The sequence below is a fragment of the Hydractinia symbiolongicarpus genome, chromosome 5 (genome assembly GCF_029227915.1).
Source record: "Hydractinia symbiolongicarpus strain clone_291-10 chromosome 5, HSymV2.1, whole genome shotgun sequence".
Classification (NCBI taxonomy): domain Eukaryota; kingdom Metazoa; phylum Cnidaria; class Hydrozoa; order Anthoathecata; family Hydractiniidae; genus Hydractinia; species Hydractinia symbiolongicarpus.
Genome location: NC_079879.1, coordinates 3948199 through 4020287, shown reverse-complemented (window position 1 = coordinate 4020287; position 72089 = coordinate 3948199). Strand labels below are relative to the sequence as shown.

Below are 72089 nucleotides of genomic sequence, written 5' to 3'. Positions count from 1 at the left end.
TATTTTGTGTTGCAAAATTGGTGCAAAAATTGACATAAAATAAAATTATATACAGATTGATTGCTGTTGTTTAACATGACTCATTATGACTTATATATATATTTTATGAAAATTTGTGACTAAATACTATGTGAGATTTGAAATTTTGTTTACTTTATTGATGGTAAAACAGCATGCAAATTGCTAAAAGGACTTTATTAATTTTAGATTTAAACACCGTTATTTTGTTGGCATTTTGTCTAAAGTTTGGTGAGGAAGGACCGTATGCAATATATCAAATAATGTTTTATTGCATTATAATTTATCCTTGCAAATCCCTTTTTAACACCTTAGATAAAAATTTCTACTTAGGCAAAATTTATTGTTTATTTTTCATATTTTGTGTCAACCTTTGGCAGGGTTTGCAATAAACTAACTGATTTTAACATATACAATGAGAGAGATTTGTGTTTGACATTGATCAGCTTTTTTGTATATATGTGGCGTTTTGAGTGATTTAAATTTTATGGGTGAGATGTATGTTGAAATGCTTTTAAAACTTTTTTCCGAATAATTTTCGCATTTGTCAGATGGTCAGAGCAGTAATTTTAGTAGATTTAGATTTTAAATGTCACATATACACTGCAGTTGTTGCACACCTTTAATTTTTTTGGTCATTTATATAATAATGCAGATGTAAGATGCGCACTGCTGTATTGTTTGTTTTTTGATGGACATATATCTGCTACATAAATTAAATGGAATACAGTGGATTCTTCCACGGGAAACAGCTAGTGTTTATTAGTTCTATGCAGCAAAGGTTGTATTAACACAAGCGTAGAATAAAAACAAAATCATAACTTCTGATTGTGTTGCTCTAGTTATAAAGTGATATGGTGAAGTTTACAATTAAGTAATTGGTATCCTTGTTTCTTATGTAGCTACACATTAAAAGCGTTTCAACCTCGAGGGTGGAAACCATTTTATTGATGGCTCATTAAATGCTTGACTACATAAAAACCTAATTTTGTGTCGACACACGATTTTGAGGCCAAAATCAGTGTTCATGAAAATAATAATTTCTCTGTGGCACACAATTCAGATTGCGTTTCCGGAGAGCGGTCACACGCGCATGCTGATTGTCCTGACAATAATTACACAATTTTCCATCATAAGCTATTTATTTTTTTAAAGCAAAGTAAGTTCACAGCGAAGTAATTGTGGGATACATATCCTTTAATAGACTATAGGAAAATATTTAATGCCATTACAGTTATTGATAGAATGTTTTTTTGTATTCGAGAGGCCAGATTTGTCACAATTATTAAGAAAAAGTTTAAGTCAATTTCAAACGTGTTGCTTTGTCGATCATTTTACCCTTTAACGCGGCGGAGTTCAGTCATATTGGAAGATTATCACTAAATTCACGTTGATACGATCTAATGGCGCAAGCGTTGAAACATAAATGAACTGGTACCGTTAGTAAATCAGCTACGATTTTAACTAACAGACATACCGGTACTAAAATATGAATTGTTCTTAATTTGTTTTGGTGAAGATGGTATGGCTATCTACAAGCTGCCTAAAGTCATTTTTATCGTAGCTATAGTTACCAATTTCCTTAATTAAAGCTACAACTAAAAGTTATTTCCGTGAAATGATGAAGACTACGAAGTAATTGCTTGGATTGTAAATCCAACTAAGTTACTCAATCGCTCGATTAACTTAATTAACTGCAAAGGCGTTTAATTATGCCAAATGCATTAAATGACAATAATTTTCACAATTAGATTTTCTTTATTACTTCTCTTAAAACCACATAATAAAGAATTTGTTTATACGACAGGCTTATGTGACATGTTTGTGTGACAGTTTGTGCAATATTCACTTCTCTTTTTCTTACAAGTAATACTCTCGAGTTTAATCAAACTCCATCTTAATAATCGGCGTATTCTTTCTGTCATAAAGAAAAACTTCTAAATTCAGATGGGCGAAGAGAAAGAACGACGTGGTAAATAATTACAACAAAAAAGCAACGCTTAATGTTTCAATAAAAAACAATTAGCCAAATAAAATTAAAAGTGAATCGTTCGGAAAGCTTATTTTTTCTTTTTGTAATACTGTCTTAGAGTGAAATTAGCAGGGCACAACCTTATAATATTCTGACAAAAACATAGTTATACATCACACTTATTGGATATACTAAACGAAATCTAAATGCATATCTAAAATATTTCCATTTTATTGCTACGCACCCGCCATTTTTTATAGACAGCTACACCAGAACAGAAATGACCAGCTTCATTGACTTTCCTACCGTTAGTATCTTTGCGAAGAAAGAGCAATCGTTGCAAGAGATTGATTAAAAAGGGGAGACAGAATTGTTATTTTTTATATTTTGCCTATTTTTAAAATCTACATTGACCTCAGATTTTAATCATCCACTAAAAATGGCAAGAGAAACTTGGCCTTTTGATACAACATTTTTTGCATTGTAAATTAAGCAATATGTTATCACATTTAACTCCTTGTTGTGACGCAGGGGTATTTTTTGACTTAGCGGAGACAAATAAATTATGCTTGCATAGGACTGAATTATGATAAACTGCTTTATATAATTCCTAAGAAGGAGTTAAAATGACCAAAGTTTTTACACAATATATCTTGAGTCGAAGTATTGACAAACTTCATTTAATGATAATAAGACTAGTAAATTTTAAAACAAGATTTTAAAACAAGTTATTTCCGCAAGATGATACAAACAAAACTTTTTTCTCTTAATTCAATTCAAACTAATTTAGCGACCAAATAGATTACCTTAATTGATTGCGAAGGAGTTTAATTACCCTAGTGGCGTTAATTAGGCTGCGTTTTCTCAAGTGTTAAAAATTTTAACGCAAAATAAACGGTCTGTTGCATATTTTGAAGCTGATTCATGCTAAACACAATTTTATATCTGTAATTTCCGTCTGCTGAAAAATTATTTCAAACATAATTTAAGTAAGATATTATAGTTGGCGTTGGTAGAGGGGTGATATGATACACAGTCCATTTTTTTTTGCTGGTTAAAACATAAGACTCGTATTACTACTTTCATCTTGGAGGAAAGAATACGGAAGGAGAAACAACTCTTTTAATTCCATTGAAACACTGCGTGAGGTTCTAGCAGGTGTCTGTATAGAAACTTAATTTGAAATTTTGGCGGTTGTGTGACTAAATTATTTGTGAATAACAATTCGCAACTATGATTGGTTATAAAAACAATTAGATAATTTGATGATGGATTTGATAATATTATCAAAACAAGAAGCCATATTGAAATCGGTAAAATTTCTTTTGTTCTTATGTTAACATAATTAGCGAAGAAGCACATGCTCGACACTTTTGTAAACAAAAAGAAAAAGTTTATATCTCGTTTTAAAACGACGTTCTGTTACAAGAAGTTATTTCTTTAGTTAGAATAAACATTAATCCAGCCCACATTTTGTCGGCACTCGTCCGGCGCATATCTATCTATGTTGTTTTTCATGATCAAAGTGGTATACTCAAGCCTGCAAAAATAGGTTAATATCATGGTTAAACGCTTATTTCCAAACATATTGTTGAAGTTTTTAACAGCAATGCTTACTGGCTTATATTAGGCACACTTTCCATACAAATGTCACGTGCCTGCAGCGTGTTACAGTCAGATTTCAATAAAAAAAAGTTAGCCCCTATTAAAGGAGAATATGGAATTTGATCATTTCTTTGCGAAAAAGACTCGGTCGAGCACCTCACGCACTGATTCTTTTGAAATTAAAAACAATAGACAATTCAATGCATTTAAAGCGTACAGAAATGAAGTTGTTTCTCCTTCCGTATTCTTTCCTCCAAGCTTTCATGCATACACTGCTACTGCTGTAAAACAAGACTTGGCTTTTACATGTCAAATTTTTGTGCATTATTGTCATCCAAAAAATTTCAGTTTTAACCCTATTCGATCCGGGGGAGGCGGATTCACCCCACCGACGGTTTTCTTTTAATATCTCCTTAACGCTACGCTCCATGGCTATGATATTTGCTGAGTTTCAATATTTATCTATTTCACCCCGGCAAACCAATTTTTTACGTTTCATGCCTTTCAGAGGCTTTAATATTGTCTATTTATCAATTAAATTATTAACTACCCCTAAAAATCTCTATGAATGGGGGTAATATAGTAACTCTTGTTAGGATTATCCTTAGAACTTAAAACTTGCAACACAACTTTGTTTCATCAAGAAGAATCATTTTCCATTTTCTGGACACGTAATTAATATCATTTCCCGATTTTCGGGCAATTTTCGGCAATTTTTTAAACGACCTATGCAAAAACTGGAAAATATGTTAAATAACTTTTTTGTAGGTTTTAGAAACTTCAAACAGAATGTAAAAATTCGCTTAGAACTAAATTAATTTCATTTCAAGCAGAAGTTGGTATTTTGAACAAACTCCAAGCTTTTATGACGTCACATAAAATGTGCTGACACAAGAAAAAAATTTTTACCGACATTTTGTTTCTTTTGTGACGTAGTGTAATTCTGCCAAGTTGTCTTCAATTTAAGCAAACTTATGAAAAGTTATTAAGAAGGGGAATCCGCCCCTCCCCCCCCCCCCCCTCCCCCCTGGTCATAATATGTTCAAAAAAAAAACCCGGACCGAATAGGGTTAAGACATTCAGCGCAATCACTAATACCAAAATTTTGTTTCAGAACAATATCAATAGAAAGCAATGGTATGGATTCTTCCACATACGAGCAGTTCACAATGGCAGTTATGAAATGTTATAAGATGAATAGCATCGCCTTTAACAAACATTTTGTTCTGCTCTCTCTCAAAAATAATATTCAAGTACAACAATCGATGGAAGTATTTGTTGAATTTTGTTGTTATTGATATATTCATGATGATATGTGGTCTTTATGTAGGTGGATGATGTGAACTACTGTATCAAGGTCAAACTGAGGAAGACAACTTTTAATTAACAATGAATGTGCACCACTGTGACGCTATTGCTAATTACAACAAATTGCATCATGTATAATTTTGACTAAGATCAGAAAATGTTATGAGTTATAAGTTTCGACACCGCGTAGGACAGTAGAAGATGTCAAATCAATTGGAAAATTTTTATAAGCAACTCTAGTTTTTTCTTCCCGCTGCATTATAATACTTACCAAATTCAAAATAAGTTAGTACTTGCTGAAGTAGTGTTATTAACACAACATCTGAAATCTCTAAAACAAAATTAAAAAAACAATAAAAAAGCTGCGTATTACAAAAATTCGTGTGCATATAACTGCAGAAGCGATTTTGTACTGGATCAAGAGAAAATTTGTTATATTTTCTGCCTTTGTATCTGCCTGTCTTATTAGTGAAAATTGCTTAGTGTAAAAATATAGTTTTGATTTGGACATAACTTCTAAGGTGGAATTATTTTTTTAATTACATGTGCATATTTCTGTAAAAGGACAGAGAGGATGGGTTCCGTGGATACATTTTCGCGAATGAGTATTTCTGAAAACGTGTAATTTTAGTTTAAATAACATAGTACGTTATGACTAGAATTTAAGATACTATGAGGAATTTAAGATGGTATTAGCTATGGTGCATATATGAGTATGAAAGATATTTCCAGCCAATTGTTTGTATACAAATCTTTAATTTGAACTGTTTTCTTTTAAAAATATTGACATTTGGTGGGTCGCTCGAGTTCAAGCTTTTCGCAGGGTTGTGATCTTTTTGTAGAACCTGTATCTTAGCTATAAACGGTACCTTCTTTATGTTATTGACACTTTTCCTGACTCAAAGACATTAACTGTGCGACAGAAATAATCGAGAATATGTGAATGTGAGTTTCCTATCAGAGCAGAGTATTACAAATTCACAGATACGTCGTTCACTAAATATACAATACACGTACACTACATTACGTCACATAGTAACAATAATTAAAATGGGAAACCAGTGCCGGCAGCGCTAACATGTGTATCGCTCTTAATTACTTCAGATGCATCCTTCGTAGTGATCATGAAGCGCAGAAAATGTAATATCTTGTATATCTTTGACTAATATCCGTATATGAAGTTGCAATTGAAGGTGTTTTTACATATGTTAGCATCTCCTCCTTCTTTTATTTGTAATTATAAATTTCCTATGAATGATGGAAGTAAAACTAAAACACATTCTAAGCAAAATTAATAATAAATTTTCTGACATTTTACGTGTGGCAAAACGGAACATTTATGAAGATTTTATAAAGAATGCTTGTTTAGTTAGCTTCTTTAAATTCCCCTTTACAGCTTAGCTATGCGGAGTAAAATAATACAGTTTAATTTATTCATAACTTGCAGGTAAAAACGAAACCTGCTGTTTGACATGCATTGGCAGACATGATTCATATAACACACATTTTATAATTCTAAGAAAAATTAACTTTTCGTTTTACAGTAGCCTACAATTTTAACCCACGTGACCAGAAAATGTGTTCGCAATATACAGTTGAAATGTTTTGAAATATCTGTGTATCGATGAAGTTTAGTTCGGCTTTATTGTCAAAAGGGGTAAAGTCAGAAATCATCTAAATCAACAGTAGCTAGAAATCTTTGTGAGATGCTATTTGCTTAAACCATTTACACATGACGCAGTTATGCTCTAACGACAGAAAATAACGTCAAAATTATTGATTTGTTCGATTAATTGGGATTTGAATTATGGAGAGGTACATATGAGACTTCTTGTGGAATTTTCACCTTAACACGAAAATTATATGAACAAAAAGCTAGTTGAATTTCGGAGAGTCTACTGCACATTTCATTCTGTGTTTGAAGCAGTCACACTATTGGTTTTAGGCCGTTTTAATATTTCCTGCTAAAGAATTATTTTTGTACTTCTTCTTTTACTTCAAGTAATTCGTTTCTGTAAAAAATGAAACTGTTTTCTTTATCAAACAGAAAATGCATGTTTATTCATAATTATTTCGCAATTAGTCGCAATTAGTTTAATAAATAACTTTCATTAAACTTGTTGAAATAGTATGCCTCGCTTAGTACGGTTGGTGAAATTAATAAAATTCAACCAAACAAGTTAAATTTCTTGCTAAGGAAATCACGAAATAGAGCTTACTCTTAATCGGCATTGCTTAACAGTCATAATAACGTTTAGTTATTGGATACGTTGTCAAATCAATGACTTCAAGTGTTATTTCAGTTCGTAAAAGAATGACTAATTGTTCGTTTCCTGTGCCTAAATATCGCAAAAGTCAACTTAATTGATGCCAAATTTCCTTATTACTGCAATTGGTGTCCTCTTTGTTCTATAAACAAAAGAATTAATGATATAAATAACGTCCCTCTCTTAGTAAATGTTAATTGATATATTAAAGGCGACTGACTTCTGACATAAAGTTCTTCATCTTCCATTTCTTTAAGTATGCAACTGGTGACATGCATCTGTGCAGTGTTCTTGCTTCTGGCTATCGCAGATGTCTCCACACATCCAACACGTCAAACAAAAGAAAATAAAAAAGATGTAGGAAATGGCGTCGATCAGTTTAAAGATAAACTTATTGTAAGTTGCAATATTTCGAATTTTGCTTGAACAAAATTGTTTTTAGATATATAATATTTGCAGCGTTGATTATAATCTTGGTTATCTTATAGACACTTTGTGAAACGTAAAATCTATGTAGGAAATAGACATAAAGGTACAATTAAACATCACCGTTGATAGCCCATCTATAGCTGTTTAATCACACTGTCATGATACAAGAGGCGTAATAGGGTTATCGTTAACAAAAACGTTTCTGGTTAGCAAACCTATTTTCATTTTAGATTATTTTGGCAAAAGAAAATACAAAATACTCATTGCGTCACTGCCCAATGTTGTTTCGACGATGTAAAGACGATTCTGATTGTAAATGTTTGCAAGTATTTGCATGTATGAAATTGTTGCATCAAAAGAGATGTGTTACCAAGTATCAGTTTGATCCTATGTAGGTTATGAGCACGGAGGAGCTTGCTTTTCAACATCTACTGCAACATTTTCTTACATGTTTAAGTTGTTAAGGAATGCATGGTAACTAAAAGACGTGAAGAAGAATTCCAAGTCCATTGAAAATCAGAATATATAACTTAGAACGGCATTATGACTCTGAATAGACAGAAATAAAGGACCGTTATCCGCGATTTTGCGAAATCAAATAACGATAAGCAAAATTAAATATTCTTCTGCTTTTAAATTGTAAATGTTTCATATATACTGTATGCATAATAAACATTATTTTCTTTAAATTTTGTGTCCTTTTCATGATTATTTAATGTTATATCATTTCTATAGAGCAAAGAACAAGTGAAGAATAAAAAAAACATAATTTCAAATTATGTTACTTTGGTTATAAAGTACTATGGTAAAGTTAACAACTAAGTCATTTTTATCCTTGCTCTACAAAAGAAAGACTCATATCGTACGTAACTACTCATTAAATGCGTTTGGTCCTCGAAGATGATGACTGATTGATGCCTCATTAAATGTTCGACATCATAAAAAGCTAATTTTGTGTTGATACACGTGTTTGAGGCCAAAATCAGAGTTGGTGAAAAGAATAATTTCTCTGTGGCACAAAAAATTCTTTTTGAAAACAAGGTAGATTTACGGCGAAATAATTGTGTGATACATTTACTTCAAGAGACAATAGGAGAATATCAAATAAATTGTAAAGAGGACGCTAAAATTAAACGTTGCTGCTTGACGTAAAATTTGTTTCAAGTATACTTAACCTTCCCACTAAATCCTTTTTTAAGAGCGAAAATACATTTGATAATGATGTAAAAACCATGCACGTTTAAAAGCACATTCCAAAACATTAAAAGTGAAAACAACAAACTTTTTTAATAAAAGATAAAGATTGCCAAGTATTTGTAGAATTATTTGTGAAATTACCTATTTGCAATGAGCAAACCACCTATTTTAACTGTCAAGTACTTGAAAAAATAGATAGGCATTTATCAACTGCAACATATGTAAATTTCCCAGAGTGGCTACATATCCTTGTTGCAATGCATCATGTTCAAAATTATGTACTTTTTTTTGTAGTGGTGTCATCTCCAAAGAAAAGGGTTAACAGAATCATTAGGCAACTACCACCGACATCATGTTGATTTTAATAATGTATGCTTACATGGTCTTTATATGGCTGAAAGGTTTAACACAATATAGACTTAAAATCTTTCAGCTAATTACGACAGACAGTTGTTGAAAGTTATCAATGGCTTTTGTTGTTGTGCCTCCGTATTTTTATAATTTATTAAAACAAATTACTTAAGGGGAGATTGTTATAATTAATTTTAATAGTGCTTACTTATTCTCTCAATTTCTTTTCAGTAGATTTAGGATACAAAAAATATCAGAAGGAGATTCATTAAACAAACAGAAAAGGATTTTCTAGACAGATACTAAAGAGGAGAGATTATTAAAAGATAAATGAAACATTGATCATCACGATGTTTCATTTTTACAGTATTCCTTTTTTCAAATTTAGCTACTAATGGGGCCAGTGGTTTTGTTAGAATTCCACCGCCTTTGTGTACAACTTTTTTCTTTTTTTTTCGCATCAACTCAAATAATAGCCGCAAATTTACAAACTGCTTGAACTTGTTCTTGTAAGATTGTGCTAAGCAGACCATAACGCTGTTCTTTTGATGTTTAATAAGTATCTGTATAAACTCGGAATTGTAGGTTGTGCAGGTTGAGAGGGAAGACGGAAGAGAGGAGGGGAGAGGAAAATGGGGAGAAAAGGTTGATCATTAATGTCACATTAACATTTCATACACGATTAACAATCGCGTATGAAACTTGATCGAAATTTTAAAACGTATAGAGGTTTGGTACGGCACTTGAAGTGTTGAAGAAGTGTTGACACAGAACATTGCACAAACACAACAGGTCACAAATCAACAACGAAAAGTTCCCGAAGACGCAACTTCAACTTAACATCATTTTGCTGATGCTCCAGAAAAGTTTTATTGGAGTAATGTTAAATGAAGCGAAGCCGTCAATGATATTGAAGAATGTTACAGCAGAATTGTTTATTGGAAATGAAACTTGTTTATGCTGCCTAATGGAGACGCAGGTAAACCTTACATACGCGACACAACACGATTGCTCAATGCGTGGATTGAAAACACACCTTTAGGAGCATTAGCATTAAAAGCTATACATATCGTGCCTGCTCTGCTGCTCTAAAAACCATCACAAGCATCGGAATCAAAGGAGCACGTAGAAGCATTAAACAGACGTCCAGCTTAATGGTTTGAAGGAGACCTTATGAGCTTAATGGATAAGGCACAGATGATTCAAAGCCGACTGCCTAAATTAATAAAAAAGCAAGATAACTCCGGAACCATATGTAAATAGGAAATTTTAAGAAAGCGATTAATGCGGTGACGAAAAATATACTGGAGGAATACTTCCTTTTAATATACTGGAGGAATACTTCCTTTAAATGACGAAACTCTTGAAATGCACGACAGTTCAGGAGTAGGTGACCTGTTGGGAATGGAATTTTACACAATAGGACTCACACCATTTTTTGATAGAATGAAAAACGCTCCTGATATTCATATGAAATTGGTAGCTTTTGCTGATGACTTCACAGCTGTTGGAAAGTTTTCCACTATTCAGAAATGGTGGGACGAGGTCATTGTGGAAGGCCCAAAATTTGGTTACCAACCACAGCCAAAGAAATCATTGCTATTTGTGAAAGATAAGAACATTAGAGGACCAAAGGAACAATTATCCAAATTACATGTACCGTAGAATGACATCCCGGAGCAGTTATTCGCAGTGAGGCTTCCGAAAAGAGCATGAGGAAGGCATTGTCGCGAAATGAGTGAGAAAAAATCACACTAATTTCCGAAATGGCTGTTATCAAACCACAAGCAGCTTACATGTTAGTGGATGTCAAAATCGCTTCACATGCTATTTACGGACCATGCCAGAAATATCATCATTACTACGAAAGTGTAATAAGACACCAACTGCTGCTGGCGATTACTGGTAGTCATATTGTAAACGATGTAGAGAGGGAGCTAATGTCCTTGCCACCATGTCTTGGTAATAAAAATTTTTGAGAATGTTTCCGACACAGAATACGAGAATTCTCAGAAAATGACGACGGAGCTTGTGAATACTCTTCTCAGACAAGATCAAAATGCAAGCGAGATTAGTAAAACGAAAAGACAAATAAAGTCTGAGAGAAATAAAAGTCATCAAAATACTCTACAAAGACAGTCACACATAGATGAAAGTACTAAGAGGCAGAACGAAGTAGATCATTAAACGGGTGCGTCAAACTGACCAATAAAAGCGAGTGGTGGTTACTGCCTCACAAAGGAGCATTTTTCGACGCATTGAAAATTCGATATAACTGAAAATCATCCAGGTTACCATTTGAATGTACATGTGGCTCAAAGATCAATCTTGCTCATGCGTTATCCTGCAAAAAGAGTGGGTTTGTCACAAAATTTTATGATGAAGTTCGTGATATAACTGCTCAGCTTTTGAAATAAGTGTGTAAAGACGTACGAATTGAACCGATGCTTGCTCAACTACAAAACAAACACTTTGAACAGAAAAGTGCGATTGCATCCAATGAAACCAGATTAGATGTAAGCGCGCTTGGTTTCTGGATTCCTGGCCAACGGGTATTCTGCGATGACCTTAACGCCCAGAGGTACAGGAACATAGACATCAAACGTTGCTATTAATGGAATAAGCAAGAAAAGAAAAGGTCATACAACAAAAGGGGTTTTTCTACACACGGTGGGTTAGGGAGAGAGTGCAAGAGGTTGTATCAACGTCTTGCTGAGTTGATAGCAGATAAACTTGGTATACCAACGTCGATCGCTATGACGTTTATCATAACGAAGATTTGCTTTTTGTTACTACGATCGACGTTGCTATGCCCGGGTGGATCTAGATCATTGCGACTGGATGTTGACATATCTGATATCGTCATGTCTTTGACCAACACACTATCAGAAGTAAGGGAATTCCGATAGCCGAAGTAGTATTATACAAATATTATATATTTTGAGCGGGGGTCTCTCTCTCTGGTATTTTTTGTAGTTCTTTTTGGGTTTAACATTCATATCTAGCTGCTGTAACCACTTCAGAACTTGTATCAAAAATTTTTTTTACGACTTCATGTGTTAAACATTTTTTACAACTCTTTCTTCAGTGCTAATTACCCGTTTTAATCTGTTGGACGGACGTTCCTTAAAAATGCATAATAAGCTGTGGTGGTGTCGATTAGAAATTTTTAAATTAGAAATGATTTTGAGGATATTTTAAAGGGATAGGTAGATTATATGAAACATTTTGCTTAACTTTCTAGCAATATCAAGCTGTTTAGAGTTTGACTCAAGTTGCTGCTTACAATTCTTCTAAATCATATTTAAAGCAACGGAAGGCAATCTTTTACGTAGACTATAGCGAGTCTTACAAAAATAAGCAGCAAGATGAGATACATATTTTGGCCAATTGTCGTTTAGTCTTTTCACTGCCTGTGTGTACCATCTGGCTGAAAGTGGAGACCTCGTCAAACGCCCTATAACTGTGGTTAGTGCAAGTAGCGACCATTCCAGAATAGCTGCATTGACATGTATCGATTTTGTTGTCAAAGAAGTTCGACAGCATATAAAGTTTAAAAAAAAATGATCCTTTGGAGTGATGGATGTGTAGCGCAGTTCTGTTCACGCTTTGTCTTCAAACTGACTGCCTCATATTGTCCAGATTTGTCAATCGATTGGCATTACAATGAGGCACATCATGGAAAGGGTCCCATGGACGGGATAGGCGGTACTGTTAAAAATGTCGTATTCCGTCACGTCAAGTCTGGTCAAGTTATTATTAATTCAGCCGAAGATTTTTACCGTGCAGCAAACAGGTTCTGCCCCTCTATCACCACATTATTCCAACTCGGATTCAGACTTAAGCGAACCCAGTGATATAGAAAGTGCACCAGTGATACCTTCGACTTTGAAAATTCATAAATTTGTTCGTGGTACAAGTATTAAAAATGATAAAACTGAAGTAAAATTTTTCTTCCTGTCAAACGAAGATGAACCATGTTACACCAAAACCTTTTCAGCAAAAATTGGATGTGGACATATCAATCGCGATTTTGATTCTCTCGCATAATTTAGAAGCACTTGTGCTTATTGCTTGGGCAGACATGTGGAAGTAGACAAGACGGAGGATTGGTTACGGTGCCCTATGTGCATGCATTGGTTCCATGAAGACTGTTTTGAACAGTGATCGGTACATTAGAATAATCTGTTGGACGGATTTAATTTTCTAATTTCTGTGATTATTTTATAAATATATGATGTGTTTTAATTTTTTTTTAGTTTTATTTTACTTTCCTACAAAGTTCATTGTGAATAGATATATCCACTGGTATACTTTTATAAATAATATTTTGTGGGTAAATAAATTTTCAATTTTTATTTTTTCAATGTTTTCCATTATAGTTCCTGCATGAAATACATGTGTTTTCCTTTAGCAAATCTCCTCTTTTCGATAATATAGAACTACAAATCTGAAATCTTCGGAATGAAATTTTTATCAAATCCGTCCGACAGATTAGGTTTTTTGCGAATTCTCCTTAACAAATATGCTAACCAAGCTTATCTTAATGTTTCTTAAGAAATTTTAATGTGCACTTATCAAAATACAAAACAGAAAAATGTAGTAAATCATCAGTCGTTTTTAGTAGGCTTTTGAACTATCGAAAACACGTCCAACAGATTAACTAATTAAAAAACAGTCCCCGCTATAGAAATAGACCAAACAAATTATATAAAATAACATGTGTATGAACTTTCAAGGTATCAAGCCGAATAAACGGATGATACTGTGTAATTTTATAATAATGAGTTGAAAATAAATATTTCAGAAGTAAAAAAAGAACTAATACGATCAAATAATACTAAAATTAGCTCGTATAACGCAACAAAATCTTAACGAAATTTCTAATGTCATGGTTTTAATTTTTTTCTTCATTTTTTAACACGACTCACTTAAAAGTAAAACATTCAAAATAAACTTTCCAAAAAACAATTTGCAAAATAAAGCTTACTCACTTGCTGAAGTTGTTTGTACTGTCACTAAAAGTAAAATAAACAATAAACGGCGAGGTTCTAATAATGGCTTATGAATCGTTTAGTCGGGCACTAAGGGAGATTAGCAGCCGAGGTTTAACGTCGTGGTCCAAACGCACTTGGGGCCATGCAAGCAACGAAGTTATTTATGTACCTGGTAGCCTGATAAAAACAAAAGAATTGAAGTGATCTATAGCCAAAGTTGATCTAAGTCACAAAAACATTGGCATTTGGATGAGAAATAAAATACATGTTTATGTATGTAGAAACCATGTCCTCGTATAAACATTCGATCAACCGAATATGATTTCTTCTTTGAACACAATGTAAACATACTTAAAGTTCTATTCTAAAAGTTCTGATATCTGCCGTTGATGGTGTGTTTTTTTGTTGTTAAATTAAACCAGAAATTTTTAAAATTAACCAGAAATAAATGAAGAATTTGTAGAGAGATCATATTAAACTTTTTGTGAAGAGCTGGTTGATGATGATTTGAAAGTGGTGTTTAGTGCATATTTTTATCCTTGCTTAAAGAACTCAAGATGTGAGATTTTGGGAAACGGTGTGTTTTGTTAGGTGTTTTGTAGGGGTGCTTCAATATTTCGCACCATACTTCGTTTTCAGAAACTGTTGGTCAAGTATAAATTGGCCTATTTCATCGACCTCTCAAAAGCTAAAATCAATTAGTTCAAAATTTGGATTTTATATGGACGTTTGACAGCGTTCAAATTTCAGGTAAATTTGTTTACTTTTTGTGTGTACATTTTAGCCGGTCGCAGCAGAAAAACAGCGCCTGCTCACGTAATCAATGTAAGCCAATAAAAATGTCAGATATAAAGAAGACATCACGCTGTCAGGTACTAATTACAGCGGAGGACTGAATGACGCTTCATGATGCTGTTATTGCGCTGGACGATATTATAACGTATTTTAGCAAAACACCTTCACGGACTTATTTACTAAGAGTTGTGATGTAACAAGAATTTCAGGGCAGCTGTAATAGATCCTTCATATCTTCAGAAAAGCTGAGAGAGAATGTTGATAGACAAATACAGAAACGTTTTCGAACAAAAAAAGCAGAGAAAGGGCTTCCGACAGAATTTTAAAACTGCAAGAAAATTCAAAGGATTCATTCTATAATGATGACTATTACGGTGTTGAAGGTGATTAGTATAATAAAATTAAACCGTTAAAGCTGATAGATTTTATAGAACACAGTAACACAGGCTGCGATTCTGCATCGCTATACCACAAAGGGTAACGTAAAAGACAATAATTGTAATTATAACCCATAAAACATAGAAAATAAGCTTCTTTCGTGATTATATACAATTAAAATTTCTCTGTTTGTTTTCTCAATAAATAAAGACAAACTGTATTTGGCTACTTTTACTTTTTAGTGTCAGAGATACTAAGAGCTGGTTAGATAGCCGCAACCCTTATTAGAAATCAGTAACAATAACTTAAAAACTTCAAGGAATATTACAATATAATTCACTAGCACTACTTTTGTTAACACTCGAGGTCAAAATTCGAAACAGTCCTGTCTAAAAACAAATATTCTATTTAGAAATTAAAAGTCCCTACAGAATATCAATATAGAAAGTTTTGCGGAGAGGTTGCCAAGGCAAAGGCATTAAGCACGGCAAGGAAAGGGCACGGAAAAGGCAGGCAAGGAAACAGGAAGAGGAATCAGCAAGGCAGGGGTAGGCAAGGCATCGGAGGCACAGGCAAGAGCATAGTAGGCAGGCACCAGAAAAGGCATAGGAAGAGTAGGCAAAGGAACGGTCAGCACTGGCAAGGCCAGGGAACGGCAATGCAGGGTCAGGTATCTTAATAGAAAATACCCACAACTCAAAGATTATGTATACTCATTATCTCTAGGATATGTATCATATTAGGCCAGGAGTATAGAACATATTGAGGTGCAAATATTTCAAATTCAATAGTTTATCAAAAAGGTCTCAAATTTATATCAGGTCAATATACAGTGAAGCATGATAGTAGAATTATGTGCCAATACAAGCATTTAAACAATCGGTCATAACGCCGAAAAAACTATCATTTTTTGATAAATCTGAGATTAAAAATTAACTTGGTTCCAATGACAACAACATTAAAAAGTCAAGAATTAGAAATAATCAGAGAAGTCCACGAGAAAGGCAAAAAAAAATTATTAAAAAACGCCTTTTTAACTTTTTATTATAAAGTGATAGATCTATTACAAAAAACAAAGCATTTTTGGTCTCTATAAATGAAAGTGATAAATGTATGCAACTCTCCCCTCTACGACTTAAAGATTACCTATTATATTCAATATAGCTAATATCATATACTTATGAAAACCTGGTTGTTGTAGGTGCAAGATAATTATGTTTTTCCTAGCCCTGTCCAGGATTTGAACCTGGATCTCTCATTTGCATGAGTGCTATAGCCATTAGACCAGCAGGGCATAAATATATATATAAAACTTTACAGGTGAATATTATATACATCATCATCATTCTCGGCTTAACGTCCGTTTTCCATGGTAGCATGGGTTGGACGGGGTATATTAATGACCCTCTTCCAATCTGATCTAGACTGTGTTAGATTTAAACTCAACTTCCTCTGTATCAAGTCTGTCCTTATAACCTCCTGCCAAGTCTTTGTTGGTCTGCCTCTGGGCTTTGCCCCAGGAACTATCAAGTCTCTACACTTTCTTACCCAATTATCCTCCTCTATTCTTTCCAAGTGCCCCAGCCAATTCAATCTTCTTATCTGGATAACATCTTTAATTCTACGGAGACTTAGCCTGATTCTTAGCTCATCTGAACTCTTTCTGTCTCTCAGACTGGCGTTACACATCCACCTAACCATTCTCATATCATTCCTTTCTAAACGGTCAAGATATACACTTCGGAATTTACAGCACACAGCCTAGTTAATTAACCTTTTGAGAAATGCTGGTTAAGCCAAAAGTAACTGTGTCACCTGGCGTAAAATGCTTGGTGAAACAGTTAATACAAATTGTAAACTGTACCACACATTCAGGTGGAGCGCCTTAGTACAGGTGTGCAGTATATCGTAAATCGAGTGAAACACATAACATTTAAGCTGTTTCAGGTGTAATTATTTTTAGATTCAGAAAATATAATTCCTTCACCTTTAGCTGGAATAAAAACACAATTTACATATTGTGCCATGTCATAGCGAAAACAGTCAGCAAACCTTTTTTTTTTCACAAAATGTTCCCGGTGAAACTTAAAATATATATGTACTTTAATCTGTGGTGCGCCATTAGTATAGGTAAACAAACCCTTTCAAAAAAAACAGGTGATAGCTTGTCGTTAACACTAGGCTGAGTGATTAGTACAGATATACTGTGGCGCATACATACGTTTCGACATAATACCCCTTTCCGAAAAACTATCCTAACTTCGGTTCAAATAAACAGACAGTAAACACCCTGTTGTTATCCTACACAGCTAAAACAATCATTCAGCAATTTTATTTTGCGGAAAAGTTTTTGTAACATTTAAAAATAAAAACACAGTTTAAAACCCGTTTTTACACTCCTAAAGTAAAAAGAATCCTGCAATATTAGGGAGCTTTTTAGGGGTGTGAATGACCTAAAAGTGAAAAATAGTGATAGCTCTACATAACCTTCCATTTTCACTATATTTTTCAAAATAAATACTATGGACAAGGTTGCAAAAAACACATTATGGAGGTTGCATTTATTCTTTTATTTATAAAAAAAGTCCAGGCTCTTCTGCTAAAAAGAATATATGTCTATACCAATGTTCTTTTGCTGATTTGGCTAAACTTTTAGTTCTTAGTTTTTTGTCTAAAATTGTTAGAACCAACATATTTTGTGGATAATTGTAGATATTTGATGGTACTTTCCTAATCAGAGCATAATTAACTCATTGTGCAGTATGTGTATGACTAGAAAATATGTCTTAAGGATCATTTAAATCTAGCTACATAGCTAATTTTATGCCGGCCAAGTAGCCAGTTTTATGTCAGATAAGTAGCTAGTGAGAAAAACAGTTTTGTGCTGGTTAACTACCTAGTTTATGCTGCTAGCTAGCCAATTTGGTAGTGTTATACCAGCTTTTTTGCCACATATGTTGGTAGTTATTTGCTAGTTAGGTGTGGGTGAGAAGAGGTTCATTACATGTAAAAAATAGTGATATACTAGCTAGCTATTCATACTTCCCTCTTTCGTTTTCTTGAAAATATCAGTTCGTCCCCATTTTCCGCTTGGCACCATCTTTAAAAAACAACAAACACTCCATCGCTTTGCTCCTTGATAAACACGTTGTCTCGCTTACTATAAACTGTACTAAAGAATGACCACGTTAAATTGCTGGATTACTGTGATTTTTTGTTTGAATTTTTATAATACGGATGTATAGGGACGAAATCGCATAGAAATGCTATATACTCTCCATCGTACTTCTTTTCCCTTATATTTGGCTTATATAATGAGGAAATAGGCTCCGCTACGCTCCGCTACTCTCCGCAAAAATTTGTAAACAAAACATTACGATGTTCGACACGTACAGAATAATGTGCCAAGTTGAATGCGCAGCTAAAATATATTGACAACGAATATTGAAGTAATTTTTTTAACTAGCTAGCCAAGAATAGCATGTGCTTCAGCGAGATTTATATTGACTCTGTAACCACAAAGCTGAAAAAACGAGTCTAAAAATGAGAGGAGACATATTTGTTATAATTTCGTCGTCCTGTATTTAATATTTTTTATAAAACTAGAAATCAGATCATCGTTTTTTATGGACAATGTAGCTAGTTAACTAGCTATGTTGAAGAAGCATCCAGACGGAATGTTGCTGAATCTGGTTATTTTAACTATTAAACTTGACATTGTTGTTGTTTCTATCCTATGAAAATGTTTTTATCGGTAAATGTATTGTAGGAGTTAGATTTATATATATCATTTTCAATGCTTCTTAAAAATTGTTTTTCGTACTTGTTTACATTTTAAGCTACCATTTTTCTTGACGACGGGTAATACCGCAAAATATCGGCCCGTCATTAAGAGCGCTAAGCCAATCAGAATGCCTAAAAATCCGTAATGCCCGCTGGCAAAATCCAGACGGTTAACAATAGGAATTAATAAACCTAGCTATAGCTTTCCTGCTTAAGCAGGATGGCACCATCGCAATCTGCGTTTTTTGCTACTCAAAATCTGAAAATTGGTATACTTAAGATTTATACATGGCTAGAAAGCGTAATGAAATATTCATTTTAACATTTGGAAACACACAGAAAATAAATAATCCTATATGTACAACGTACTCAGAAGAGAAAACGATTAAACAGAGATCTATAAAACTCACACCACCACTTCCAAACCAAAATGGCCTTCGTTAGAGCAGGTCGATCGTAGCATGTTTCCTCGATTGGCATGTTGGGGCCTTAAAGAACTTGATTTAGTTATTAGTTAAAATCGAGCCTCGTGACTGCTCTAATATGCGTGTGCGGTCGGGTTTTTCGGGATCCAAAGTAAAGCTGCAGAGCCGCGGAAATTTTGTGTGTGTCTCGCTACTTGCAATGCCATGTTGCGCGGTGACAGTCTACGGCTATTATAGAGACTAGCCGTTAACCCGTGGAAAAATCCACGAGATCGCCCGTCCTTTATATATCGCATTTCGTGTTTCCTTCGCGGACACACAGAAAAAATACGGCTATTATTAAAGAGATGGTATATCCTAGGAAATTAATTTTTATAGGAATCAATTTTACTAATTTTAGCCATTTTGGCCTATTTCCCATGTACCCCTTTTCCTTTAATGGTATGGAAATTTTTTTTGACCTGTATCGACTTTTCAGTTTCCCTTTAGATTAAAAATTTTAAAGGCTACTTTAATCAAATATATTTTTTACGAAATATCAGGACTTTCTACGTTTAAGAAAATTATGTCTCGTGGAAATAGAAAATATTTTTCGAAAAAACTTTTGCGAATGTAAAAACTATTTCCCTTAAAGAAAATGTGCGATCATATATAGCTATGAAACCTCAGCATGCTGATGTCAGCAGCACAATTCACTCGATAAAACTATAGCCTTGGTCACGTGATTGAGACAAGCGGGAGAAATTTAAAAATTTCAACATGTTGTGAACAACACGGGGCAGATAAGTGAGAATAAAATTAACTAAAGAACTTTAGCTAATTAGTAATTACTCAGTTATATGCATCGCATTATAAAAATAATATAACTTTGTATTTGGAATATATTTATGTAAACAAAGTTTACGAAATAAAGTTCCACCTGCTAAGTTCAGAAGTCCTTTGTTGGAAGTCACCTGCTGTTGATACAGAATGTTATTCCGTATATAAATATAATTTATTAATGAGTGAAGAAAATGTGCTATGAGCAGGGTTTTCATTTTCGTTATAAATAGAGCTGGCCTGGCTCATAGCCATTCACTTTTTTTTTAGGAGAATTGTCATGGGAAACGCGCATTGTTTGATAAAGAAAGCACATCCCTTTTAGGCAGTTGTTCTCATTATCTGGATGTTCCTTGCCCAGCACATGTTTTCAGACCTTCTTCAAGCGAGCTTATACTTTAAAGAAAAACCTTTTTTTTATCACACATGCTTTAACTGAAGTAAAAAATTACATAATATTAATGACGTACTAAGTTCTTACGGCCAGCCGGTATAAGGAAACCAAAAGGAAGGAGATAAAAAGAAGAATTGAGAGGAAAAAATAACAGTCCTGTGGTTACCAACTGCAAAGAATAAATTACACGTTGTCAAAATTTTGATTTAAAGGTCGTTAATGCAAGCGTAACTGTGTCTACTCACAGTAATAACTTTGATGTATAGATTGGCCTAATTGTCTACAAAGCATGGATGCATCCGATTGCTCTAATGATCTGCGGTGACATAATGAGTAACCTACACTAGTATAAACAGGAAGACCATGTGTTTATTGATTTTAAGAGTAGTGTTTATCCATATTTTGACACTTTCAATACTCGCCCTGTAATAAGCGTCATATCAAATATGTTTAGTGTTGGACTGGTAACGCAGTAATCTTTCTTTTACATCTTGGAAGGAAAATACCACTTAAAGGAAGTGGATTGTAAGATGGCGTACTTTCAATCACTATACGGCCACTATTCGTGAATTTCACAAAGTTAGTTTCTTCGTTTAAGACTTTCGCGGAAGTTAAACGTGTAAAAGAGTTTCTGCAACTTAAGAAAATACCATTTTATCAACAAAACAGTTTTGATAATGAAGGGTTTCACAACCATGTAAGTCTTTTAGCTCTTGCGGATTGTTCTACTAAACCACCCTCGTTACTGTTCTTGTTTAACAGAAGCACTTACTTGTTAGTAACAGTAATCCACATTGCATCTGGTGTCTCGGTTGTGAAAGAGTTATACGATGTCCCCTTTATTATAAATTTGAGCAACAAGGGACAACTTTTGTTTTTATGCTGGACTAAAGTTTTGGTACTAACTAAAGACAATAGCTTCTACCCACAATGCAAAGTCACACTATGGCGTTCACGGTACAGTTTTATTCATTAACCGATATACAAAAAAGTAGGCTTGGCTGGAACCTGTTTCCAATATTGTTCATCGACCTTTCTTTCAACCAAATTGGATGATGTTCTATCATGCCACTGACTATTTAAATTTTCTATTTGAGCTACAAGATTGAAAATTGGCTATTAAGGACGAATGGAAACCTGTTGTTTGTAGAAGATTGAACCGGAGCGCTTTATCCGCAGAGTTCTGTTCCTTCTATGACTACACGACTGATTTTTTGTTGTCTTGTCTTATTACTATCTCGCTTGCAAGGATAATATTGCTTTCTAACACCTAACTATCTAACTAACTACGTGCGAAATGGGTGATTTCTACGTCATCAAGGAGTCACCAATTTTATTTATTGAAAAACTGCCTTCGGTTGGATTCGTGTTCCTGTTACAACGCCTTAGGCAACTGAGCTATTACGCCTTGAGTAAAAATATTTAATTTGACGGTTTTTACATCAATCATTTGTGAAGCCAGTTCCACGGCTGGCAATTTAAGCCAAAATGATTTATTAAAGCGAAATATAAAAATCCCCTCATTCCCTTCTCCGACCGAATAGGGTTAAAGCTTTTTTAGTGGCTGATACTTATTTATTATCAGCATTTGCATGCACATCCCTTTTTCTAGACAAAGAAAACTGATAACCTATTTAAATGAAAAGAAATCAGCACGTTTCATTTACTTAGAAATTGTATGCATGGGATTTCTGTGATGACTTTATTTTAAGAAAAAAGGTTTGTTTAAATATTTTTATTCTGTTGCAATCTCATTTGTCGATATCTCCACGATATTAATCGCGCGACATATAAATGTCTTACGATAAGTAAATGTTGTGCGGGTTTTTTTTTCCATTATGTTGTAAAGAGGTTGCATGACTGTCGAAGGATTGAAAAAATTTTAATGGAAACGAAGCTGAATCAGTTTCAGATACTTTCCATTGCTCACTTCTTTTCCCAACTTTGAACTATATATGAACCGTTGTTGAGTCATTTTGTGAAGGTAATTGATTTATAAAATAACCTGCGATTATATATGAGTCATGGCAAACTAATTTAAAATAAGTTTGTTTATCATTGTCTCTGGAAAATGTTATTGCATTACTGTATTTAGTTGTGTTATCTCCTAATTTGTGACCGGTCAACTCAAATTTATTTCATATCAGTCAATACAGGTCAACAGCAAGTACGGTATTCTACTGGGTTATCCATTTTTGTTTATACTTCCAACCTAGTTTTCCCTGAATCCGTTTTTTGTGTCTTGCTGATTATTATTCTGTCAGGCGTTCATATATACACTCTTTTTGATGATATATTAGCGCATACAGTGAGTTAGATTTTTCAGAGAAGTATATCTTTATTTATACTTTTTAATTTTTTATATTTGTATATAAGAGCTTTAGCAACTTCCAAGACAGGGCGGCCAGGGTGGACAGAGCGGACAGGGCGTTCTCTTTTCTTGCTTTCCTGACCTAAACCACTGGCTATTTCTTGAACGACTCAATGAACCTATCAAATTTTAAAGAATTGTATGCCATTGCGTGATGTTAATAACACATTGCTTTGGTTCCAGTAATAAGAATAGATTTTTTATATATTATTGTGTATGGAATTTTAATAAAATTTCACTCCCAGTGATTTTTAAGGTACAAGCTGGTTTTGTTTCATTGCAAATCTAGTACTCAAAAGTACGAAGCAACGGTACGAAATATACCTTACCGGTAACCTATGGTTAGATGAGGTTATGTCCAATAAACATGTCTCAAGGATAGGCTGATTTCGTTTAGCTAAGTAAAAAAAGAAGTGATGGAAGACTGAAAAATTATAGGGAACATAAACTCATTGGACAGTTATTTTTATTTCGAGCACCATGTTGATACTTATTTGATAATTAGTTCCGTAACGAAGTAATTAAGCATATACGCCGACTTAAATTACTTTCAAATGGTGGGCGACTCATCCCTCATTGCATTCATATGTTTTTTCCTCTAAATGTTGTTTTATTTTTAGTGTATTTGGCGTGAATGGTTAAATGTGCTTAGGACTGAGTCAATAATAACGTAAATATTAATAAAATATTAATTCTTTGATGGCCGTTTTCACCTTTTTTAGAAATTATGGGACCTCTATTTCTCTGTTAATGATTGCATTAAGCAGAAATTAAGTTTCTTTCAATCTGGGAGGCTCAAAGTGGCTTAGTATAGATATCATCTATACTGAGTCACTTTTGTGGACTTTGTCAGGTCTGTAAAGATCGAGATTTCCAACTAAGAAAAAGTGCTATCAAGTTTCTTAAATGGAATTTGGAAAATTGCATCTAAGCAGCACTTTCTCAATTGCCAAATCTGATGTTTCCTGAATTTTATTTAAGTGTATCACTATATGAGGTTACAAATGAGATTAAAGCAGCATGTGTAGGTGTGTGTGAAAAAATTATAAAATAATTTTAATAACTTATTTTTAATTTTCCTTTAATAGGAGAGATCAAAGAAACTAAATTGGTTTCCTTATTTTAACAAATAACATACCTTAACGGGAGTAAAAGCTAAAAAAAGTACTGTAGCACGATTTTATCATAATACACGAGAAGAAAATATAACATTAATTCTTTTTACATTTACCGTTTCGCAAATAGTGGAACTCATTGTAATATTTTTGTGGGGCTTTAGCTTCGCAAATCACGAGGAAAAAATATAACATTAATTCTTTTTACATTTACCGTTTCGCAAATAGTGGAACTCATTGTAATATTTTTGTAGGGCTTTAGCTTTGCAAATGATGGCTATAATCATTTTCGCGAAGACTTAATTTTGTAAAAATGGCAAATATCGCGAATTTAGCGGAAGCCACGTAATAAACAGAGTTGGTTAAAACCCCTTCATCAATAGATTTACACCCGATAAACACTAAATTAAATTTACACATATCTGTTTTCAAATCAATGCTCCATTAGAAAATGTTGCTGTTAGACTTATAAAAGCTTACAGTATAATTCGTTATTTCTTTGTCACATTCAAACTTCGGTAAGCACCAATAGTTTATTAACAACAGCCAGGTTTTACAGCACCAACTTTTAATTTATATACTATTCACATTCATCTTGCAAATATGCTAATAAATATATTCTCATTATTCTCGATAAATTTCATTATATATATATACATATATATTACACATATTTCATTCTAAATATTCATCAAGACAAAGCGTTTGCGTAAAAGGTTTCAAGAAAAAATATTGTCACATCTTCACGGAAATTATCCAGTTAGTGAGATACTGTAGGATTTGGAAAGGTACACGTTACATTGGATCGACACCATAACTGTGCACACATCGTTTTCTACTTAACAGTTTTGAACACTTCAGCATGGAGAAACAGCCACAGTCACTGTCTGTTTCACATTTTCTGAACAACATACTGCAATGACGTAGCGAGTACTTGATATTTTCCTTGGCTAGTTTCACCTATATAATAATTATAATGATCGTTTATTTGAAAAAAAGAGACAAAAATAGACTGTCGTTAACTGTATTAGGTTTTCTTGCTCTAATATGCTTACGTGTAGGCAAATTACTTTCTACACTTTATTTATGCGGTTTCTTTTATTAATGGGATTGTTTCAATGGACCCTTAATAACGGTAGTTACTTAAAGCTTAACAGTTAAATATCTTTCATTTGAACCAGTACTTTAGTACATTGAAGATAATTTAACTCTTACCATAATATTTTCTTTAAAATCATACAGGCTATCTGAAATTGGTTTGTTCTTGACAGCATGTGATTTGCTTGCTGGCAAACACCACGTATATGCGGTTAGAAGAACCATCAACAAATATACGCGAACCTAAATAATAGCAGTCAATAATATATTATTTATGATGCCCTATCTTTTCCTTCTTTCTATTTTACTTTGTATGCAGAATTTTTAACTCAAAATTACTAAAACAATTCTTGCAAGGTCTTCGGCCAGTTCTACATGACAACAACAAATCATATTTACCATATTAATGAAATTTCACTTCTTTGAACAGCAAAAACTTCGCTAAGTTTTTTCTAATCTGAATGCGACCAGCGCTTTCGATAGCTATGAGTAAAGTGATGGAAAGTAAATAGATAGTAAAGTCTTAAACTTAGGGTTTCTTTGTTTGAATACACCAATCAGAAGTTCAGAAATAACCATCATTAGACAATGTGGTATTTTTAATTATGATACCTTTTAAAATGATTAAATCTCTGTAGCAGGAAGCTAGTAATTCATCATAGTTACTGATACATACAAACTTAATTATGGTTTGCTAAAATCTTAACCAAGTGATACTAACGGCTTTCTATATGAGGTAATTTTAGATGGTATTATTACCAATAGACGCGTGTCCTTTCAAGCCGTCAGACCATGTACACCAAGTTAGCTTCCACATAATTAGCCAACAGAGCCGTAATATGCTCTCTCAGATTGTAGTTGGATGAAAAAAAATTACTTAAGCAAGAATTATGATTTATAAATGCGAACGGCATTTCTACTAATTAAGTCCAATTAGTGACACAAAAAATGGACTGCTTTTTCGCCACCCAGTAGACGTAATGTTCAATCGTTGGTAAGTAAATAGTTTTTGACATCCGACGGACTTCAGAAAGCATCCTACATTTTTGACCTTCCGTAAGAGAAGTTTTTGAGTATCGTTTCAACTTATCAACTCAACATGTAATAGAATCTGGTAAAAATATCATACTGTATAACAATGCAAATTGTGGGAACGATCAGTTTGTGAATTCATTACTTTATAATTTATATGCATAAATATTTTAAGACTTTTCTTGCTAACCTCTAAATGTTGAATTAAGCAATATGGTATGACGTAAAGGGGACAGAGGCATAATAATTGCATAAAATTGAAAGATGTGTGCCTTTAAGTGTTTCAAATATTTTAAATATTTCAAATCTTCACATCAACGCATATGATGAAGAATGTTAATTATTTGAAATGGTCGTCACGAACACCGCATATTTCTTCATGCTGTTGCAGCATGAATTTAAGCAGGTCTTAGTTGTATGGGAAAACCATAATGTCTTTTCTAAATCACTTGCAAAAACGTGTAATGTGGTAAAAAAATGTGCGAAAGGACTATTTATGGTTTTTCAATGAAAAATTATTTAAAGTAATTTAAATCAGGCAGGTCTATGAATGAATACCGAAAAACGAAAGGCTAGAGATGTTCGTGTACTTATCATTTGCATTATTTTTCTACGATTTTTATTTTATTTTTCTAAATTGCTTTCGTGTTTGAGTTTTTTTTCCTTTTCACTTAGTGAAAGTTCAGTGTGTGGTTTGTGATAATTAAAAAGGGAGAGTTTAATTCGTGTGTTCAGAAATCAGTTTAACTAAAAAGAAGCCATCTATGAAATCTTATAAAAGGGTTGCCAAAGTTTTCAATATTCACCATATTTGTTATGAGGAGTAATCATCTGACTAATATAACAAATGTATCTTAGTAACAAGTTGCTCCTTCGCAATTAGAAAATGATCCTACGCTTGATTAAGTATGTCATGTCGGGTGAAGCTAATAAAAGTTTTATGGCCTGTTACCGTGGGAACTTTGACTAATCAACGTTTCGGTCATACACGTACCAAAATTGTTAATAAGTTTTGCAAATCGATACACATTCTAAGAAATCGTTTTGAAAGGAAGAAAAAATAATAGGAGAAACAACAAGCGAAATATTATATTGCAAAGTTATACGTGGTAAAAACAAAACAGGAAAGGCCTGTTTCATATAATTGTGACCTAAATAAAACAGATCTACGTAACCATTATAAAAAGGAATTAAATAAATAGGTTCTACTTAGGTACTATTTCTGCTGCTCTTTTTTTGGTATCGAGTATCCCAGAAGTTAGTGGATTTAACCACCACAAACGAAAATCCGCAGGAATATGTAAAAAAGATTGATTGGTGGAGATAAAGATTTAAAAGCATTATTTTTTCATTTGTTTTTTTGGCTGACCATTATGATCGATTGGATTGGTTTGCAAGAGAGTTCTTTTTTCCTAAATTGTTTCTATGTTATTATTATAATACAGTGGACCCTTTCTCTATGTCGACTACTCTGTCTTGAACAAACGTCTCGGTCCCTTGGGCTATTGTGTACGCTCTAAACTATTTTCCTCTTTTTACCTTGAATTTCTCTATCTGAATTTTTTTCTTTATCGAACAAAACTCTTTTTTCCTTGCGTATTTTTCTCTCTCTAATGCGGACGTTTTTGTTTTCTAAGGGTTCGTCTACGAAGCACAAAGAACAGAAGAGGTCGAAAACAAAATAAATTTAAATTTACTCAAAACACTCAACATTTTATATTTGGTTAGAAACAAAAAAAAATACTTTGTTCGATTGTCAAGATGTCAACCGTTAAAAGGAAAATTAATGAAAAGCCCTTGCAGGCTAAAAGATTTCGGATTCTTTTTCGTGTGCAATTTTGTTTCCTATATATACCGTTTGAGGTCGCCAGTAGCTTGTTTTGTATAGAACTTCTACAATCTAGTTCTGTCATTTCAAATAAACAAGCATTATCCCATGGTATTATCTTGCAAATTGTTCCATGGAGTGCGTGAGATACAGTCTAGAACAAACTAATGTGTTACTGTTAGCGGGCAAAGCGAGAGACATATGTTAAATAGCTCAAAGCGGTAAAAAAATGCAAGTAAATCAGACTTTAGAATCAGATGCTTGTGGAAACATTTCTTCTGGTAGCAGTGACCAGGCGAAAGAGTAGGATTCAATCCTATTATTTGCCAGTTGCCAACCAAAAAAATTGCTTGGATTTTTTAAGGTTTTAATTTTTGATTTATTTCGACCTGGTTTTGAAATTATTTCAATGTTATTAGCATATCTTTAAACATTTTCTAGTGTATAACAGCAGGTACATCTTTTTTTGTTGGTCACCCCCTTCTCTATGCAATATGTTTTCTCGACAATACATTACCGTGACGCAACTTATCGTAGATCTTTAAAAAATTTCAATTATATTAGAATTAAGGTCTCCCTGAATGTACAAAAGTAATCTGTGAAAATTATTACTTAACAATACTGTGCTATAATTAAAATTCGTAAGAAAGAAAGGGAAACGGTTTGGCAACTGACTAAAACTGTTATGAAATTTAAGATATCTAAGATTTGACCATAAAGTTGGATCCTACTAATTTTAAAAACAAAGAAAATAAGTAGAAGTTGGCGAAAGTAACAAAAAGGTTATGACTACGTTCATCGGTTTAGAATTAACAAAATAGACTAAATCCAATTGATTGTAAATTGATTGATTGTGATTCCATGGCATTAGTATTTATACTAGTCAGGGATCGCCACACCAGGTTAAGTCACAAGCCACTGTGTTACCTGGCCTTCAACGCCCGGAAGAGCAATTAATAAAAGCCGTAAACTGTACCACACATTTAGGTGGGGCGCTTTAGTATAGTATGTTGTAAATTGGCCAAGGCGCAGAACATTATGGTGTTTCCAGTGTAATATATTTTTCAAAAAATAGGCGCACAAAATTATGGTGTTTTCGGTGTGATATATTTTTCAAAAAATAACTCTCCATAACTTTAGCTGAAATAAAAACACAGTTTGCAACTCCTTGCTACCATGTCATAGCAAAAACAGTTGACCAGCCTTTTTTATTTTTTGGAGAATGTTCGCGCTGAAAGTTCAAAAATAAATATTACTCTTCTCTAAGTGCTTAGTACAGACAAACAATGTTGCTCATCCATATAGCTCATCCATAATACCCTTTTTCAAAAAAAAATTTATCGGATCTTCAGAAGCACAGGAAACACCCTGTCGTTAACATCGGACTGAACGCTTAGTACAGGTAAACTGTTTAGGCGTAATACTACTATAAGTAAAGAAACAATCTGTTGCTAACAATGGGCTGAGCGTTTAGTACAGGTAAACGGTGTTGCACAAGTGTATAGGCGTAATACACTTTTCCAAAAAAACTTTATTGCAACTTCAGTTTATACAAAAACACGGGAAACAGCCTGACGTTACCCGTGCAACAACAAAAATTCTCCACCAATTTTATTTTGTGGAGTAAGTTTTCATGACAGCAGTAAAAGGTGTTGCTACCTACTAACTGCATTTGTTATAAGAAATACTGATTGAGAATTTTGTTGTAGCTCTGCATTTGGGTACTTCTGCTTTCCAGCCAAAGCTACAGCCCCAGCATAAAAATAAATAATAATATACCAAGCTTTAACATAATAAGAATAAATAAAGCTAGGAAGCTAAAATCTTAAAATTGGTTTGTTTTAGATTTATGCATGGCTAGCAAACGTGATGATATTTTCATTTTAACAAGTCAAAACCTAGACCCAATAAAGAGAATATCTTAAACGTTGATAGAACTGAACTTGAGGCAGTTAAATAACTATACTAACCCAACCAAATATTTCTCTTAACTTCAAAACACTTCGCTTTGCAGATTGGTGAACAAGCTGGAGTATAATCAATATAGCGAACTCGGTCCCTCAAAAGAACCGACTCGTACCTTAACCCCTAGGGCTTGGTTTAGTTGAACAAAATCCGCCTCATTAAGAACATAACTGGAAATGAAAATTTAAAGGAGTATCTAGCATAGCAAATTAAATAATAATAAAACACCTGTCTATAACAATATTTGTGATTAAATTCGTAACGCAGTCTTCATTCTTCCCCAATTTTGCCAATACTAAGATAGGTACGGAAGAGCTAGGACGCGGGGCCAGGTCGGACTTTAAAAGTCGTGACGTTAAGACCGCCCGTTTTAATAAAATTTGGATGTAATCCGAAATCTTGTAAACAAAGCCCTAGGGAAGAAGTGCGAAATAATTCGAAATAACGGCATGTCAAAAAAGAAAAGCTATTTCTTTGGTGGTATCAGATCATGTCACAGCCACTATATTAGATTTCTGACGTTGTTACCGTAGAAGAAATAACGAATAGACAAGAAAATGAGGACAGAAGAAAAAGGATTCAAATAAAGAAATATTTGATGCTGTTGTTCAAAAGCATCGATCAAATGTTTAATTTACTTAGATGTGGTAAGAAATACTGGCATGTTTAGCAAACGTGATAATACAACATCAGTCAACCTTCAATACCCCTTTTGCTTTCTTCTGGAACTTTCTCTACCTCAAACAATTTTTTTTGTCCCTTGCGTGTTTGAAAAGAAGAACCAACTTAGTAACACGGTTTCCATGGCAACTCACTAAATGCAGAAGAGTTGCCAAATAGAAAATATTAAAATTTGATGAGTTTTTAGCCACATTGGAGCAGTATAAAACGTAAGTTTATGCTAAAGTACCCTCCATCCCGACCCCTTCCATAGTATGAATAGCGTAAGTCATTGTTTTATCCGAAACATTTTCTAGGGTTAAAACTTCGTGTAAACGCGATCCCACTTAGCCACATCAAAGCTTTGAAGGCTGTTGATAGTAAAAGTGCAAAAAGAACACGTTAAAACCACTTAAAGAGCAACGAAGGTCAATTTCTTTTCTTTTATTAAAAATAAGGTATCAAGTAATACTCAACAATTATTTGCACTTTAGAGGGCTGTCAAGTGAACACTGTTACTACCATCTACACTCAATAAATGATAGCTGAGCACGTTAATGGTCATTATCATTGTTAATTTTGGCCTGCGTAATTCTGTATTTATTTAATTCAAACTTTTTTCTTGTTTAATCTAAAAACTGTTATCGTGTCGGTATTTCTTTTATTATGCCTCGTTACGTTCCGTATTCCCAAATTGGACAGTACAATGTATTGAACGTAAAAGTGAAATTGACAATTTGGACGCGTATTAAGCCACGTGTTATTATTTTATGAATTGAAGATATTTGAATTACACAGAATTTAAAATCTAATAAGGAAGTAGTAATATTTGTAATAAGATGATTCGTTTCGTGCATTATGGATTGATGTCTTTGCTTTTTATTAAATTCCACCCTCTGCACTAAGACACTAACCTTTCATTAAACCTGAAAGTACTACAAATAATACTAGGTTTGGTCAATAGGTTTGACACAATATTTTTCATTATAGCTAAACAATTTTAAATTTGTTTTTCCGATAAGACCACGTTAATGTTAAAATTTGTGTTCGATCAAATGCAAGTGGGAAGAGTTATGGCGGTAATCTCTTTCAACACTCGATGTTGATCAATTCGACTACATTCTTTCAAGTAGGAACCACGTTCGCCGACATTTTTCTGTTTTTACTTCCTTGCTATCAAATTTTTTTTTTCATGTGACGTACATGTGCTACTAGCATAAGGGCAAGGTTAATTCTTATTTAACTGTTAAACCATAGTTGCAAGAAAAAGAATAGAATTTTATGTTGTGTTCTCCGGTTTTCTAGTCACCAGTCCTCTCTTAAGCGCATGAAATGTGAACAGCGGGAAAGTTTAAATTATTTAAAAACTGAGCATTTCGCCTGGTGCTATTTGCTCCTTTTGTTATGTAGTTATGTATCTAGAGCGTGCCCTAGTTAGTAGATACCTAGCTTTTCTTTTATTTTAGAGCCAGGTATTTTTAGTGATTTTTCCATCGTAGCTTTCTACAGCCACCCAAAATGTTTTTTTATCAAAAAGTTATGTAATTAATCAGTTTTCACGAAATGTCAGAAATGTGTTGTGTGGAAATGCTTTTATACATAAAAGATATACCTCGAACTCCTTTATACTTAATCGTGGCTAACTAGAGCATTGGAAGGTTGCTATACTTTCAATCTAAATCTATCCTATTAATCACTTTTTTTTTCATCAAGAAGTTACTGCAAGAAGAAGTGTGTTTCATCTTCCTGCGTTTTCCTTTTTATTGAAGTCCTTTATTTAATATTTTTAATCTAGATCTTTTATGAAGTGGACTATACAACATGAAAGAAAATTCACAAACCATGTTGATTGCAATTATGCAACCCAACAACATCAAACATGGTGGAAAGAATGAAATTTGAGAGAAGAAAGTGTTTGCAACAGTTCATCCGCAAAAATGCAGAAGAGGTTATTTGTGGAAAATGCAACAATTTCGCAATAAGACTGATCTGCTTCTTCCACAAACACTTTCTTACTTTAAAGCAGTGATTTTATTGCAGTGGATTTTTTTAACTAGCTACATTATATGTTTTTACTTAATTTTTATATCACTTTATATATGACATTTGATTTGTACAATTTGTGTGAATTTTGTATATTCTTTGTTTGTATTTCTTATGATTTGATGATTTGGTAAATATTGAATTATTTCATTTTATATATAAATATACTAGAACTAGCAAGTTTTCTATAAATGAAAAAATATTTTTTTTACCCATTTAGCAGACATAAAAATATTGTCTTAGTGTTCTGCAAGTTGACAATTAGATATTGACGCAATAAAAAAAATTATTGGATAAGTTTTATTTACAAGTTCACACATCCTGGTATTTCATTTGTGTAATTATCAAAAAAGACGTACAAATTTTAACACAGATAATTATGTCGACAGACACCTGCGTACGGTACCTAATATTTATGCTGCAAAAAAGTGAAAAATATGTATTTGAAATAAAGGTCACAACTTTGCCAACTCAGATTGACAAATTTAAGAGTTGAATTTTAAGTGCTTTTAACTGCTACATCGCGTTAAAAACATTTGTCACTGTTGGGGGACTTACAACGCCGTTCCCCAAACTTTTTGACGCTGTTTTGCACCACTATAAATAAAAAAATATCCTTAATCCGCCCCTTGAAAGTGCTTCATAAATTTTGTTTTATATAAAGCCCAGTTACCTACACATAGTTACCTACACTTCCAGGCATAATATTTTAGTACTCTGCAGACAGTTTATTGTTTAAGCTTGGTTCCAACAAATGCATTTATTGATAAACAAATGTTTATAAACGCATGATGATTATACATGCTATAAATATATGTTCATGCATGCGTTTAATATCAAATAGTTTTGATATTAAAACCATGCGTTTAACATGAGTTTATTCAACATCAAAGAAATCTATTATTTTCAGCGCAAATGCTCAAAGTGAGAGTGGCTTTCATAAATGCATTGCACGAGTAGAAAAAACGACAGTGACAAAAAACGAAAATAATAATACGTAATGAAATCTGAAATAGAAATAGTAGCAGAGAAAGCACTGTCAGAGCTGTCTCTATAGTCAGACATAGTCAGACAAGAGAATGTTTGAAAGATAGAGATTAAAACTAGAGCATGAACAAGGTTTGACGTTATTTCTTTTTCTTAAAAATTGGTTTGTGAAAGTTCAAATTTCTTCGCTCAGTAATAAACATATGTTTAATAATAAACGCGTTTGATGGGAACTAGGCTTTAGGCGCATTAAATTACCGTTTGTAACTACAAATTCATAAATCAATATTGAGGTTTGGTGAGGACTACAACAAAAGGAACTAAAGCAAATAAAAAAAATTTCGAAACATTTTGCAAGTTGAAAGCAAAATTAAAGCCAGCTAATAGTTGTACTTAGTGCCTTTCGTTTCTGCAGCTGACATGTGAGAATATATCAAAACTCAATACCATAGGCGTAGAAGAAGACTGGGGACAAGGTTGTAAAATTAACTCACTGCTTTTAAGAAGGTTCAAAATATTTAGATTGCGCCAAACTAAAAAAAAAGATAGCTGTACAGAGCTGTAAAACATAGACAACGCTGCATCAAAATAAAACTAGTTCAGATTGTTCAGATTTGTAGAAATTTTCTGCACACCATGTCTAGAAGAGGCGTTCTATTGGACTACCTTTCAGCCTCTCCTTGTCATACCTTTTTGGGGCGTCCTTGGCGCAAAATGGCATTTCAGCTACCAATTTGAACAATTACGCATATTGTTATTGATCTTGCTGCTCAGTTACTAAACAGAAAGGTTCTACAATTTTGGCAGCCTGTTTAATTTTTCCTCTGTAAAACAAGCACCAAAAGCTCATTTTTTATTAGTTATGCTATGAATAAAGCATTTTTAATGCTTTTCTAGAAAAATTAAAAATAACTTTTTCTGGATCGTTTTTAGGTGACTATTATTCCGTGAGATGAAAAAACCTATTTTCTTGTATTTTCTTTTTGTGTTCTTCACGTTTCTGTTAGTTAATCGAAGTTGTAGAAATTTAGGAGTCAATCCACAGTTGTGTCAATGTTGTAGGAAATCAAGATCTGAGTTCGCTTTCCTCAACTTCATGTCATATTTTTCAAATTTTCAAAAAACGTTTGATCGTGTTAACGTCATAGCGATTCCGCGATTGCGCGATAGTTTTGACAATGACTCCGAGGATAAAAAGAGGAAGGCGGATCGAGAACAAAAATACGATAACTGTCACTCTCAAAAACATAATTATAATAACTTGCAGATATTGAATTACGTACAATATGCGTCGTTGGTATATTGATCGAACTTGTTGGTTTTGGCAAGGACTAAATTGGAGAATAAAAACGACATTGTTTTGACGCGTTTTGGGTGTCAACACCCATTATCAAGAATAAATAAAAATTATATAGTTTTAGCTATATATTATTGGTCAAGCTTTTTTGTGTTGCTTCGAGCTGAACAGTCAGTACTGGTAAACAATTTCGCATATTTGTTTAGGTATAAATATTATTTTCCAAAAAAGTTAACAGCCCATCGTAACACTGTACTAAGCACTTAGTAGCGGCAAACTGTGTCGTGAATCTGAATAGGCACATGACCTTGTTCCAAAATAGTAGATCCTAACTTCAGTTTAAATAAAAACACAGTGCGCAGCCAAAACAATAATAAAAACACAGTTTACAACTTGATTTTACCCTGTTCAAGCGAAAACATCGCGCAAAATTGCTTTATTTTGCGGGAAAAGTTCCCGTAACAGTCTAAAAACTAATCGTGACACTGGGCTGACCGATTAGTACAGGTAAATTTTCTTGTATATCCATATAGGCTTAATAACCTTTTCCAAATCAGCTTTATTATAAATTCGGTTTAAATAAAATACAGGAAAACGCCTCCTGCTACCCTATCCAGTTAAAAAAATAACTCGTCAGTTTTATTTGTAGATCAAGTTCTCATGACAGTAGTAAAAGCTACTGTATTTAGCATAATTGCTTAAGAATATTGGCTACTTTTACTTTTAGGTCAGATATAAATAAACAGATAGCTGGATAACCACACGGTCCAAGAACGTTCTAAAAACCTTCAGCCACCATTACGTTAGATCGTCCACCGTCCAAAGACGTCGTCATGGCATAATTTGAAGCAACATCATAGTTTCCTGACTTTCTTAATTTTTGGCATTTCGGGAATACGGGCAATTTTCACGAAGAAAATGCAGAAACCAATAAAGGCAATTCTCATGATTAAAATAAACCAAATAGGGTCTAAATGAAACATGTTCTAGGTTTGATGTTAAATGTTTTATTTAGTCAAGAGAAATTGGGTGCGCGCTTTACAGCGCATTTCCAGAATGTTGTACTTCACAAGAATTTAAATTAGTTTAATGCCTTGCAGGGAATGAGTAATCTGCAGAATGCAAACACATTTATCCTGGGCGTTGCATTGGTCGTGCGATACGATCCCAGCTAGTCAACACATTAAGAAAATTGTAATATTGCGCACCTAACTATTCAGCTAGAAAGAATACAGATTACACATTGGATTCCTTTTTTTAATGTTGTTAGAACAGCATGAAACTTATGTCGGTTACATGAATCTAGTGAAAGTTTAAAATCGAAAATATTGTTTTTATTCTGTGGAATCTCTTAACGTGATGAACTTCTAAACAGCGGCATTGATAAAGCTAGCACAGTGGAACGATGCATCAGTTAGTATTTTATGTTTTATGTATTTTGTACGTGCATTATTTTGCTCATTGGCGCAGGTTCTCTTTGTATTTTTCTATTTTGTGTTCGTTGATTGACAAAGGCTGTATCCGTTGTTTAGTTTATATTTTTTATCTCTATGTTTCAGCTTAGAAACATCAAAAATACTGTACTTGACGTACCGATCTTCGTACGGTTATTCAGTAATTGCAGACGGAGCTATGTGCAGCATGCCTGCATGCGATTTGAAAACTTTCAATTAGTATTTTTTGCTGTCGCTGGGGACAAAGGTTGGAAGTATCATTGTAGGTAGCTATAAACCCGAAATAAAGCAACAAAGAATTTAAAATGGATGTGAAACCGTTCATTTTTGGAGGTTTGGCGTCAATGGGGGCAGAAATGGGTACTTTTCCTATTGATACAACAAAAACAAGGCTACAAGTTCAAGGTCAAGTAATCAATAATTCATTAAAACAAATGCGATACAGAGGTATGTTGCATGCAATGTACCGGATTAGCAAAGAAGAGGGTGTGACGGCTTTGTATAATGGTATAAAGCCTGCACTACTACGCCAAGCGACATATGAAACAATTAAAATTGGACTTTACCATGGAATCAAACGTTTGATAACAAAGGATCCAAAAGATGAAACTTTGGCATCAAATATGTTTGCTGGTATAATTGCAGGTGCTCTTTCATCTGCTTTATGTAATCCAACTGATGTCTTAAAAGTGCTTCTCCAGGCCCAGACGGCAGGTCAAGTATTATTGCTGGACTAGCTGGAGCAATAGCTTCAAATCCAATTGATGTTGTTAAGACACGAATGATGAATCAACGCAAAGTGGCAAACACATCAGCAACCACTTTGTACACTAGTTCACTAGACTGTGCTATTAGGACATGTAAAACCGAAGGTGCTATGGCTTTATATAAAGGATTTATTCCAACTTTTGTTCGTCTGGGTCCATGGAACATACTAAGATTAATGAGACGAAAAGCTACAAGTATTTGGGATCAATTATTGATCCTAAGTTGTCTCTAAATAACAACTTCGACTCTACATACAAAAAAGCATCTGGAAGATTCCGTTTACTGACGAGACTACGATCCGAAGTTGACGATACAACTGCTAAAAAGATTTACGAAACAATGATAACTCCAATCATTACATTCAATAGTATCATCAATTTGAACCTGAATAACACCCAGTTGAACAAACTGCAGTCCTTGGATAGACGTGCCAGAGTAGTAACTAACAACAACAGTTTACAACCCATTTACGACAAAATTCAACGAAATGCTTGTAATGTTGTCAGAAAATGTATTGATCGAAAAACATGCTCAAATTATTGGAACCACTTTCAGCTGCTAAACCATCAAAGACTGACTCGAAACAATTCTTATTCGCTAAAGTTACCAGCAGTACGTTTGGATATGGCAAGAAATGGTTTTTACTATATGGGTGCCAGTATATATAATTCTTTACCAATAGATATACGAAGGGAGCCTAGTTATATGAAATTTAAAAATAAATTGGATAACCATATTTTTTAATCGTTTGGCCTACTTACACACTTTATTTGGACTTTGGACCCTAACACAATATGAAGCTCTTAAACCTTGTCTAGTCTTCCTTATTTATATGTTTTCACCTCTGTTTCTCACCCTTTCTACTTGATGTTTTTAGATACTGCAAGCTTATGACATACGCGGTTTTGAATTAAAATGTTTTTTGCCGATTATTCATTCGACATTTAGCCGAAGGAAGCATTTGTGATATGGCATGTTTCATCTTTCGTTTCTTAGTATAGCATTTTCAATATTTCATATATTATACTAGCTTTGTTGCCTCACCCATTTATACCAATTATCTCCCATTTGAGCGCTTAACTCATGGACACCTATAATCTTATCTTTAGTGTATTTTCACCATTTCATCTATGTGCTTAGCGTTTTTCTTTTTGTTTTGCCTATTCCTTTTCATTTTATTGGATTTTAGAACATCGACGATTTTATATTTAATTGTATATAATGTAGAGTATTTGATTTTAATTTTAGCAGGACACATTTGAAAAGCAGAAATTTATTCTGAAATGTATATCCTGGGTAAATATTGATGATAAATAAATAAATAAATAAATAAATAAATAAATAAATAAATAAATAAATAAATAAATAAATAAATAAATAAATAAATAAATAAATAAATAAATAAATAAATAAATAAATAAATAAATAAATAAATAAATAAATAAATAAATAAATAAATAAATAAATAAATAAATAAATAAATAAATAAATAAATAAATAAATAAATAAATAAATAAATAAATAAATAAATAAATAAATAAATAAATAAATAAATAAATAAATAAATAAATAAATAAATAAATAAATAAATAAATAAATAAATAAATAAATAAATAAATAAATAAATAAATAAATAAATAAATAAATAAATAAATTCTATCGTGACCGCCGCCCCCGCGTGTTCGCAAAGTTGCGTCCATCTGATTTCCTGTGTACCGCCCGCGCACAAATCGAAGATTTAAAGCCTCATTGCTGATGAATGGATTGACATTCCAATCTTGGAACAGCTCACAATTATCGTTCGTACTTTAAACGATGCTCTTGTTGTTACTTAAAATGTTTGAGGTTTTTATAAAATCTCTAACATCAAAAGTGTTGTATTGTAAATAATAAAACTATTGTTAGTGCTACAAAGGATGCTTAGACATGACTACGGCTCAATCTGTCAGACACCTACTAAAAAGATGTTCGACAGGATTTTCACACGCATTTTTATGCCCATTTTTTTGACTTAACGATAAAAACAAAAAAAATTTAAATTTTAGGCGATACTATGGGAACTGTTGATGAGATATGTATTCTAATTTTACAAATATTACCACTTATCGGTTCAGTCTTCTATCCGCTTCTATCCAGTCATTGAGTAATATAGATAATATTACATGACATGAACAAGCGAGTTTATTTTAGGCTACGTTTCGACAGCTACAGCTTTCATCGACGGGCAATGATCGTAATCATCCTTGCCTATATATTATTTGAAGAGATAAATAGAGGATTGAAATTAACCAATCAAATCACAGCAATTAAAGTAATTAACTTTTTCACGGACCAAGATGGAAGCGATAGATTGATTAAAATCTTTCGTTTTTCTAAAAGTTCGCTTTATGTTACGTTGCTTTTTCTAAAATTTCGCTTTTTGTTACGTTTCTCCCGAACCATTTTTTGCACTTTTTCCTAAATGTTCGCTTTCCGAAGTGCGGGTAACCATATTTCTGGAGGTTGATAGGAAATACCATTGATATGAGTATTTCTGTCTATACTATTTATGGTTTCTTTTACTTTTTTTGCTGTCCAATCAGGTTCTCCGTGTATGATCTTTTTATTGTCCCAGTCTATAACATGATCATTCTTCCAGCTATGGTCCGCAATCTCATTTTTGTCTGTATCTGCGTTGCGTACGGCTCTTTTGTGCTCTTGCACAAGTTGTTTAAACATTCGTTTTGTTTCACCGACATAAACAGCATCACAATCCTTACACGGGATTTCGTAGACAATATTACATTGACTCTCTAGACATATTTCGTCTTTCGGATACGACAGTATACTACGTAGCGTGTTTTTAGATTGAAACACTAGCTACATTTTATGATTTTTCAATACCCGACAAAATATGTTACATACTGTGGCTACTGGTTCATTTTCCGCAACTCTCCGTCGCTGCTCTTATCAGTCCTTTTCTTGATTTCCCTCTCAACCTTTTTAATGGCCTGTCTCGAGTACCCATTTGCAAGTAAGGCGTTGTTTATATGAGATAACTCTTTCTTTCGGTCATTCTTTCCACTGACTACATTGACTGCTCTGTCCACTAATGAGGACAATACACTTTCTTTGCATGACATTTGGTGATTAGATATGTAGTTGAGATATTAATCAGTATGAGTTGGTTTGCGGTATACTGATACTGATAAGTTACCACCGTTGCGAGATACTAGAATGTCTAAGAAAAGAAGCGCACCGTTCTTCTCATGTTCAATTGTAAATTGAATCTTCGGGTGCAAATTATTGATATGTTCATAAAATTTGTCCAGATGTGCTCCTTTTATTATTAAAAGGACGTCATCCACAAATCTTTTCCAAACTCTTGGAGCGTGTTCTACAGTTGTTAAAGCTGTAGTCTCATGAGCCCGCATATATATTTCAGCTACCACAGAGGATGTTGGGCTACCCATAGCCACACCGTCAGTTTGCGTAAGGAGGTTACCGTCAAATACATACCATGTTTTTGTAAGTACAACTTGGACCAAGGACATTAGTTTGTCAATAGGGATGCGTGTTTTGTTCTCATGCTCATCATCATTTAACAGTAATTCCCTGATGATATAAATTGTGTCCTTTATCGGAACATTTGTGTAGTGAAATAACTTCAAATGATACCATACACACGTCGTCCTCGATCCGTATGTTTCTGATAAATTCCGAAAACTCTTTCGAGTGTTTACAGTGATCACTCTTTGTGTAATTGCTAAGAATAAAAGCTAGGTATTTCGATAAATTATACAAAGGCGATCCTGTACATGACACGATTGGGCGTATAGGAATTCCAGGTTTATGTATTTTAGGAAGACCATAGAATCGAGGCAGCCTCTGAAGGTCTAAGTTTGTAATACAGTCTATCATCAATGCTATTGTCTTTATTTAAACGTATCAGGATATTCCTTGTGTCATGCTTTGAGGCGTGCATATGGACCATTTTTAATGTGGTCATAACATTTATCAAGGTAATCATTTTTGTGTAAAATGACCGTCGTTCGACCTTTATCAGCTGGCAAGATCATAATATCTGATATAAAATCAGATATTATGTATTTTTGTCTAAAATGACCGTCGTTCGACCTTTATCAACTGGCAAGATCATATTATCTTTGTCCCTTCTTAATTGGACAGTGTGATGCGTTCCTGTTTCGTCATGTTGTCTTTTGGCACTTTCGCATTTTGTAGAGTCAGGCTAATTTTCGCACGGACAGTGTCTGCTTCTTCCTTTGACAATACTTTAATTGCCTGTTCCACACTCGCAAAAATTTCTTCAGTTGGTAAACTTGATGGAGTTAGACAATAATTATCCCTTTTGATAGAACACTGTTTGAAATAATATTAAATATTTATCTATTATTTCCTTTTTCAACTTTCTCGAACGGAGAACTAAAGTAGAGCAGATACAGATCGTCATATGTACATATCGATTAAGATCGCTAACAACGTGATTTAAAGAACGTTAAACAATACAAGTCGAATAGAGGACGCATATTGTTTTTAAATAACTGAATTGTATATCCTCTTTAAAGATTTTCTAATAATAACAATAACAAGTTATATACCACGCAAATGCGCCCTTTGGTTTTGGCAGCTACCATTTTGGTCTGTAGATTAATCAAAGTCACATTTGATTCTCAGAAAATAAAAATCAATCAACAAATTTAAACACTATTATAGACATGTGGATATTAACACAGTTAGCAAAGTTAATAGATGGTCTTACTTCTGAGTATTTTACTATGAGCAGTGTAACATTTTATTTGTTTCCAATGGCTGTACAAATATTTCTCAAAACCTGTACATCAAAATCAGTCGCGCTGCATTATTATCATGCTATACGCGTCCTTTTAAATATTGTAATACTATTATATTTAAATCAGAACAATATTTTAAGAAGTTAACACGCTATAAATAGTCAACTATTTTCATGCTCTGGAGACTTAATCAAGACCGATCTTCCTTCTCAGCAAAATATGAAAGTGAACGCTATAGTATAGCATGTTAAAGGAATAACGATTTCATTCAGGTGTAAAGTTGCTGGTACTGTTATTTTTTTACTTGTTTTTTGTTATTTTCGTAATTGAATTTCCGCGCCCGAAGGCGTAGGAAATTCTTTAAAACAAAAAATTAAAACTACTTTATTTTCAACACAATTTGGTACAGTTAACAAATAAAGTATGCTGAACATGATGGTGATATCAAAATTTTGATTTCTTGTTACCTAAATGTCATTCTAGGCAAAAATTTGTCCAAAAATTAAAACTACTTTATTTTTGACAAAATTTTGTAGAGTTAACAAAAAACGTATGCTGAACATAATGGTGACATCAAAATTTTGATTTTTGTCACCTAAATGCCATTTAAGGCCAAAATTGGTCCAAGAATTAGAACTACTTTATTTTCAACAAAAAATGGCACAGTTAATAAAAAAAGTATGCTGAAAATGATGGTCACACCAAAATTTTGTTTTTTTGTCAACTAAATGCCGTTAAAGACCATAAACGTTTCAATCGCAAGACTTTCAACCATGAATGATAGGCTGTATTTTTTCTTAGCAATTTTTTTTAAAATGTGAGTTTATTATGACACGTTTCGTTTTGTTTGCGTTTGTTGTAAGATATAATGTCGCTTGTGTGCTTTATCTTCAGAGCTTCTTGCACCAAACCCCTTCGAATGTTTGGCACGATAACACAACGAATTAGCAGGTTTTCATCAAATATTTTGGTAGTGAGCGGAAATTCTTAGAGCCCCCAGGGCTTCTTGTTGTTATTAAAATCAGATGTGTGATTACATTTCAATGTATTTTATTTTGTTAGTAAGTTCTTTAACTATTACATTTTCGTTTCCTGTTACACCTCGCCATAATTTTAAGTTATGTTATGTAGCCATGTAGGATTTGTAAGTAACTTCTTTCACTGTGTTGAAATTGTTTTTATGCATTAAGTATGAACATATTTACCTGCCAAAAAATACGTTTTTGTGAGTTTTTTCATACCTCGGTATACGTGATTATTAAATGCGATCCAAAGTAAAAAAACAGCAAAAATAAAAGCAGTAACCGTATTAACAGTTCTAAACTTTTATAAGAAAACATTACATTTTAATTCAGCTTAAACTTGTCTAAGAGGTACCACGTAACCCCCAGCCTGAACCTGAAGCGAAAGCTTATCCAAGCCAAACATATTTATATCCACTCTTCTTAGGGCCTGTATATTTATGGCCTTTTTGTTCTAAAAACTTTTCTCCAACTTAACGTCGTGTTTTAGGCGATAAAAATTACTTACACGCCCCTTCACCGAAAGCGTGCGGTATTAATTTTATACTAACTTAAAAGTAAAGTTTAGGGGATGGTGAACTTAAAATATAAGGGAAAACTTAATAATTATTAGTGATTCCATCTACAAGATTTTTGTGAAGTGAGCTAAGCGCAGCGGAGCCCATTTGACATTCAAGCGCATATTTTTTTTCTATTTTTTTACTATACAGCGGGAAAAAATCAATTCTTTAAAAAAAAAGTCGATGAAAGTGTCAGTTTTTTACTAGATAAGTCAAATCTCCTTAGTCTCGGTTATTCTAAATTTATTTCCTGCTTCCTTAAACGTTCTGCGGGGAACATGGTTGCTGATCTATTTAAAAATATCATTCCAATAAATTTGTGAAAAACAAAACAAACTGGAAACGTTTTTTTCTTGTTTATATGAGTTCGTAAGTTAAGTTGGTGTAATATTACCAAATGATTGGAATTTTATACCATCATCTAAAAACAAGTCAAATAAGGTTAGTAGTTCGAATAATAATAAGCTATAAAATTTTCTCCTTAAGACACAAGCAAGAAAAAATAGATTTAAGTTGGTCTGCAGCTTTTTGTAATTTTTGATAAGTATGGATTAGCTAGCTAGACACATCAATTGAGATTTTTAATGATTTTCTGATATGAATACACAGTATGATAAAAATCATCTTTAACCATAAAACAAATTGACCTGAATTTTTTCTATAAGCGTTGCTCAGTTCAATCCATCGCAGATTGTATATTGCGAAAATATATTTTCCAAGGGCTTATTTTTTGCAATCTGATATGTCGCTAGTGTCACGCCGGCACACAAATATCAAAAAGCAGAAAAAAAGCTTTGGGGAAAAGATGGCATTTTACTTGAGGAACTCCTTTTAAGGTCATATTTAAACTGTTTTTTATAGCAGATAAAAACTCTTTCCATATTTGTTATGGAGCAGAATAAAGTTTCTCACTTGCGAACATAGGAACCTGTTCCCGCTCTGCAACCTTTTATAAATTTGGATGTTCAATGTGATATTAAGATTATTACAGATGCATGGTTTTTGTCCTAGGTGCTAGTGAAATTTTTTACTGTTGTTACCTTGATTTTCGATTGTGTTGGTAAAGTCAAAAATTAACATTTTTTCGTTGTAATTATATCTTTAATTTTTTTGTTATTGAGTAGCCATATCACGTGGTTAACATATAACATCTTCGTTTGTCACCCTCACGTAAGAGTTTACATGTTAACGTCCCAGTTCTTTCCTAAGCAATTTTATAAAAAGTGACAAAAAGTTTGGACGAAGCTTATCTCGACATCTCAGTTCAACGTATTGGACGAAGCTGATCGTCCTGAACATGTTCAATCTGATCTCTAGAACCGTTGTCGTTAAAATTATCGTAAAGGCGAAAGTTTTTAAAACTTTGGTTGCGTAATAACAAGAATTACATTTTATGAAAGCAGACTAAACATGTCGAAGAATCTCTTTTACACTTTCTCACCAGTTTTGTTTTAATAATTTTAAGTAATTTTTATACAACGTTTTTTGACCTTGTTCAAATTTCTCTATGGTTAAAAAATATTTATTCTGATAACTATTGTGTTGTGGATGCTTGTTTAAACTAGAAACTGATGTTACTGACAGCTCGAGTTTATCACTTTTTCTATTGCAAATGTGGAATAACTTAAAATAAAACTCTTCATTAGCCCAAACAGTTATAGAAAAATAATAAATAGAAATGTAAGTTGATTACTAACAGAATAAAATTCATTGAATAAAAAAACAAAAATGCGAAAAGGAATTGTATAGTTGTGACGCACATGACGAACAGAATATATAAAGAAAACAGTAAGAATATTTACAGCATTCTATGCCAAACATGGAATTCGAAAAACACTGAGTGACCAGTTTAAAACTTTATTTTTCGATGTAACCACATCGGTTTTAAGTAAAACAGGGTAACCTCCTCATTTCTTCTTTAAAGCGCTTGATTTTAACAGACAAGCATGGATGATCCTGCAGCATTACAAAACGCAACATCACCAACTCTTTCACCTTCTAAGTGGTTTATGGAATTCAGATGGAAAATAATACTTATTGCAGCCTACAGTTTTGTGTTCTTATGTGGCATGGTTGGCAACACCGTTGTATTGTATGTTATACACCGAAAGAAAACACGCAACACAATGTCGGATGTATTGATCGCTTCTTTGGCTTTTGCTGATTTCTTGGCATCACTAAATGTACCGCTTGTCATGATATATGACTTACTCTGTCCTGCATGGCATCTTGGTTATGCTTTATGTAAAATTTTACCATCGATGAATGGATTTACCATATGCGCATCAGCATGGTCGTTAGTCCTTGTTTCTGTAGACCGTTTAAGGTAAAACTTTTAAGGAAGAATATCAACCTCACATGAACCTGATCTTTATGCCCATCCTTTCCCGACCCCGAATCAAGATTTAAGAAGGACAATAGTTACTTTCAAATGTTAAAAGGTTAATGTGCTGTTTCCAAAGTAATTTAAAACGAAGCAATTTGAAGCCATTCAAGGGTCTCGAAAAATGTATTTATGGCCCTTGCACTCTGAAAACCGCGTTTCCGGTCCTGAAATGTGCGCGTAAATAATAATTATCAATAAAGGTTTTTACAGCATATAAGATGGATAACCGGTTTATAGTCCGAGTAACTAAAACAACACCTCAAATATAAGTGCGACTTAGCTACGTAGTCGAAGTAAGGATCTCTTTATGTGCATTCGAAAGTGCAGTGTCTAATTCATTCATGACTTGTACTTTTATTTTAGGATTATATTGTATCCATTCAAAGCAAAGCTATCACGGTCCAACAAAATAAGCAGCGTGTGTTTTGTTTGGTTTTTATCCCTCTTGGTTACATATCCTTATTGTCATTTCCAGGAATTGAGAGATGATATATGTGCATCCATGTGGAGCAGCCAAAAGCAGCAGTTTATTTACTTTACCATTTTTATTATTGTTGTCAGTTTTATACCTGTTATTGTAATGGTCATAGCCTACACATTATCCGCATATCATCTCCATAAACGTGTGAAAATTCACCATAACAGCATTGCTACTGCCAAAAGAATTCAGCAAAATCGACGCATCACAAATATGTTTGCTTTAATTGTTTTTGTTTTCGTCGTTCTTACGACACCATATTGGATATTTGTGTTCCTATACACCGCAATACAAGCATTTGATTGGACAACATTTCAAACATACAACGACATGCTTGTCTCCTTGAATTATAGTTTGTTTACATTGTACGCATTCAACTCGTGTGTGAACTTTTTTATTTATGCGCGGATGTATCATTCCTTCCGAAAAGTGTTTAAAAAGTTTTTACGACACATTCCGCCGAACAACCTTTAATCTGCTAAAACTATTTTATAAGGACATGGCTTTCTTGTTCGAATATTGCGAGCATATGCATGAATTGTTGGAACATTGTGTAAAATGTAGCAACTTCTTGACCTGTTGGATGAACGTATTTGCATATTCTGGTAATATTTGAATAACTAACTACCTTTGTAATGCAATGTTTTCATTGAGTTAAATTTATCGTAATGTTTTAAAATTTTCTAATATACAATTCAGGACATAATATTTTAGCAAACACCTTTTTGGCTATTTCTCCAAGAAACAACATTGCTTGGCAAATACTCTGCAGACGGTACGCTGTAAAGCTGTAACCATAGCAGTGGTGTAGGCCGAGTGAACAACGCTGACTGCACTTTCCACATTAACCGCATTATGAAATGATCCGCTACGCGACCTGGAAAGGGTGCATAAAATCGAACGATCTACACGTGCTGCCGTTGACAAAAATTAGTACCAACATGCACTAAGATCAGAATTAAGTCAGTTGCGAACATAATCAAGTTCTGAGTGTGTGTTACTAATATAGAAACGGCTTTCCAAATTGCTTGTGGTTACGAGCTTTGAAATTCCGCCCAATTTATGTTCGGGATGGTGCTGAAGGAAATCGCTGGCATTACATTCGATGTTTTAATGTTGGGTTGAAATTACCTATAAATTCGAAATCAACTCAAAGTTTAAAAGATCAAACAATCTATCCGAGGATATCGAAATGGTATTTAAAACGATAAAGACACGACAAAGAAACATATTATAAATTTGAAGTGAAATAAAGGTTCGTCTGGAAATTATGTTCCGGCAAACGTATTAAAGCAGGTTGTTGATGCGTATACTAAAGACCATACTTATCTTTTCAACATTGAATGTGTTTACGAACAAAGTTTTCCTGATTTATTGAAATGTGTTGACGACGGCAAAAAATTAACACTTTAGGCCTATTAATATGTTCCTATCTGTCTCTGAAATATTTTAACGTGTTTTAAATAATCAGATATCAATTTTTTATGTTGTGTAAGATGTCACTGTTATTAAGTGGTTTCATGAAGGGCTACTGTTCACACTATGCCTTATTACTCATCCTGCGCGACTGACATTAGGATTAGATCGAGGAAAACATGTAGTAACTGTTTAAATAGATTTGAGTAAAGCATTTGACTGCATCATGAATTACTTTTTGCAAAGATGCTTGCAAATAGTTTCTCAAATTAGGCTTCACATGTTCTTTATAGGTACCTCACTAGTCGTGAGTAAAAGGTAGGTGGCAAATATAGCTCCTGATTTGATCTGTTTATTGATGTTTTTCAGGGCTCGATTATTGGGCATTTGCTTTTTAATATTAATTTGAACGACCTTGTGTTAGATTTTAGTGATAATGACGTAGGTATACCCCCCTATGCCGATGAAAATATCCTTTTTGCATCGTCTACTGATATCATAAAGGTGAAGCAGAAGTTAGAAAAACCTTTGTATTAGTATTTGTGATAGTTTTCTAGAAATAGTCTTCAACTTAATGTTGATAAATGTTAATTATTAGTTAGTTAATTTTAATGAGAAATGTTTTAAAATAATGTGAAATTGAATAACTTTTGACAACGCGCTTTCTTTCACAAAGCATGGTAATGAATTATTTAAAAGGGCCAGCGCCAAATTATCTGCTTTAAAACGAATATCGGTTTATGTCATTTATTGAACGAAAAGTTATAGCGAATTCGTTTGTAGCGTCAGAAAACAGATATTGTCCTCTCATTTACTCATTCACTACTAATTCATCTCTTACGAAAAAAAACAGTGCATAGCAAAGCTCTTAAGTTGTGTTATGACCCTGCACAAGAGAGATCCGCCTGCAAAAGAATGCACCGTCATTTTTGTGAGATATTACTTCAGGAGGAAATTAAGGCTAGAAATGGCTTAGGCCCATCCTATACGCAGAGCGTTTTCCTTTTATAGAAAGCTCACCATACAATTTGCAAAGAGGATTGTGAGACACGGTCTACAATATGTTTCTTATACTGGTGCTCAGTAATGGGATGGTCTTCAAGTGGCAATGAAAAGTGAGAAGTCTTTTAATGTTTTCTGCAAAAAGATTCGGCAGTTGGATAGTCTACACTGCAAATCTTTAGTTTAGGTTATGTAAAATAAATTTATTTTTACTTCTATTTTTAATATAGTTGATCTTAATTAGACGTAATAGGCTAACCAGCTTTCTTTCCAGAAAATCCAATTACTTAGTTTATAATAATGTTTGCAGGGAAATGGTTCAGTTAAATTTTATTTCCCTTATAACATATTGTACTTTATCGACTTGTAAAGTTATGTTATCTGGTAAACTGTTCTTTTTTTGTGGCTTTTGCTTTCAATCTTTCCAACCGACGCTGATAATATTGCGATATATTTAATGATTTCTAATTTTATAATTAATTTGTGTGAGAGCTAGTATTACAATTCTTCAAATCTGTTTTTTTCTGAGCATCCTAATTTTCGCATAATTTGTAAAAAAGAATATACCGCGCATATTAACTGATCGTGCAGCAGCTCCACGCAGAAATATTCCACAAGATCCACCATATTACCAGTCTTTTGATGCTTTGTAAATTTTAGTTTACCTTTAACATTTCTGCTTATATTTCAAAAGGCTCAAAATGACCTTGCTTCTATTTCTTGCAGGATTCTCGAATTGCGCAACATAAGAGGTGCGTGCGGTGGCGTTGCCAAAAGTAACTAATTTGTCATTTCGTATTATCAGCATATTATTATCACCTTTGCAAACAATCTTAACATTTTCCAATAACCTGGGCGGCGGTGAAATTTTCATCAGTTTATTGCTTTCAGGTTTTCTACATTGCATTGTTTATACGTTGTAATGATTTTCTTATTTGTGAAAACAATTGTCTTTGTTTCGTGAAGTTGTTCTGCTATATTATTTCATGAAATCTCTCAGTAACATGCTGAGTCCTGATCTACCTGCAGATGTCTCGTGGGAGGCAGATGTCTCATTACACTTTATTTTTCCAAACTTGAGTGAATTATATTGTATTGGGTTGATTGTAATTGCACAGAATGACCAATGTAATTTTATATTTCGCATTCGCTTAACCTTCTGTGGCCAAAAGGCTATTTTTTTAAGCCTGAATAATTCTTTTCAACAAAAAAATACTTTTTTATTCACTTGAATTAATTTTTTGTACTTTGTGTTGGGTCTCTGTTACATTTTTATGTTTTTTACAGTCAATTTTTTTCTTAAATGTCCTTGTTAATTATTGTTAGATAATTTTTAACATTGCAGCTAGTGTTGATTTAAGATATAGTTAACTCCCGGCAATTTGAACTTTCATTATCTCGAACCATTTTCTTTGATCCCTTACACTTTCCTTAATACTTTCTTATAAATAACTCCGGTTAAATCAAACCTCAGATAACCTCGAACCCCCCCCCCCTCCTCTGGCTAGCTTCTTCGAAAAACTCGAATATTTTGCTGAATAAGAAAAGGAAATCAAAGAAATTTATTTGTATATCTAATTTTAAATGTTTTCAGTTTTTATTAACTCTATGCCTTATCTATATAATAATACGCTTGTGTGAGTGACCATGTGAGTCCACTACACGCAAAGTACGGGTCACTTTCTCACGACGTGGCATTACGCTAAAAATTACCAAGTTAGAAAAAACGCAAATCAGGGGGTTATTACATAATAATTTAATTCTTCTTTCTTATTACCTTAAAAAATAAAACTCTATTTTATTGAAAACTTTATTTTATTTTAGTTTACTCATCATGAGGTTAGAATAAAGCTTATATTTGTTTTTTTTATATTTTCTATTTTTGTGCTCTGGGACCGAGGTTGCTTCTTTTTATAGAAACTTTATCGGATTCAAATATGAATGTAATTCGAATCTGAAATGTCAAAAACAAACTGTTGTGTTGTTGTCGAACGAGGTTGGTGTTGTAGTTAAAAGATATTTCTAAAGTACAATAATATAACGTCACAAAAAGAATTGTTTGGCAATGCATCAGACAATTGTAGCTATGCATCTTCAATTCGTTCTCTTTGTGATGAAACGAAGTAAATGACTGATTGGACTTTTATTCAGCCTTGCTAGCGACTTACTGAGAAAGCGAAAGAAAAGCAGCTATGTTGTCTAAATTAGTTGATAGGAAAATGAACTTGGGTTTGTAACGAGTTTCTAGCCGTTTCTTTTAAAGCTAAATTTTCCTTAAATATTAAGTTTCTTGTTGTGTCTGGTGCCAGGAAATATTTTCTTTAAGCACTTATTTTGAAAGAATATACTCTGAAAAATGGGTCAGAAGTTTAGAATACCCTAAGAATATGCCTAAGCTTGATAGTTTGTTTTAAATATAAACATTTGTATGACGCACAAAAGTTTGTGTATCAAACGAACTTTTTTATGTCCAAGCAATAGGCTGTTACATGTAGTAGAAATTGCCATTAGCTAGCTCATAGTAAATTATAGCATCCTTTATTTTATTAAGGCATTTTATATTTTCAGGCTTTAGTCATAGAATAATTAGGATAGTATTTGTCAAAAAAATAAAGAACATCGAGGCTAAAACTAAAGCACGCTATTCTTATAAAAACAGCGTATATATTTTAGGGAAGAATTTACATAAACTGTAAAAAGTAACTTTTCTGTTACTGTTTTCCACAGTGTAATACAGTGTTGATGTCGTTATAAAAAACCTGGACTTAAAAATTTAAATCAATGTTTACATCTGCTACGTTATGATCGTATGAAATATATTCGATGATTAAATTCGAAAACGATGCATGTTATCTTCTTTGATTTTATGCGTGATTTTCTTGATTATAAGTTTGGGTCTGTATGGCAAACTGTTCTTTTAATATTTTGGATTGAAATGTTTTAGTAGATATACAATATACCAAATGATTAAGTTTTTATATTTCAACTATTAATTTCTTATATTTTAAGTAAAATTTGCCGTTTGCCGTATGCAATAGACTGAATAGCTTATTTTGTATGACTTAACGAAAAATGTTGGATTTTTTTTTATGCATGGTATTCTCTTTTTCCCTGGTGTAATTCTGAAATAGCAAAGCATGTGTATAGTTTCAGCGTATTTCGATTTTTACGTAACGGTTGTTAGACACCTTTGATTTTTTCGGACATTTTCAATTTTTAGTTTATAGAATAATGCAGATTATGAGCAACCTCGACTGCAGGGCTTTTTCTGTTAAATGAAGTTCTTAGCATAAAACGGAAATTGTGTTTACGAAAAAGATGGCTGTTCTTTTTTAGTATTCTCTACTCTTTCCTTCAAAGTAATTCAAAATAAAAAGTATTCGAAGAAGAGCATGGTTTTATAAGTTAAGGTTTCTGTAAGGTTTGTTTATGTTTTTTTCAGTTTTAATGATATTATCAGGCGCGGATCCAGGGTTTGTCAGATAAGTCGCGTGACTAAGTATAAATTTGACGAAAAATGTTAGGCAAGCGAATAATGTCGACAATCCAGGTGTTGCAGACGGAGCGCGTTAAAAAATCACATGTAATTTATTTACGGCGCAAAGCCATGGTTCACAGCCCTCTTCATTTCGCCTATGGCGATGTTGACGTCAAAGTTGTGACGTCGCTACCATATAGACTGAGAGGGTTGCAAATTATAGCTTACAGATTTTGACTGATTCATTTTGACTAATCAGTCACTCAGTTAGTCAAAAATCAAATAGCTATGGCCCGCAACCCTCCCCATCTCACCTAAGGGGCATGTGACGTCAAAATCGTGACGTAATTTTCACACTATATGCGTAGTCCAACAATATGTGGCCCGCAGCCGGCGTAGGAAATTTAGGTTCCGTACTGCGTGGTTACTTATAACCGTTAGGCTATAGTTTTAACTCCCGTCCGTCAGGATTAGTCAAAGACTCACGCCTTTTGGCTTGGATTCTTTCCGTACTATCATAGCTACTGCGGACATGTTGGCGCGGGTGCTTACTGATTTAAAGTGTGATAATGTTGAATCTGTTTGTAAAATCCAAAAAGAACTTTTAGAAAGTGTTTATTCTCGGACATTTTTGTTGTCTGGGGATATTTATCCCTTGGTTGGTAAAAGTCTTCATCGGAATTCAGGTACATAGCTATACATTCCATCTGAGGCGAGGTGTGAAGATAAAGGAATTATTGCTTTAAGGTGAGAAGTATGTTTTTTACTCTTCAACACACCTTGCATGTATTTAAGGGTTTTCAGTATATTCGCTCCGAAAAGCTAGTTGTGGGAGAGCTTTTTACAACAGACTATCAAGAACAAATACAAAAAGATTTAGCTAATTAGCTATAGCTAGCCAGAGCTGGCTAATTGTTTTTGTAATATGACCTTTGAACAGAATTTTCAGCATTGTGGAGGAGTTCTTTCTCAATTAATATTTGTGTTGGTATTAGAAGCAAGAACTTGACATCTGGTTAAGTAAGGTTGGTGAAGAAAATAAACAACTCTTCGAATGGCTATTAGGAAACAAAGTTTGTTGAGTGAAAGGTCATGGTAAAATGTATTATACAGCTCAGCATCGTTGGTATTGGTAGGTGATAATTCTCTTATTGATATTTTGAGAACCTTGACATCCATAGAACTTTTCTTGCATCCTTCTTTTTATTCCAAGCATCCTTGTTTTCAATTGCTTTTAAAAACCAAAAGGCAAATATTTTTATATCTGAAAAAAGTTTATTCAGAGTTTCCCTTTCCCATATTGTTTGTGATATGACTTTTCTCCTGAGGAGGCAGTTAAACCCGAAGCAATCAACATCTGTACCCCCAGACGTGGTCTTCTTTTCTATCAATACTTGCCTTGTCAACAGTAATAAAGAGAAAAATTAATACGTTTTACCCACAGCTCGGCTTTTTACGGTTTCGAACTCTCTTTACACAGTGTATATTGCCATGCCCATCTATTTTACCTGATGGAGATCAGTTAAAAATTTTATTTTGTTATGAAGGTATTGGTGTAGACTTCAAGCCTTGTTCCAGGTTGCAACCTTCTTAAGCGAAAGTCGCATTTTCCTATTTCAGCATGCAAAAAAGCAGAAAATTGCCCTTCTTAATTCTTCTTAAAGTTCAAACGAAACTTGAGTTCAGCCCTATGAATAAACAAATATATCTGAATATAAATACATGGGTTGAGGTGTATGTATCATATCACGTGTATGTACATTTCATCTTCATTATCCTGATCTTTCCATATTCTTATTGTTTTTGTTATGATTGTGTTATATTTTGCTGTCCATGGCTGGTGTGATCACCTAGTCATGCTGATGAAGCCTGATATTGGCAGAAACAGCAAGAGTTTATAAATATTGAAATATATTTACAATTGTCTCACTTTATTGTAGTTAATCCCTGTTAATTTTAGTGCTTTTATCTATCTTAAATAAGACGTGTAGGACGGAGAGTTGATTCTTATAAAAAATGTTCTTGGAGATTTTCTTATAGCTTACCGCTTCTTTTCGTCAATTTTATTAATAACTAGATAAATCGGTAGACAATTTTCGGCGATTTTTGTACCCGCAAAGCTTAAATTAGTGAAAGATTCTGACCCCACCTGGGAGGGGGAGGGGGGGCTTACAGCGCCCCCAGGACCCCCAGCTGCTAAATTCAAGACTTTGTCCAAATTGACTAAGTCTAAAAAAAGTCTGGATCCGCCCCTGATTATTGATGCGATACATGTTTGTTTGCTAGCATCATAAAAGCCAACCACCAACAACAACTAGCTAGCTAGCTAGGTATTTATATATATATAGCCCTGTTCTTTAATACTAGTTAGGTTTCCAGTTCATATTTAAGTGACCAGTTATTAGCTGCTGTAGCTAGTTAATGTTGCTAGGATATTCCTGTAACTTATTTGACCTTTTAAGCTTAAATTAGAAGATATAACAAGCCATAACACCTTTTAAGAAAGTATTATATTATATTTAAGGTTATTCTTTTTTATGCAAATATATATAATGTATTATTTCACATTTTGTGTAACTAAACCTACGTCGGTTGAATGCAATATGACAAAATAATTTTTATTTAACATGTAGTGCTTCTGGTAGCTTAATTGTGGTGATTTTTATTGTTTTAGATGACTTAAATGTTTTTGTTTATGACATTCCGTGTTATTTAAAAAAGTTTAAACTTTTTTAAAGGAGTACTACATGGTAAAACCGAAAAAACCTGTGTTTTTTTAATATTTACTTGACAGAGGTTTTTCTCATTATGCGGAAAATTTACGTAGCTTTTTCACTTTTTCTGCATTTTTTTTGCGGTTTACATGAGTTTTTTAATATTTATTCTTATTTTTTTGGAAGAGGTGGGGAAAGGATTTACATGTTTTTTTTTTACATTTATGGTAAGAAACGCACGAAGAAGGCCGGGGTGACTTTCCATTTATATACATATTGTATATAGTATATACAAACTATTGTTTTTTTTTTTTTTGAGGATCATGCAATATACCTAAAGAACTAATTTTTGTAAAATTTGACTTTGCACCTTGCAAGCCATTCGTGTATTTATATTATAATGAGAGATTCAACTCTGACATTATATATATACTAGCCGAATTCCCGTGAAAGAATCCACCGAATGTGTCTATGAAATGCATGTAAGTGATACCAAACAAAAACATATATACAGCATGGTAATTTGGTAATTTTATATTTATACCCGTTGAAATCAAAACGTTGAAATATAAGCAGGGCAACAGCAACAACATTACTTAAAAAGCGAAATCTGCTAAAATTTATACTTGCTTTGTCATGACAGAAGTAAAACAGGAAAAAATATCAGACATTTAAAAAATCCAACATATTTTGCCCAGTTACACAAATAAAGTTATTTTAAAATTTCCACACTGTACAGTTTGTAACACGTCATACCAAAATCAGATAATCAGTCTATTGCATACGGCAACCCTTTCAAAGTTTTACACAAAATATAAGAAGTTAATGTGAATTCCCGTGGAAGAATCCATTGAATCTCTCATTAAACCGATGTAAGGGATACCAAACAAAAACATACAACACAGTTATTTGAATTTTCAAAACTCACATTTCAACCTCGACCCAAGGCTCTTTGTCTCTTTTATAACGGGATGGCAAAAAAATAAAAAAATGCATTGGGGCCGAGGTTGCTCACAATCTGCATTTTTCTATGTGTATAACCGCTGAAACAAAACGTCTAAAAATATGCGCATGTGCAACAAAAAAATAAATAAACAAATAAAATTGTAAAATAAAAATGGAAAATGTCCAACAAAATCTAACAACCGTTTATAAAAAGCGAAATACGCTAAAACTATATACTTGCTTTGCCATTCTAGAACTCAAAATATAAGAAATTAATAGTTAAAACACAAAAAGAGAAATATAAAAACTTGAATCATTTGGCATATTGTATATCTACTGAAAGTTTGGGTCTGTTCTTCAAAGAACAGACCCAAACTTATAATTTGGAAAATCACGCATAAAATCAAAGGAGATCTCAATGCAGCGTTTTTTAATTTCAGAATCGAATATATTTCAAACGATTGTAACGTAACAGATTTAGGATTTAGGTTTAGTTTTTTTATAACGACTAAATTACACAGTTTGTAGTGTTAAAAACAGTAACAACGGAAAAAATACATTTACAGTTTATGTAAATTCTTCTCATGATATGCACCGTGTATTTTATAAGAATTTTTCCGTTTCAGCCTTAATGTTCTTAACATTTTGACAAATACTATCCTCATTATTCCGAATATATTCCTAGCATGTCCATGTCCTGAAAATATATAATGCCTTAATAAAATAAAGCTTGATATAGCTATTGGCAAATTATTTTTACATTTATAACAAACAATCGAGCTAGGACATATTCTTAAGATATTCTTAACTGACCCTGGGTATATTCTTACAAAAAAAAATATGTTCAGGCGCAAGACATGTTTCACTTCATATTTAAGGGAAAGTTTAGCTTTGAAAGTGTAAACGGCTTAAATATCGTTATTCAACTAAATTCTCTACCAGATAATCTAAACAACACACCTGGTTTCTTTCGCTTTCTCAGTAGGCTGCTAGCTAGCGTTCTCTGGATAAAAGTCCAATCAGTTTTTTACTTCGATTACTAAACTTCGTTCATCCCAAAGAAAACAAATTGAAAATGTATAGCTAGCTACAATTGTCTGATACATTTCCAATCAGTTCTCCTTGTGGCGTTTTATCATCGTACGTTTTTCTTCTTTATAACAAATATTTGACAACAACGTAATTTTTTTATTTTCGCTCGACAACAACAGTCGCTCTACAACAAAATTTGTGTTTTTTACATCGGAGAGTCGATTTACATTCATATTCGAATGCGATACAACCTTGGTCCCAGAACACAAAAAGTGAAAATATAGTAGGAACCAATAACCTTTTACCTAACCTCATGATGAGTAAACATTGTTTGAAATAACTTTTTTCAGGATTTCTTTGAAAAAGAGACAACCTTCTTTGCTTCAGTTTTCTTTTTTCAGTTGATAAACTTTGTCTCCGTGAGATAAGGCGCGCACATGGTAAGCCGGGGGTAAAATTAAATTATTCTATCTATAACGACCAACGAGGCTTTTAAGACAAAGAAACAAATAAAAACATTTGAGAATATAATAAAAATTAGCTTTAATAAAATAAAGAAAAAGAGTTTTATTTTTTAAGGTAATAAGAAAGGAGAATAAAAGATTTAAATAGTAACCCCCTTGATTTGCGTTTTTTACTTGGTAAATTTTAGCGTAACGCCACGTCATGAAAAAGTGACCCGTTTATTGCGTGTCGTGGACTCACATCGTTACTAGCACAAGCGTTTTATTATATAGACTAGCCGGGAGACCCAGCGTCGAAACGCTAGGTTAAGCCACAAGTAACTGTTGTTAAACACCTGGAGGAGTGCTTAATAAGAACTGCAAACTGTGCGACCCGGTGATGTGGAGCACTTTAGTACGGGCATGCAGTATGTCGCAAATCAAGTGGACCGCACACACAATTGTAGTGTTGCGACTGTAAGATATTTTTCAAAAATAACTTTCCCGCAACAAAAGCTAAATTAAAACGGAGTTTACAACTCCTTTATACTCCGTCATAGAAAAATCAATCGGGCAATATTGTTTTATTTTGGGGAATAAGTTTCCATGAAAGTTCAAAACTTTATCATGACTGCGGGCCAAGAACACATAATACCCTTTTCAAAAAAAATTTACTGCAACTTCGGTTTGTGTTAAAACAACGGAAAAATCCAGTCGTTACTCCATTCAGCTAAAAAAATTCCATAATTGGAGCGCTTTATTACAGGTATGCAGAATATGTCATGAATCGAGTAAATCTCACACAATGTTATAGTGTTTCGGTTGTACCATATTGTTGCCCAGTCATAACAAAAAAAAATTAGTTAATATTATTTTATTTATGCGAAATAAGTTTGAGTAAACCTTAACAAATTAATCATGACACCGGACCAAGCACGTGTAATAGGTTTTTCCTAAAAAAATTATCGCAACTTTAATTTAAATAAAAAAACACACAAAACACCCTGTTGTTAACACAAGGTTGAAAATTTATTGCAGGTAAAAAACTTTATCCCAACGAATTAACCCTATTCCTGCTGGGTTTTTTGGGGGCTCCTCAATGCTGGGGGGGGGGCTGATTCGACCCCCCCTGTGTAATTTCTAAAATTGTTGTCCGTTGGACCTGAAACTTACTACAAGTGTTGTCCAGGTATTAATAAACAATTTGATGAAAAAAATCTTAAATTCGAAAACGCTGCATTAAAAATGAACTAAAAAGAGAAAAAACTATTAACCATAAAAGACTACTTTTATATAAATTTTAAATGGTGTTTTTTTTTACTTTCGTGAATCTCTTATAATAATACAGAGACTGTGTTTGTTTGTAACAGGCAAAGTGGAAAAATGCATGTCTAATATGTTAAATTTTCTGACGTTACGGGGCGACGTCAATAACACTATTTTAACGCCAATATCGGATTTTAAATTAATGAAGCCGTTACAATGCATCTAAAACTTTGAGGCCAAATAACTTGGACACAAGGTGGTGATGTCAATGATTTTCACCGTGTGAGTATAGGGACAACCTGCGACCAATTTGGGTAAGTTTCCCAAACCTGGGTCCCCGAATCTGTTTCGAAATGGACGAGTTGATGACGTCATCACAAACCTTCAAACCCCAGTATCTCTGCAACCTTTTATACGTGTTCCTATAAATTTTCTTGATCATTTTGAACATTTCAAGTTCTATAAGATGAATGCAACCGGCATATAAATGCCTAAAATGTTTTTAGGTTTTGACAGGCTATTGCTGACGTCAGCAAAATTTTTAAATTCTTATATCTCATTAACCGCTCATAAAAACGCATGATCATATCCAATTTCTTGATCAGCATTATAAGCTCTACCAATCGAGGCAACGTGAAAACAAGGTTCTAAATTATTTTTTTATGGATGGGTTGCGTACGTCATCAAAATTTAAATGAGGCTTCTTTTTCGTGGATTTTTCCACGGGCTTTATCGACTAGTATAAAATAAAAACTTTAAAGCAAAAAAACATAAAGACAAAAGACTAGTAACAAGAAAACGAAGACGACGTTAAAAGAAGGAAGCTGCTTAAAAATACGCAAATACAAAATTTCATATAACAAGCCCTCTTGTTTACTTCATGAGGTTTCAATACGTGGTGAATGCAATATAGGTTAGTTAGCTAATAACACGTGTTCATTATAAAAACAATAACATTAATTATTGGTGTCTTTACCAAAAATTCGCTATGCGTATTGTTTCTTCATCATTTTGTCGTCTCCAAGAGGCCTAAGGGGAAATTGGCTAAACATATTCTGTCGTTTCATCTGTTTGGCGTCTCCAATAGGCCAAGGGGAAGATCGGCTAAACACATTCTGTCGTTCCATCTGTTTGGCGTCTCCAATAGGCCAAGGGGAAGACCGGCTAAACACATTCTGTCGTTCCTTCTGTTTGGCGTCTCCAATAGGCCAAGGGGAAGATCGGCTAAACACATTCTGTCGTTCCTTCTGTTTGGCGTCTCCAATAGGCCAAGGGGAAGATCGGCTAAACACATTCTGTCGTTCCATCTGTTTGGCGTCACCAATAGGCCAAGGGGAAGATCGGCTAAATACATTCTGTCGTTTCATCTGTTTGGCGTCTCCAATAGGCCAAGGGGAAGACCGGCTAAACACATTCTGTCGTTCCTTCTGTTTGGCATCTCCAATAGGCCAAGGGGAAGATCGGCTAAACACATTCTGTCGTTCCATCTGTTTGGCGTCTCCAATAGGCCAAGGGGAAGATCGACTAAACACATTCTGTCGTTCCATCTGTTTGGCGTCTCCAATAGGCCAAGGGGAAGATCGGCTAAACACATTCTGTCGTTCCATCAGTTTGGCGTCTCCAATAGGCCAAGGGGAAGATCGGCTAAACACATTCTGTCGTTCCATCTGTTTGGCGTCTCCAATAGGCCAAGGGGAAGATCGGCTAAACACATTCTGTCGTTCCATCTGTTTGGCGTCTCCAATAGGCCAAGGGGAAGATCGGCTAAACACATTCTGTCGTTCCATCTGTTTGGCGTCACCAATAGGCCAAGGGGAAGATCGGCTAAACACATTCTGTCGTTCCATCTGTTTGGCGTCTCCAATAGGCCAAGGGGAAGATCGGCTAAACACATTCTGTCGTTCCATCTGTTTGGCGTCTCCAATAGGCCAAGGGGAAGATCGGCTAAACACATTCTGTCGTTCCATCTGTTTGGCGTCTCCAATAGGCCAAGGGGAAGATCGGCTAAACACATTCTGTCGTTCCATCTGTTTGGCGTCACCAATAGGCCAAGGGGAAGATCGGCTAAACACATTCTGTCGTTCCATCTGTTTGGCGTCTCCAATAGGCCAAGGGGAAGATCGGCTAAACACATTCTGTCGTTCCATCTGTTTGGCGTCTCCAATAGGCCAAGGGGAAGATCGGCTAAACACATTCTGTCGGTCCATCATTTTGTCGTCACCGACGTCATATCTGCTAACGGCATATTCATCATGTTCATATTCATCTTCATCAACATCATTACCAGTTGATGTATGCTCACACGCAAGCAGAAATACAATAGGTATTATTTTGAAAAATTTCATTTTGACTTTCTTTCTGGAAATTACCCTTCCAACTGAGGGATATTTATTTAGTGTGCAAGTAGCTAACAATTCAGTTGAGCAGATAGTTTACGCTTGAACAGTTTAATTAAATAATTAACCGCTCGGCATAGTTATCATGCAAAATGTATTAGTAATGTAGAAATAAGGCGTAATTATATGGATAATACTTAATACGACCTGTTTAAAGACAAAATTGTTTTAGAAATTAATAGCCGGTTACCACCAGCGTCATCCACCAGGCCTTTTTCTCTTTTCTGAATTCTTGGACGACGGAAAGAATTAGCCATGGCACCGACTGATTATTGTCGTAATCTAATTGGGTATTAATATTCGTAACATTCCCCTCGAGTTATACGTTGAGGATACAAACTAAAAATTAAAAACAGCGGAGCAAAGCAAACAAACGATAAAGACATTTTTAAATGTTAGAAAAAGTGAAGGCAAGGAAATAGTTGAAAATATTGAAAATAAATGTACATAGCCACATAAATACATTTGGAAAGTATTATAACAGTAATGTACAGACGATAGCTAAATCTGCCTCCAATCCGGTCATAGTACGTTCGAAAAACCTCGGACCGAATAGGGTTAAAGTCAGAATTTTTTGTTGCTTCGTTTATATCTAGTGAAATTAAATTGCACAAATATTAGTTTTCTTTCTTTAAACTGTAAAAATAAAAAATTGAATAAATATTTTCAAATTTAGACTTTTTGTTTTTTGATGATAGGTATAGTAAGATTTACAGTAGTTTAATTTCTTAAACGTCAACATGAGCTTGATTAAAAACAAGAATCAACCACCCACAATTAAAAATCATAGCCGAAACCATAGATAACCATCTCATCTTATCCTGCTTATTGCTGTTTTTGTTTTACCAATTAACCAGAGATATTTAATCTAATCCATTAAATAGAGTGTCTCATCACTGCAAAAGTGCAACCAAATGACGCATACCTAATTTTAAAGCACACGTGTTCGTTTAGCGCTTTCGCAGAATTATTAAATAACCAACCCACCGTTCTTGTACAGCACATGTTTGTTTAAGCGTGCAGCTTTCTACTCCTTCTCGAATAAAAATGTTATAGATCAAAAGCGTCTTTTTCATACATACACATCGAGATGAACTTCCCAATAATTTCCTAATGTTCAGTGAGGAGTACCGTAGCTTGATAAAGGACACAATGTCCTGGGTTGAAATTACCAAGAAATCGTTGTCTTCGTCATGAAAAAAAAAGGAAAGTGTATCATACATTGATACAGTTCTGCAGGTGTAGGGGAAGCAACATTGTGGTTAAAACTTTCCTTGTCCTCCCATATCCAGTACTTCTTGTAAATTAGAACGCGAGAAAAAGAGCCATCCAGGAGAAAAGAACGCAAAATAATATATACTCGGGTGACAGGGTATTTAAAAAAACACGAAATTTACATAAGTCTCTTTGAAAAACACAAGCCTCTGATTTTTAAAATAGACCAAAATAAGAAAGCCACAGGCTCACATAGTTGCTTGTACAACTAAAACACTTCTAAATTTTTCCATAAGATAAGAACATTTATGGAAACGAATTCCCTTACAATTTTTTCTAAATAATATATTTTTTACTTTCGGTTGTTCTTTTTTCATGTATATTGACTGCTATGTAATATTTATATCGGCATTACAACGCTATTCATAAGCACGTCCCATAAATAAGTACAAAATAAGGCTGAATTTTAAAATTATGCAACCTCGTTTCCAACGGCTATTGGTTCTTTTTCATATTGGGAAAGCGACAAAAATACAAAAGGCGGTGGAAATAAGGTTGACAGTTATGTTCTTATGGGTTAAAAATACTTTGAAAATAAGAATAGCCGACCGCAAAGCAGATTTTTCTGGCTCTTATAAAAAGCGTGAACTAACTTTTAAGAATTTTTTGGCTAAACTAGTCGTCAACACGTGGAAATATCCATGGGGTCGCCCGTCCTTTCTATATCGCATTTTTCGTCTTTCCGCAACAGGCTGACACACAGATAGAAGACGACGACTATTATTATAAAGGAGTTCGAAGTTTAAAGTTCTAAAAATTGTACTATATAATCATTAATTTCTTCCTTAAAAGCCTTTTTATATACATGTTCCATTATTTACTAACAGGAGTTATTAAATTTTCCCCAATATGAGGATTACATAGAGATTTTTGGCGGTAGTTTCGAGTAATGGCCAATATCAATTCCTCTGAAAGGTATGGGACCTAAGAATTTGGCATGCAGATGTCTAATAGATAAGTATTGAAACTCAGTAAGTTTCATAGCCATATAACATAACAATAAGGAGCTATTAAAAAAAACGTCAGGGGGCGGAATCCGCATATAGGGTTAAACGCTTTGTCCGAAATGTCTGCCTTACTTCATATACTTTAGTTTCAGATAGAGTTTTCACATTCTGTTTAAACGTTTTGACAGAACAATATTAGTTCGCATAAAAAAAGCTCAAATCCAAATTTTAATGATTTTTGGGTAAAATATAAAAGAGAAAAAAAAGAAATCGGAAAATCACGTGCCCAAAATTTACAGAATGATTCCTCTTCATGAAACAATGTTGTGTGGTAAGTTTCAAGTTCAAATGTTAATCTTAATTAAAGCTATTACATGTTCCCGATGATACCAGTGTATAACTCTATTCGGACAGAGTATAGAATTTAATTATTTATTTAATTTTGAGATTATTCGGATGCGTAGATTAATTCATTTTTATATGCAGCAATTATAATGTATTGATAAAAGTGTACATAGAATACTTAAGTATAATTAGTTGTCGCCAAAGTTATTAGAAAAACAGATAGCTTTAAAAGAGCGGCAACATCAAGGTATATACAAAGTGGTTACAAATCTATGTTCAAGCAAGATTGTACGTATTTAAAAAAAAAAAATTTGAAAGTAGTAAAATAAATACTGCAGATTGCTATTTTTAGGGGATAATTTTGGTTGTTTTTAAAAAAAATTCGAAAGATACACATAAGTTAGGTAAGAATTCTTTGTAATGTCAAAATTATAGAAAACACTTTATTAAAGGGCTCCAAAACGAGTCAAGTAAGATCTCCGTTATTGACGTTATCCTTATCCTCGCACATAATAAAAAAACAATGTGTATTAACCAGATCCCACTCTCAAGAGCAAGGTACAAGGAATTATACGCACACTGTTGTCAAAATATAGATAACTTGTTATCAAGTAATTATTTTTTTATGATTTTCTACTTTGTTATCGTATTTTTCGAATAATAATACATTACAGTAAAAATAGACCATCTTTAGATAATTTTTCTATTATCTCCTCCGCATCTAATAATTTTGATTTGGAACTGAAGGAAAGTTTGTTAATCCGTAGGGATAAGCCAATTCTTAATAGAAATATTGCATCAATGCCATTATTTCTATTTTCAGATAATTGACTTGCCCCTACGGAATATTTGATCGTACGATGATATATCGTACGATATTTTGTATATAGTGTTGAATTTGTCAATTGTAAATAGCTATACTTGAAAATGGCCGTCGTACGGCCGAAACGTCGTTAAAGAGTTGTGTTCGTTTTTAGTTCCAATAATACATTATCTTTTAGTATTCTTGTCGGCGGTAAAATAAGATACAGTCTGCAAAGTGTATTAACAGTCAAATTGAAAGTTTGCTTTGATGAGAAGTCTAAAAACAACCCGTCCCTGCAGAGTACAATTAATCTCTGTTTAAAGTAATCTTGTATCCAAGCAAATCAAATCAATATGTAACCAAACTAGATTATCAAGTCCCTCATCAGTCGCCAACTTTTACAGGAAATAATCAGAAAAAACACACACTTTCTTCGTCATATATGACTGTCACGTTCAAATTAAAAACTCCGCTTAAAACTTTTTACAGAAAATGGATAGAAAGAGAAATCACGTGAAAATAGCAACTTCGTTCTCACACTCCCACAACATATGTTGAATAGGGTTGCGTGCTTAATATAATTGAAGTTGGTAGTCATATGAAGGCCAGCCAGAGTTTTGTGTGCACGAACTATACAAAAGCCTACTCAGCGAGCTCTAAGATGCGATGGTGTATGGAGTTCCGACCAAGCCTAAAATGCCTTGGACGGTCAGGATTTACCCCCATACAGCGACGCTCTTGAAGCCATTTATAGTGGACTATTGCATTCGCAGGTTCTAAAAATACCACCACTAGGAAAACCTGTAAGTTTTGTTCCAAATCTTTTGTGCAACATACCTCTGCTGGCCACAGATGGCAAGATAGGGGTAGGCGTCACCATTATTTTTTTTGGATTCACACCATACCGTTTCCTTTCTAATGGCTTTAAAGGTTAGGTGCGTGGTCGTAGAACCGCGACCTGGTTCCGGAGAGTCGCAGACCGTGTCTGCAGCCACACTACCATCCGACCCTTAGTATAAACATAATCTCCAAGGAACGCAATAGCTTCACGCTGTATATTATTTAGCTGGCGAAGCTCTTGAACCTCATCTTGCAGTGTTTCTACATTTTTCACTGCAAGCCACATTTTCAATGCTATGATTCTAAGTTTCCGACTTCTACACACAATCTCTATGGCGCCATCTGATATCACAAACAATGGTGGAATTTTTTTCAATCTACTGAGGGAGATGCTTAAGCCGCCTTCTTATATATCAAAACAAGGCGTTGTTTTCACATCTCCGTATGTTGTTTTTATGTTACGAATCCTTGAGAACTTCGCGAAAGCTGCAGTTCTCTAGTTCAGCAGGTAAGACATTAAATGGTAAGTTTACAAGAACACATTTTTTTGTTGTATTTTAGAGTCCAACTAGTACTTTCTGTACTAAAGCTTTCTCTAAGCAGGTGCTGCCAAGCGCCTAATTTTTTTTGAAGTCGTCTATCACGCAACTTAAATTTGTCGCTATCTCGCTTACTGCCTCCGGGACCGGGAAAGTTGGTCCAATTAAACAATTCTTGGTGGTCAAGCGCTTCCACTGCTTACGCTCCCACAAATTATATTACAAGTATCATGGACATGTTTATTACACGCGGTCTGGCATATTCTGTGTGCTACTTTAGGATCCTAGATGTTCCAGCGGTACTTGTTCTGCATGTTCTGACTTCCTTAGCTGTGCCTTTATGGGATCCCATTTATCGATTATATTCGTTTTTCCGCATTGATCAGGTCCATATCGGATCGATCGTGAGGGTACAATAGGAACAGCTGTTTTTTCTGCCTTGAGAGCTTCTGGAGCAAATTCGTATAAGACTGTGTTAAGGGCCAGGGGCGGATACAGGATTTTTTTCTCCTTAGGCGGATTTGCGAACCGAAGCAAAGCCAACACGCAATTTTTGCACGCGCTGACCCCACTTGGGGCGCTGTAAGCCCCCCAAGTGGGGTCTGGGGTGAAGCCTCAGAAGCTTTAGCTTATTTATCTATTTCAGCACTCCAAAATGCAGCCGACAGAACCTTCACATGTCCATTTCTTATATGTTATTGGAAAAAAAAACAACCATAAAATTCATAAATAAAAGCCAAATAATGTTTTCAGAAAAATTAAGGCTGAAATTAGCCAGCCAGCAAAACTTCTTCTTTCTTCCAGATTCACATCCAGATAAATGAAATCCAAATATAACATTTTTTAAAGATTAGAGGATTAAATTAATAATCCAGTCAAAATCTTCTTTCTTCATTCAAAATCTTCTTTCTTCATTCAAAATCTTCTTTCTTCTTTCTACTTTCTTTCTACTTACCTCTTATCTTACCTACTTACTATACCTACTTCTCTTCCTACTTATTATTATCATTGCGTTAGGGGAATACTCGCACCCACCAGGCTGACTTAAGACAAGTATTATCATTGCAGCTAGCTGTTTGGTAACCTTATTTACTGAATATTATTTATACTACTATCATGGATGTATACAGAATTTATGAAAATAGCCTAAATCTTATCATAACATCTAAAAAATTTAACAATCAGATGAAAAGAAAAAAGGCGAGGGGGGGAGAGAGAAAAAGAGCTGAGAGGTAAAAAAGATAACGGGGAGAAGGGCGGTAACATGGTAAGTACTATCTATTAACATTTCTTTATCATTAGTTATATATCTTAAAACATGTCATGTCTTAAAATTTTAGTCTTCTGTTATCAATGGAAAATTTATTTATAACTTCATTTATATCAACGTTTATTTCTTTATGGATGTGGAGAAGAGCTAAGCCATTTTGTTTATCGTTAGACCTTGGAGGAAGGTTAGACATAGTACTGCGGTTATTTTTGGTTGTGAATCAGGACCATCTCTGTGGCCACGCAAAGCTATGCCAATTCGCCCATACAAAATAATTGTATCAATGATTGGAATCAGTTTTTGCCTGTTATCGTTAATACTTTTCTGTAAATTTTGGTCAATCAATGTGTCAATTGATGGCCTTGCCCCAGACATATTATCAATAAAAGAATTGAAGAGAAGAGAAGTAGCTATTTACATGTAAACCCTGCTTAGACGAACAATGACGTTTAAAAGAAGGTACTGCATCTGGCCAATGTTTTTGAATTTCAGGAAAAAGTTTGGTGACCTTATAAAAATTACTGGGAAATCTGTCTCCAAATAGGAAGGAAGGCAAAATGCACCAACCATAGTAGGCGAATACCAGCCATGAAAAATCAGAAAGCCATTTATACTGAAATTTCCTGTTACTGACAGGGAAATTGTAAGTGTTATCTGGAATGAATAAATTTGTAATAAGTTTATGAATATGACTTTCCTTTAATTTAGCAACTTTTTATCGAAAAGATCATTTTCAACATCAACATCATTTTCACAAACATAAACCATTTCAGGTTCTGTACTATCAACAGTGGGACAATTTTTGGAAATTGTGCTAATACTGGAAGTTATAGCAGGTGATTCATATGTTTTAACTATAGGTTTTGTTAAAAAATTAAGTTTTGTCTGTAATTTACCACCTACACACATATCAGTAAATACTTTTTTAGGAAAACATAATTTACGTGATTGATCAGTCTTTCGTTTTAACCCTATTCGGTCCGTGGTTTTTTGAACATACTATGACTGGGGGGGGAGGAATCCCCCCCCCCCTCAATAACTTTTCATAGGGTTGTTCAAATTGAATCAAACTTGGCACACTTATAGTACGTCAAAAAAAGAACAAAATGGCAGCAATAAATTTTTGCTTGCGTCAGCACATTTTCTGTGACGTCATCAGAAGCTTGAAATTTGTTAAAAATGACACTATCTGCTTAAAATTTAATTACTTTTGTTCCAGATCGAATTTTTGTATTCTGTTTGAAGTTTCTGAAAGCTAAATAAAAGTTATTTAACATATTTTCCGGTTTGTACGTGTATCGAATAAAAAATTGCCAAAAATTGCCCGAATATCCGGTTTTTTCCGACTTTCGGGTAAAATCCGACAAAATCAGGAAATCGGATTAACACGAGATATTAAATTTTACCCATTATAAGGATTTCATAGAGATTTTTAGGGGTAGTTTTGAGTAATGGCCAATATCCAAGCCTCTGAAAGGTATGGGATTTGGCATACAGGTGTCTAATAGATAAATATTGAAACTCAATAAGTTTCATAGCCAAATAACATAGCAATAAGGAGTTATTTAAAAAAACGTAAGGGGGGCGGAATCCCCCCTCCCCAGGACCGAACCCAGGCGGATTTTCCTCTCCAATATCAGGGTAATATTCTCCCTGTAACTGAGGACAAAGCTGAAAGGCAAAGGAAACTTGACCAGTTTTTGTCATTTAAAGTTAAGACAGCTTCCTCTTTTATAAGCTCTTCCCCTTCTTTATTGCTGTCACAAGCAAAATGGAAAACACAGAAAAATAGAATATTTTTCAGAGAACTGAAAGAACCTCTTTGCTCTTGAAAGATGAAAGAAAATAGAGGATGATTGGAATAAAAATTTGGGAAGAGAAAAAGTTCCAACAATACCAGAAGTCGTAGCAAGTCCACCAACATATTGTTACTTCCCAAACACAAGGATGCTGAACTGTATAAACAATTTCCAGAAGCTTCAGATCTACGCAGTGGCTATTCATACGTGACCGTACTTTAATATTTTTTCTATTCGTACGTGACATTTGTGTACTTTATTATTTTCCTTACATTCGTACGGGACACTCACGTGCTTTATTTATTTAAAATGAGTCTGGGGGAATTATAAGAAATTTAGAGAATTTCACAGAATGAATATATTTACAAGAGCATTCTTAACAAACTTTTTCATGTTTATCTGATTTTATGGCTGCCAATCTTTATTGTCGTGATCTCACGTTTGAAAGCTCTCAGTGTGTGAAACAAGCGTAACTGTATAGATGCACGAGAAAACTGTTCTTTCAAGGTATCCCTTTCCGTCATGTCTTTATCAATGACCGCTACTTCTATCTGATTATGGCTAGGATTGTGTTTCTTGAAACATTCACTCATGCGGACAATTGTCGATTTCTCGTCATTCATTACTATCCAAACACCACAATCTCGCTTTCTCCATCTGCATCCACGCATATTAACAAATATACTGGCATTCGCAAATCATTTAATTTGTAGGTTGCGTCTAACATAAGCAGGTCTGGGTAAGCAGAAAAAGCTTTTCTCATTTCCATGTCCTGATAGTATATAGCGTTCAATGTATCTTCGCTGTGAACAATAACTTCCACAGTGGCTCCTTAAATAGAAAGTAGCAATAATCTTTCACGTCATTTAAAAAAATTAAAAAATAATACCTGGAAATAAATTCTTTCTTGAATTGCAAAATTAAGTAGCTGCGAAAATTAAGGTAGTACATCAATTCAAAAATTTAAATTCTTACCAGGCACACTTCTCATTTCCCTGATCTCGACGTCATTTTTACTTCTACCTGCCATTTTCGCCTGAATATTGTGAAGATCTTTCACGTTTCTAAAGTAGCAGGGAAAACCTGCTACTTTAGATACGTGGTTTTGTAAACGTTTCTTGTTTGCTTTCAACTGAAGCATTTTTGTTATTTCAGCTGACGTATCTACATCGGTTATACGACGTTGTTGCGGTAAATGTTCAAAACATGCCTGTAAGGTAAATTCATGCATGTTAGGGTCATAATAAATTTGTAAAACAGTTAACATTTTTTGTTACCTTATTGACAGCGTGGTTATGTTCTTTGTGCATATCTTTCACATATAGTTGTTGTCCGTCTTCAGTTGTTCTAATTTTTATCATATACATACATCCTTGCTGAAATGTAAGGAAAATTTTTCATTTTGATCATTATAGAAACTAGCCTTAAATTCTATATACAACTTTTAAGAATATTCTATGCTCAAGTATGCGTAAATCATAGATGAAATGTTATGTAAACGAAATATACCTTTTTTTATTAGTTTTACTATGAAACGAAAATCATCGACTATCATCGAGACACTCATCTTAAAAAATAGAACTTGATTACGACGCATATAGACTCAGTTCTATAATACTCACGATTGTTTTGGACGTTTTCCAGTTGAAGTGGATAAAAATTTCTTGCCATCATTAATACACCAATAATCAATCTCAGAGAATTTTATGTTGGTATTATACTTTTTTTTTCGTTGCACGTTTAGCTTCACTCTCTATAGAACGAGAACTCCTGACATGAATTTGAATATAATTAGCTTTTTTATGACTACAAATTGCTTCATTTAACTGCTCAAAGCTCGAAAAACTCTGTCCGACCTCCATCTTCTTCCTTCCCAGTGGGCACACGACGTCTTTTCAACGTTGATTAGACGTTGAATTCTGGTCGCGACGTCGCAACCAACATTCAACGTCTAATCAACGTTGGGTCTGCAACGTCGATGCAACCGACGTAAATTCAACGTCTTTTCAACGTTGCCCTCCGACATGAATACAACGTCGCATCATCGACGTCTTTTCAACGTCGTTTCCACAACGTTGTTTCAACCGACGTGATATCAACGTTGATACAACGTCGAAAAAAGACGTTGTTTCAACGATCGTAAAACCGACGTTTATTCAACGTCGTACTGCAACGTTGATTCAACCGACGTCTTATCGACGTTTATTCAACGTCACTCCCGCAACGTTGATTCAACCGACGTCTATTCAACGTCGCACCCGCAACGTTGATTCAACCGACGTCTTATCGACGTTTATTCAACGTTGCACTGCAACGTTGATTCAACCGACGTCTTATCGACGTTTATTCAACGTTGCACCAAATTAACTTTTTACCGAGAATCTGTTCCGTTCAAATCTTATTTGTTTTAGTTCGTCTCACACTGGCCTGCAAAGTTATATCTCAAACAGACGTTCATAGAAGTGTTCCAAACTGTCCAACAAAATAACGAAGCGTACTCGGTGTTTGTTAAAGATCGTCATAAACTAGAAATAAAGAACGCACGTTTTACTTAATTTTTTTGTAATTTGTCAGCGATTGGATATATTAATGCCGACGTTATGTTGTTTTTCATATATATCGCTAATTTTACTGCAGTTTTACTACTTCAAAATATTACCATTTGTTTGCAACTTTACAGCCGCATCTATGTACTTTTTTACATAAGAGCCGAATGTGCATTCATTCTCTTATGCTATGTTAAAACTTTTGTGACATAACATCAGAGAATGAATGAACACAAACATGAAATGTACACAAAACATTCAATGGATTTTTTTTCAACAGAGCGTACCAAACGTTCGATTTATTTTTTGTAATATTTATCAGGGGGTTTTTTGTCCTCGTATTTTGAGAGAAACAAATATTTCAACTTGTATTATGGATGTGAGACATTTAAAATACAATCCATTTTGTCAAATTATAATTTATAATACAATAATAACT

General features: G+C 33.8%; 2 protein-coding genes, 1 long non-coding RNA gene and 1 pseudogene across 3 annotated transcripts in view; 2 read left to right on the top strand and 2 right to left on the bottom strand.

The window, feature by feature from the left end:
- Window positions 1-36775: 36775 nt before the first annotated feature.
- Window positions 36776-39499, top strand: LOC130645907 (kidney mitochondrial carrier protein 1-like; annotated as a pseudogene).
- Window positions 39500-40505: 1006 nt separating this feature from the next.
- Window positions 40506-40889, bottom strand: LOC130645906 (uncharacterized). The gene has a single exon (XM_057452031.1). The coding sequence runs from the start codon at window positions 40887-40889 to the stop codon at window positions 40506-40508; it is 384 nt and encodes a 127-aa protein (XP_057308014.1).
- A 4477-nt stretch (window positions 40890-45366) lies between these two features.
- LOC130644253 (neuropeptide Y receptor type 4-like) lies at window positions 45367-51802 on the top strand. Its single transcript, XM_057449786.1, has 2 exons — window positions 45367-46054; window positions 46478-51802. The coding sequence occupies exons 1-2, from the start codon at window positions 45675-45677 to the stop codon at window positions 47064-47066; spliced, it is 969 nt and encodes a 322-aa protein (XP_057305769.1). The 5' UTR covers window positions 45367-45674; the 3' UTR covers window positions 47067-51802.
- A 20207-nt stretch (window positions 51803-72009) lies between these two features.
- LOC130644252 (uncharacterized) overlaps window positions 72010-72089 on the bottom strand; it is a 4847-nt gene continuing 4767 nt past the window's right edge. The window contains exon 3 of the long non-coding RNA XR_008982592.1: window positions 72010-72089. This exon is cut by the window's right edge and continues 228 nt beyond it. This is a non-coding gene — a long non-coding RNA (uncharacterized LOC130644252).

Bases quoted from the DNA above. Each gene is read 5' to 3' on its own strand.
- LOC130645906 (XM_057452031.1), bottom strand. From the start codon at position 40,889: ATGTCCTTGGTCCAAGTTGTACTTACAAAAACATGGTATGTATTTGAC.
- LOC130644253 (XM_057449786.1), top strand. From the start codon at position 45,675: ATGGATGATCCTGCAGCATTACAAAACGCAACATCACCAACTCTTTCA. The intron at 46,055-46,477 runs GTAAAACTTTTA...CTTTTATTTTAG, and splicing joins GTTTCTGTAGACCGTTTAAG to GATTATATTGTATCCATTCA.